Raw genomic sequence first — 72,089 nt, 5'->3', positions numbered from 1 at the left:
TGAGGCCTGGATTTGGAGTCACACACAAAATTAAAGCAGAAAAACACACTACAGGCTGATCCAACTTTGATGTAATGTCCTTAAAACAAGTCAAAATGAGGTTTCTAACCGTTTGTGCAGACACATGCACATTTGTGGCCTGCTGAAGGTCATTTTGCAGGGCACTGGCAGTGCTCCTCCTGTTCCTCCTTGCACAAAGGCGTAGGTAGCGGTCCTGCTGCTGGGTTGTTGCCCTCCTACAGCCTCCTACAGCCTCCTCCACATCTCCTGGCCTGTCTCCTGGTGGCGCCTCCAGGCTCTGGACACTATGCTGACAGACACAGCAAACCTTCTTGCCACAGCTCACATTGATGTGTCATCCTGGATGAGCCACTTGTGTGGGTTGTAGAGTCCATCTCATGCTACCACGAGTGTGAAAGCACCACCAACATTCAAAGGTAACCAAAACATCAGCCAGAAAGCATAGGTACTGAGAAGTGGTCTGTGGTCCCCACCTGCAGAACCACTCCTTTATTGAGTGTGTCTTGCTAATCACCAAAGATTTCCCCCTGTTGTTTATTCCATTTACACAACAACTGTGAAATTGATTGTCAATCAGTGTTGCTTTCTAAGTGGACAGTTTGATTTGACAGAAGTTTGATTTACTTGGAGTTATATTGTGTTGTTTAAGTGTTCCCTTTATTTTTTTGAGCAGTGTATATACATTTTCTTTTTTTTTTTTTTTTTTACTTTGTGGGTGCGGCTAATGTGTAGGTGCGCTCTATAGTCGGGAAAATACGGTAATTACTAGACGTAAACAACAAACAACTATCCTACTGCACACTTTAATCAGCAGAATTTATCCTCCAAGTTCTTAAATCAAATTTGAGTTTAGTCTAAACCATGGAGGTTTCTTTTTGAAGCAACGCTGTAATCCCGTTGTGCCTAATCAGCATTGTATGTGGCTAATTGAATTAGCTGACAACTAGCCACAGTGGCTAATCACTTTTGACCCCAACAGAGAACCCTGGATGTTTACTGGCACTCTGCACAAAGTGCTATGGTCAGCTTTTATATCTTCAGGGCAAGAGACATTGGTGTTACATGATGCAGTATTCTCACATATGCTCCTCCAGTATCATTGTGTGAGCTCTGGGTGGGGTACTCTAATGTTAATATGCAGCCACTGAAAGTATCCTTTGAATGATTCTACTGTATTTTGTTTGGCTTCTGCTTCTCTGCTGCACATCTTGAGGAGGGTAACAGGATCTGCGAGCTGTCTCTGACAATCTCCAGAGTCACAGGTATGGATCCGCTGCAGGATCTGTTCTTTGTTGCTCTGATAGAGGACTCATTGTTCATGGGGAGCTTTTTATTCTTCCTAATCTTCTAGCCTAGATTTACAAGGATCACTAGCACTGTGGTGCTTACTGGCTTATTGGTTGTATAGTTTATCCTGAGATAATCTGAATGTTGAGTTTGAAACTTTCCACGTTGAACACACACACACACACACACATATATATATATATATATATTGTCATCTGGACAAAGCCAGTAGCACTGTGAGGATCATGTTCTTTGATTTCTCCAGAACATTTAACACAATTCAACCTGATTTGCTTTGTCAGAAACTCCAGAAGACTCAGGTGGAGGCCTGAAAAATCTCCTGGATCAAAGACTACCTGACAAACAGACCGCGGTTTGTGAGACTGAAGGGTTGTGTGTTTAACCAGGTAGTCAGCAGCACAGGAGCACCACAGGGGACTGTACTCTCACCATTCCTTATCACTCTGTACACCTCAAACTTCCAGGGCAAGACTCCTATCACCTGCATAAATACTCGGATGATTCTGCAGTCGTGGGGTGGATCAGAGATGGACAAGAAGCTGAGTACAGGAAGGTGGTGGACTGCTTTGTGGCATGGTGTGGAAACAATCATCTCATCTTGAACGTGACTAAAACAAAGGAGATGATTGTGGATTTTAAGAGAAACAGGAATAAGTCAAAAACTATTTCCATCATGGGAGAAGAAGTGGAGGTGGTGGAGGAGTATAAATACCTCGGTGTTCACCTGGACAACAGACTAGAGTGGAGATGCAACTGTGAAGCCATCTACAAGAATGGACAGAGCAGACTGTACTTCTTGAGGAAGCTTAGGTCCTTTGGTGTTTGCAGCAAGATGCTGCATATCTTCTATAAGTCTGTTGTGGAAAGTGTGATCTCTTCTGCCATCATCTGGTGGGGAAGCAGCATCAGAACCAGGGACCTAAAAAAGCTCAAGAAGCTAATAAAAAAGGCTGCCTCTGTTCTGGGGACTCCTCTGGAACCTCTGGAGATCATTGTACAAAGAAGGATTCTTCATAAAATGAAGAACATTATGGAGAACCCTGAGCATCCTCTTCATGAGACTGTCCTACAACAACAGAGTGTCTTCAGTCAGAGGCTTCTTCAGATCTGCTGTAAGACGGACGCTACAGGAGATCCTTCCTGCCCACAGCCATCAGCATCTACAACGGCTCTTTGAGGAAACCTTCATAATATGATCTATAACAACATTTAATTTCCTTTTGGGATTAATAAAGTATTTTTGAATTGAATTGAATTGAAAAAAAATCGTATTCACAAACTGTTATAGCATATTTTATTCATAAAGAATAAACCACAACTGTAAACTTGAACTTTGTGTTTGTAATTCCTTGAAGCTGTAACATTTTATTTTGTATTCCTACAGAGAAAATATACAATACCTGTTTGGATTTTACTTATGCACAACTATTGACTAATATGCACACATTTCCGTCTTTACATACACATTGTTTTTGACAGCGTTCTTACCCCATAGTAATGACATATCCACGAGTTGCTAATGAATCAAAGTGAGCATAAAAGGGGAGAGAGAGGAAGGTCAAAAAACAGTTTGGCCCTACTCAAAATCTTGTCGGTCTGGCACCCCCAGACCACAGAAGAAACCCCCCCTTTAACAATTTACATATGCAATTTACATATGCAACAAATACAAATTATTTTACGTTTAAATAGACTTTACATTTTGGCAATTTGTCCATTATCTAACCAAATATATGACTATGCTTCAAATCAATAAGGGCTTACATAAAAAGTAAATTAGCAAATAGTTCCAGTTATGCATTAATAGTCCTCACAATATTTAGCTTAGGCTCCTACACTTACAGACGTAAATACATAATTTTATTGTTAAAACAAATATTAAGTAGAAAGGAGTAAAGTCGCATTGAACCGTTTTAGCAGGAAAAAAGCAGAGCTGTACTCTTAGATGGTCCTAACTGTTTGCACTTAACTCTTAACAGCTCAGTTATCGAGTGAATTGGTGTACAGTTGCTTCATTTAATCTTATAAAGAATGGCAATAACAATTCTCAGCCCATTCCTATTAGATTTGTAGTCATAAAGGAGAGGGTTTAGGAGCATGCTGTGAATACCAACACTGCTCTGAGTGACTCAACTATGATGTTTCTTTATTAAATGGGTAACAATTATCAATTTAAATAATAATGACGTATTTGAACATACAGGCACCACAGCGAATGATTCATCTGCTAACCACCTGCAAAACACTCCTCTCGTGTCACACAGAAACCAAAATTACTACAAATGACAACATATACCAACCTCGGTCACCAGGAGATGGGTGCTCGGTCAGCTGCTTAATCTTTCAGTCATACACCTCCTCATGTGTCCTGACGACAGTATTATGATCATTTTAATTGTTTCTAGTGTGCATCCTGGCTATAGATATCCTCATTGCTTACTCTCTAACCATTATGCTGTCGTTAGTTCAGCTCTCTCTCCTGTTACGCTGCCCTCCCAGAGGCCGTTTCCTTGTGATAGATTTGTCCATTCGTCTTCAAAACTAATTGGCAAACTCATGTCAAAATCTTATTCGTAGCTCAAAAATAAACAAAGTATTGAAAGATAGGCATGATGGTGAGATACAGGCTTTATTGTTTTTACTTTCTCTTTATTTAAGTATGTTACAGAACTATGAACCAGTATGGTTGAAAAGCCTGCACAATGCACTTGTATCATTAATAATCTGACCACAGACGGCAGACAAAGACCTGATAGCTTAAATTCCCACATTTCTTGTCATTTTATTTTTTGCCACTGTATTCACTCAGCATTTTAAACCTCTGGCTAATCGAACTAAACACAGTAATATGGATTAAACCAGAACACTACTTCTGACTAATTTCCAGCTACCAAGAACCATGCCGGACCATATTTCAATGCAGTTTTTAGATTCATCACTGAATGTTTAGAAATGAAACCCTAATTAATTCATGAAGGTTTGCTACTTAATACGATACATGCAAAAAATTAAATATATGATCTGAATTCAAAATAAAGCTCTGATCCTGTAGCTCTAAAAATCTGTTTACCACCATTATATCTGGAAAGCTGCATTAGGACTTAATAATACAAAAGGAAGAACCTGGGATATGTTCGTTGGACTAGCTTTAAGCTTTCATGTACACTGGTGAACACAAGAAATGAGCTATAGTTGATGTCTTACCCATTAGTTCAGACACAAAGAATAACTGTAGCACAAAGTGCTATCAGTAAAAGTAGATGTGATATGTGATGAGTGACTCTCCTTAAATCAGCAAAACATGCACACAATATGCAAAATGATCAAATCAGAGCTGTGCTAGGCTCTGCCCAGTTATCTGCACAGGCAGACAGAAGGTGTCTGGGAACAAAAGAAAACTGAGCATAGGCATAATGTACAGTGTGTACTGTGGGAAAACAATCCTGTGTACCTAGCATAGGCTTGTCAAGGTATATATTCGTCTTGTTTGCTTGTTCTGCCATCTTTGGCACCAGCTATTAAAAATGTTTTAATATCATTAACTCTGACGGTTAAAAAATAAAACCAGATTCCTTCTCCTGCTCAGTGGAACATCATTTAACAGCCTCTTCCCTTTAAAATCTACAAGATACATCACATAAAGACAAACTGGCTGTTGTTCAAGCAACAGCAAGCCAATTTCATGTATACTTAGGTACAAGGAACATTCATGTCGCCCCTGTACACACTATGGGTTTATTCTCAGTCAGAAGACCAGGAGAAAATTACCAAAAAGACAAACAAATAAATTAATTACCAACACTGTGTAACCAAGAGCTAATAAGGATTAGTTTAACCATAAGTCTGTAAGGCGACAGAAAGACTGAAAAGCTAAGCTCACCACCGTCAGCTGATTTGCAGTGTACAGCAGATTAAAACATTTAGCTGTTGGGGAGTAAAATTCCTCCACATGTTTAAACAAATGCAGCTCCAACAAGACCTGCCAGCTGTTTGGCTGCTCCTATTCCCTCATAAACCCCATGCTAAGTCTGGGATCACAGAGGTTTGATTTGGCCACAGAAATAAATATTACACGGGCAGAAAAAGTCTGAGGACTTCTATGCAAATATGCAGGGAACTGTCTGTTCGCAGTTAGCCGTTTGCTTTCCATAACCCCCCCGCTGGCTTCTTGTGTAGACACAGGAACAGTCAAATCAACACAGCAGTGAAAATACAAATCAACAAGAAATACACAGTATAGCGTCTTAAGTGTAGTATCTGTGGTACCAGAGCAAGAAAAACACATTTCAGCCTGGCAATCCACCCAGAGGACCTCACATGCTAGCCAACAACCACAGATTTTCCTACTTGTTTTCCATGTAACACACCACAGGGCAGGAGAAAAATCACCACACTCCTTACCGTCAGGTCGGAATTGGCGCTGTCACCGTTGCTGACGGCTCGTATTACCCCGGACCTCCATGGCAACCGAACAATATCTCCGTTTTCAGGCGGCTCGTCCCCGCTGACACAGAGGAACCGCTTTCCGACCAGCTCCGGCCGAGCCTCGACAGCCATGGCCTTCTGCTGGTCGAAACCCCTTCGAAAAACTTCCCAACAAGGACGACCTTAAAGACGTGTCATTTATGGCATTAAAGTGGCTACTAGGAATCCAGTGGTGTGAAGGAAATACAGGAATGAGTTGTAAGCAAGTAAAACCTGAAAGCCCGAGCCTGGGAATTTAAATGAATAGCAATCTCCACCCGCTCAGTCGTCAGTCTCTTCTCTTTGAGGGTGAAAAAACAGTGGAACACCAGATCCATGCCCGTATTTCTCCGCTGCATCCCGAAGCATTCACAGACCGCAGAACCATTGTATCCCTCCGCACAGCCAGGCCCCCGTCTCTCCGGAGCTATTTTTGCAAAGACACAACGACAAATGTTCGTTCCTGCTCCAGAGCCAGAACCCACAATGACAGCAGAATCTGTTCCTCAGCCGGGGCTGCTGCTGTCGGCCACCAGTCCGTTATTAATAGTATAAACAAGAACAACCACTGTTAAAATTGGAATGGAAAAAAACTATATGCAGGAAAATCATTCCCTGCCACAGCTCGTCAACAAATTTGTAGCCGACTTACATTTTACCAAACTGGCCAGATGACAAATAAACTGTATTTTTACTGTTCTAGAGTCAAGGTGCTCCCACTGCCTCTATTCTTCAGTTTGGACCTAAAGTCCACTAAAAGCATCTGGTTGGATGATGTCGGATGATGAGAGGTTGAGTTAAATAAATGGGTGTCAGTCTATTTACGACTTTAAAGGTAAGTAAAAGAAATGTAAGAGTACAGAAAACTGGAGAGTTATGATGATGTCTTCTGATACCTGTTAACAAACGTGCTCCAGATTTTTGGGACCAACTGCAACTGATGAAGAGGTGATTGTTCAATGCCAATATAATCTGCTGGGTTTCGATAGATAGAAAAACTTAGATAGAAAAACTTTTAACCAATTTGAATAATAAACTGAATCTGACTGCACTGCTTGATAGTTAGGATTAATTGGAATGTATGAACCCGACTTGAAATCTGTATTATTCGACTGAATTAACTTTGTAAAATCTCTTGAGACAACATGTGTTGTAAATTGGCGCTATATAAATAAAACTGAAATGAATTGAATCGAATTGAATAAAGATGAATACTGTAGTCCAATCTCGAGTTGAGGAAAGCAGAAAACGTTTTTCAAGGTCTGTTGACTGCAGAAAAGTTTTTGTTTTAACTGATAAAAACTGGCATTGACACCTTATTTTACTTGATTTTCTAACTTATAAGTTATCTAAAACACCAGATTTCTGTCAGAGGAGGAACAATGAGAAGCAAGAGCCCTTATGATGACAGTGCCAACAGGTTATGGGCCCAGATGGGAGATAGTAAGCCGATGGGAGAGGTTGTGCTTTGATAGAGATGAAAGAAATTATGAGTTATGGGAGACAAAGTTTTTGGGATACCCCCTGCTGCTAAGCTTGAAAGATACTATCATGTGTAAAACAGAGGGGAAGAAGAACGAGGAGGCCTACGCCAAATGGATACAGTTTCTAGATGACAAAATGTTGCCCTTAGTCATGAGAGAGGGTGTAGATGATGGTAGGAAAATCTAGCAGATCCTGTGAGACTATTACACAGGCAAAAGGAAGCTGCTGGTAATTAGTCTCTAACTACACTCCTGAAAGCTGCCAGTGAGACTGTCACAGACCATATTATTAGGGTGGAAAAGGCCATTACGATGCTTAGAAATGCTGTAGAGGCGCTCAGCGACAAACTATTGATTACAATGATTCTGAAAGGTTTGCCTGAATCCTTTAAACCATCTGCAGTCCACATAACGCAAAGCAGCAATGACAAGCTAACCTTTGGCGAGTTCAAAGTCAAGAAAAATACCTTTCTGACAAATAAGATTGAAACCATGCCATGACGGTGCCAGTAGACTTTTAACATGTTCAAGTCTAAACAAAAGAACGGTGTGATCAACTGAGTCAAAGGCTTCAGATAGATATATAATAACTAAAACAACATAGCACATTGAGTCAGCAATTATAAGATAAAAAGTGCTACAGCGGGGCTTTTAAACCAGACTGAAACTCTTCCACAAGCACGCCATAAATATCTAAAAATGTCTGGAGTTGGTTGAAGTCAACCTTTTCCAAGATTCTAAACATAAAGTGAGTTTAGATATGGACCTTCATGTAGAGATAGAAATATTTTGATCAAGACTTTTCTTTTTAATACCTGCGTACACAACGGCGTGTTTGAAAGCAGCTGCTACAGAGCCTGATGATAAGGAAACATTTAGATTTTGTGAGATACTCGGCTCAATAATGTGAAGTGTTTCCTTTAGGAGATGCTAGGGGAGGATATCTAATTGGGAATTTGAAAGGGATAGACGGCCTCTTTAAAACAGAGATTTACACAGGCTAAAGCTGCTAATAAAACAGACAAGCAGTTAAAGGGTTGAGGCAGAATGTGTAACGACCTTAAAACTGAAGTTTTATCCAAATAAATATCTGAAATTTATCAAAGCACAGCAAATGCCTCCTTTGGAACAGTGTCACTTGGTTTAACAACAGAGTTAAAGATGTTAAAGAATTTGTGGCCTGTGATAGTTACTTCCACGATGGAGGTTATGTTTTTGTTGCTGTTGGTTTGACTGTCCGTCTCTGTTTACAAAATATCGTAAAAAGTTCTCAACAGATTTGGATAAAATTTTCAGACAAGGTGCGAATTAGGACAAGGAACAGATGATTTTAGATTGGTGGTGATGTGGAACACCATTTGGTTTTGTTTTGAAGGATTCTTTATCATTATCAGACTACAACAGATGACAGAAAATCAACAAATCAGAAGATGACATGCAGTGGCCAGAAGTCATCCAGAGTATAGCTAATCAAGATGGTAAGAAGCTGACTTGCATCAGTGACCCTATTATCTTGGTGGAGGTCTGTGCTCTATGAGTGCTTATCGAATTAGCAATTAATTCGAACAGGAAAACAGATTTGGCAGCTTTTACTGATTTCTGATATTCTGATAAAAAGTCAAGCAGGATCTCCCAAGAGACCTGGAGTTTCACTTTATTTCACTCAGCGTGATAACACTGGTGCCTGAGTGTCCAGGTGGCTTCATTCAGCCACAGCTGAAGTACAAACTTGGTCTGTTTGACCCGAAAGGAGCAATAAAATAGAGGATGCCAGAGCATGTTAAATTTAAAAGGTGAAGCAGTTGATTAAAGTTAGAATTAGAGCACTGGCTGTGATCAATAAATACACTGCTAGTGAAGGTGGAGGAGAAGAGAGCAGTTGTCCGGCGGTTTATGGTCCCTGTTCATCAACGCACCAAAGTAACAACATTAAGCAAGATAGGGAAATGGTCTAAAATCCCCCTGGGTTTGACCATCTATGCCACATGACTGACCGCTCAAGACTGTGGAGATGGTGGACTTCTGGAGAACTCCTCCCACACACCATGTTCAAACCATCGTATCTACTATGGATAGGAGCCACCCTTTCTTGGAACCTCAGCACATCCATCAGAAAGTTTAAGCTTGAGCCTAAATTGGTCTTTCAAATGGACAATGTCGCCAAGCATACCATCAACTTAGTTAAAATGTGGGTGTTTAGTTTTTATGCATTTAATTAATTTCAGCATTTCACTGCTTATCAAAAAACTGACCGAAAGCTGAACCACCACGCTGAACCACCAACGGTCCAAACAATGCCAATCTCCACTCAAGGCCAACCACCCACCTCCACCCCAGAAAAAAACCTACACCCACCCCAACATTCGAACATCTCCCAGAACACATAAGACATTAGACACCCAGGTTGGCTCCGCCCCACCTCCTCCCACAGAACCTCTGCCACATCAGCAGAAAGCACTCCTAGAAGGAGAGAGTACCTGCAATGAGATGGTACCTACCCACCAGTTTAGGAGGCCCCTATGCCCACCGATGCACTGAAGGTCCCCGGGCCGGTGCCGAGTGCCACAGCATGAGCCGGCCTAAAACCCTGGCAACATAACTGCCCGGACCCAAGCCCCCCTGGCCCTGCCAGGACCCCAGCCAGGGGACGACACGCCCCAGGAACCCAGAGCCCCCAGGCCCACTCCAGACCCATGCAGAACCACCAAGGCCACTAGGCCAGTAACCTATGTCTACTGGCACAGGCCCCCCAAAAGCATCACATGCAGCCACCAGATGCTTCCCCCGAGAGCCACTAAAGCCCCACCCTGGTTGGGGCCCAGGGACACCCCAAATGGGGGATCTTTGAAGAATACCTTAGACCACAGTCTGGACTCTGGATCATTCTCCAGCTGGCAGCCCGCCCTGGAGATTCACCTGTCCGGTGAAGCGAACCCTGTCCACCCTCCAACAGTCCATCCAGGATCACCTGAAAAGCCCCAACGGATTCAGCAAGGCTTAATTGTTCCCAGACTCGCAACCCTCTCCCCCTGGTGGATCGCCCCACCCGAATAGTAAGCCTAACTGTCTAATTAGTTGTTTAGTTCCACAATCTGAACTCACCTTGTCGTTTTCTCCTTTCAGTCTGATGGCCTGCCTGGTTCCCAAGCTCCACGTACATTCCTGAATTGTAAATAAATTGTTGAAACATTTCTCCATTTTGAGTGTTCTCTGCATGTGGGTCAAGTCGGCCTTAAAAACTATGATACCCAGCACTATTTCTTCCTTGAAACTATACAAATCAATGGGCTAGAGATTGGAAGAGTTTTTCTTTTATTGCTTCTGAATGGGACTTGTATACTGGAAATTAGCACCAGCCTCTCATGACTTTGCAAGGACACAGAAGTGTGTAGAAAATGGATGGATGGACAGATATATCAGATTTTTGATAAGCAGTGAAATACTTAAATTCATTAAATGCATCAAAACTAAACACCCACTTTGTAACTAATTTGGGGGTATGCTGGAGGGCATTGTCCATTTGAAAGACCCATTTAGGCACACGCTTTAACTTTCTGATGGATGTGTTGAAATATCGCTTCAGTATTTCCACATATTCTTCTTTTCTCTTGTCATTTATTTTGTGAAGTGCACCAGGGGTTGCGGTAATCCCGGTGGTGGTTCTCCTGGGGTTCCTGTGCTCTGGGGGGGCTTCGGATGTCTGTGGGTCGGATTTCCTCCATATCTTTGACAGGTCCAGGGGGGCAGGTCTGTGGCTCCTCACACTCGCTATTGGATATTTTTATGGAGAAACCTTGTATACACAAGCACGCTCACACTAAGACCCACAGGTGTTTAGATTCAGGTGTTAAAAGATGCACAAATGCTCTATATTGAGCTGCATTTACCACTAAATACATCTTGCATTCATATGTACCGTGCACTTTTTGGTAAAAAAGCTGTTAATATGAACGTTTCTGCAGGTGTAGAAGCAAGCAGGGTGTTATCTTGTATTCTCTTCATCCTTCTTTCTCTCCTCCATTCTTTTCTCCTTCTCTCCCATTTTCCTTTTTGCCCCACCTCTCCCTCTTTCATGCTTCTTATTTCTTTCCTTTTATTTTCTGTCTCTGTGTCCATAACAATTGAAATAATCCCAAAGCAGTTTCTTATAAAGTTTCTTTTAAAAATAATTTGCATCTGCAGTCCTTGGGTCTGTGCAGACCCTAATTTGCATCTGCAGTCCTTGGCAGTCCCTTAGTATCATCTTGCTGCAAACACTGAAGGACATAAGCTTCATCAAGAACTTTAGTCTGCTCTGTCCCTTCTTGTAGAACGCTTCACAGTTGCATCTCCAGTCTAGTCTGTTTTCCAGGTGAACACGAGGTATTTGTACTCCTCCACTTCTTCGCCCATGATGGAAAAAGTGTTTAACGAGTTCTTGTTTCTCCTAAAATCACCTCTGTTGCTTTGATCACATTCAAGATAAGACGATTATTTCCATACCATGCCTCATAGTGGTCCACTAGCTCTCTGTACTTGGTATCTTGTACATCTCTGACCCACCCTGACTGCAGAGTAATCTGATTGTTTCTGCAGATGACAGATGACTGTCTTGTACTGGAAGTCTGAGGAGTACAGAGTGAAAAAGAATGATGCGAGTACAATGAAACATGTTTAATGTTTGATAGACTAAGATTGCTCCCTTCTACACTCAGATATTGGTGACGACTCTCCCCAACTAATGCAGACTGATGCAGACTTCAACCATCTGGGAATCAGAAGTAAAAACAGACAAAAGATTGTGTGGTGTGTGCCTGGTTTTAGGCTCTGTTCAGGTCATAGCAGGAATACTCTCTTTCCACTTGGAAAGATTCTATCCTTGTCTATCATCTCCTAGATGCTTATCTAGAACAGAAAGCAGAATAGATTATTTAGATATATATTTATTGTTATTTTTGTCAATATATATCATTTTACCCTGTTTTAAGTGAATCTGCATATGGGTCAAAAAGCTTCCCCCAAATATGACACTAAGGTCCTGAGAGAGAAACAGTAACTAAGGTTGTATTCACACCTGCCACATTTAGTCCACTTTAAATGGACCAGTTTGTTTCCACCCTTGGTGCAGGTGTGAATACACTTATAGGAACCCTGGTCGAGACCACGTCAGAAAATGGGTCTCTGTCCGCTGCTAAACGAACTCTGATGCAGTTTGCTTCTGGTATGAATATGAACAGGTGTCCTACCCAACTACAGGAAACATACACATTTCTGGGCTTAACGAGCAGTGCATCACGGGACAAACTACCTCTTCAGTGTTGCTAAGGCTACTACTATATGGATGCTACAAACAATGAGCCATGGAGACCTGGAGCTGCAAAGAGACACTGTGCCTTCTTGATATTCAGTTAGATGCACACATAACCCAACTGCTAGAAAAGATACACAAAGATGTGAAAGTATTGACAATAAAGGAGAGCAAGTTCAAGCAGACTTCCGAACAATGCAGTGTTAAATTGAAAAAACGTTGCCAAAGTAATCTAAAGGCTCGAGGAGAATTAAATAACTATTCCTCCTTTCCCGTTCCTCCTCGTTGCTGTGCTCTGCTCCAACCTAGTTAAAAATAATTCCTTTTAATCCTGGCTGAGCAGGATATCCTTGTTTTTACTATTTAAGCAGAATTAATTTATTTTCAAAATGTCTTGTTTCTGTTTTATATTTATTACTAGTTCTGTTTTCGTATTTTTACAGTACTTTAGTTAACGAAGGCTGTTTCTAAATGTGGTGCAGAGATTTGCTAAATTAACCCGAAGTTTATGTTAAAATACTTGCTTCTATCAATAACGTAATAAACAAAGGTTGTTAATTCTACAGCTGCATCACTGAATAATCATGTAATGATCATTGCAAGGACTTTTAGCCATTACCTGGTATTTCGACACTGTTTTACAAGAGTGATTTCAATTCCCAGGTCCACACTTTTCTGGGTAAAAGGTCCTGGCCTGGGGGCAGGGCTTTCAGATAGGCCAGGGATAGTTAAGAAGCAGGGTTATGTGCTGAGCAATGTTGATTGGTGGACCTTTTGTTCCAGTGTTCTGACTGCCACTCACCCGCCATGTTTAAGACCTGCGTGTTGTCATTGTTTTCTAGTTTATACAAGGTTCACATTTAAGCGTACTTTTTATGATCGAGAATGGACCAACGGAAGAGGCCATACGATAGGTGGATGGACGATGGGGTCCTGGCTCTTTTGAGGGTATTTTCTGATGAAAACATCCAGTGGGATTTTAAGTCGGTGACACGAACTGATAGGGTGTACGCCAAAATTGCCGCAAACAAATAAATCTTTTTAGTGCCACCTGCTGGTCTGGATGTGTAGTGTAGGTTTCTTCACAACTTACCCATATGTCATTAGGTTGATTTAAAACAATTCACAGCCTTTCAGAGCAGTGGAAACAGAAAGCACCCAAACTACCTGGGATTCATTTTATACCAGTAAAAAAACAGGTATTGAAATCCCAGGACTGTGTCTCCTAAATCTTTGTGCTCTGCCAGGCACTGAGCAGTATCTGGAGGCATAGGCAAATCCTGGGGGGGACAGAGGGGATGTGCCCCCTTCCATAAAGATGTCCCCTCCAATAATCATTTTAAATACAAAAACATTTTCTAAATTATAATCTAGTAATATTTAATAAAAGCACACCTAAAGTGATCCAAGTTAGATAGTATGTAAAAAATGTTTCCTAATTATTAAAAGATCTCGACAACCCTTTCCTACAAAGTTGTTTGGTCCACAAGCACATGCTATTTCCAACGGGAGGGGCTACCGGCTGCTACTCTCGGCAGCTCCGTTTTAACGAGGAGGGAATAGAGATCACTTAGGACTGAGGGGACAGATTTTTCAAAAACCTTTGTTAGGATGTTATTGTCAGATATAAACCTAATTAATATTTTATTGACATTTTAGATTTGCTATAACTACAAATATTACTTTCAATAACATAATTTTAACATGCTGAAAATTGTTAAAGGAGCAGGAAAGAGAGAGTGAAAGAGATTTTGTCATGTCCCCGCAAGAAGTACTTTCTGAAATTTTTCTGTTTAGTGTACCCCCCAAAAATAAAATGGGATTTTCGCCCTTGTCTGGAGGTTATTGCTGAGCAATCAGAGGCTCAGTTTGGAGGTGTGTTATGTTCAGCTGTGATCATCTGATGGTGTCCCACACAGGCTGTGACGAGAGAGGCTCCACTGGGAATGTCCATCACACTGCAGCTGCCTTCATGAATAACAAGCAGCTCTGAAACCCCTTTCCCCTCCCTCCAACCCACCCACCCAACCTACACCCATCAACCCTCTCCTTGCGTGCATGTTCATCCATATATTTCTAAAATAAACACATAAATACTTCATGGATCCCAACCCACATGCACATTGTTCAAATATTATTATTATACACATCCTGTTCACACTATTGCATATAGTGCATACAGAGGTGGGTGTGCAGAGGCTCACAGATGGCGTTTGTGTCTGCCAAGAGTTGTTTGTGAGGACTGATGTGGTTTAATGAGTAAAACAAAGGTGGTCCACCAATTAGTGTTTCAGGTGTCCAATGGATGATTAAACACAGTTAGATAAAGTTGCCTCAGTGCCTCAGTGCTGGTCCTCTTAAACAATAATAAATATTTACCATGAAATATTGCTGCTATTTGACTAATCTCTGTTTGGGGCAGATTTCACTGATACAACCCTGACAAAGCATTGCAGGGAGTTTTTGGAAAATTAAAGTGTTTGTGAGACAGACATTCATTCCATTGAAACATCGGAGCAAACATTTTGAAGAGATTCATGACATTTCAGGCAGTACTGATTTGTTTTTATCTATACTCCTGGAATCCTGACTTGCGTGTTCTCCATAACTCAGTTTAGAACCTAGTGAACCTTTTACAAGACTACACGTTTCCATTGAACACAAACAAAAAACCAAATAGCTGCACTGTCAATGGTAAATCCTATGAATTAATATCCATTTCCTATAATTGTATTGCTTATTGAAAATGCTCAACATTTGGTACTTTCACTGAGATCAAACATGCAAATAAAATGAGCCCTGAAGAATACAATTATGTTGTTTAACATGTACAATCATGGCCAAACGTTTTGGTACTGACGTGCTTTACAAACCTCGCTGACAATATGGTTTTCAGATGATTATACAGTAGTAACCAGATGCATATAGATTTACATAAGCACAGGTGAAAAGTACATTCTGAAATGAGTAAGTCTTATCAGTCAAATTTACAGACCGCTGTAAACATAGAGAAGATGTGCCTAAAATCATTGTCCATTTTTCCATTTTTGTTTATTACCTTTAAAGAAAATGGTGTGCAGCTATCATTACATGTAAACAATCATCTCATCCGAAATTGAACAAAACAAAGGAGATGATTGTAGATTTTAGGAGAAATAAAAATAGGTCATGGGAGAAAAAGTGGAGGTGGCAGTGAAGTATAAATACCTGGGTGTTCACCTGGACAACAGACTGGGTTGGAGACTTTGTCTACGAGAAAGGACAAAATAGGCTGTACTCCTTGATGAAGTGTAGGTCCTTCAGTGTTTGCAGTAGAATGCAAGTAGCTGCAGGAAAACCTTAGAGGTGATTGTTCAAAGTAGGATGCTTCATAAAATAAACAAACCTAACATGGACAACCCTAAGTATCCCCTTCATGAAACCGCCAGCAATAGTCTCATGAAGAGTTTCCAGTGAGAGGCTTCTTCAAATCCATCGTCTGCTGTAAGACGGACTGCTACAGGAGATCCATCTTGCCCACAGCGTCACCAATTACAACAAGTCTTTGAAGAAACCTGTATGATGAGTTATGACAACATTTAATTTCCCTTTGGATTAATAAAATATTGAACCGAACCAGGGCTGCACGGTGGCACAGTTGGTAGCACTGTTGCCTTGCAGCAAGAAGGTCCTGGGTTCAATTCCCACCCTGGGGTCTTTCTGCATAGAATTTGCATGTTCTCCCCGTGCATGCGTGGGTTCTCACCGGGTACTCTGGCTTCCTCCCACAGTCCAAAGACATGCCTGTTCATCCAATTGACTCATGTAAAAAAGATATATGTCAAAATATCCTTGAGAACAATTTATTGGATGATTAAAAACTTTAAAGTAAAAGGTTCAGTATTCAAAGTAGCTTTTTTTCTGACTAGCTAGTGTCTAGCAGGCTTTAGGACCATTTTCTAAAGAGGACAGAATCATGGGGCTATTACTGCGTGCGTACCTTTCTGAACAGTTGTAGAAGTGCATGCATAGGGAGGAGAGAATGTCTGGACAACACTTCTAAATTGAAGGACAACAAAGAAGCCATTTCTGTCAAACATTAACATAAAGGACAAATTCTGTGTACAGTACAGTAATGGACTGCAGAAGAGCCATGCAAGTTACTTTCTCTTATCGATCCTCTTTTTGATTGTAGGGAGAAATGATTTATCCTGAGAGGAAAAACTGTGGGGCTACTTCTAATTATGAGAGTGAGCTGGTGTTTCATGATATTGTTAGTGTATATTTGGGTAAGACAAGCTCAGAGAACTCAGAAATTGCATGTATGGTGCCATGTGTATGTCCTCCCGCTTTTGAGGTTAATAAATGGCTCATGAAAGGTTTGCTCCTCGAACCGCCACCTTAACGTGGTGGAGGGGTTTGAGTGCTCGGATGATCCTAGAGGCTATGTTGTCTGGGGCTTAAATGCCCATGGTAGGGTCTCCCATGGCAAACAGGCTCTGGTGATGGGTCAGACAAAGAGTGGTTCAAGAACCCCTCATGACGATTACTACAGGTCCTTCTCAAAATATTAGAATATTGTGATAAAGTTAATTATTTTCTATAATGTCATGATGAAAATTTTACATTCATATATTTTAGATTTATTGCACACTAACTGAAATATTTCAGGTCTTTTATTGTCTTAATACCGATGATTTTGGCATACAGCTCATGAAAACCCAAAATTCCTATCTCACAAAATTAGCATATCATTAAAAGGGTCTCTAAACGAGCTATGAACCTAATCATCTGAATCAACGAGTTAACTCTAAACACCTGCAAAAGATTCCTGGGGCCTTTAAAACTCCCATCCTGGTTCATCACTCAAAACCCCAACTCAGTGGACTCAGTCTGGAGTAGAAACATCCAGAGCCACCGTGCACAGGTGTGTGCAGGAAATGGGCTACAGGTGCCGCATTCCCCAGACCTGGGCTACAGAGAAGCAGCACTGGACTGTTGCTCAGTGGTCCAAAGTACTTCTTTCGGATGAAAGCAAATTCTGCATGTCATTCAGAAATCAAGGTGCCAGAGTCTGGAGGAAGACTGGGGAGAAGGAAATGCCAAAATGCCAGAAGTCCAGTGTCAAGTACCCACAGTCAGTGATGGTCTGGGGTGCCGTGTCAGCTGCTGGTGTTGGTCCACTGTGTTTTATCAAGGGCAGGGTCAATGCAGCTAGCTATCAGGAGATTTTGGAGCACTTCATGCTTCCATCTGCTGAAAAGCTTTATGGAGATGAAGATTTCATTTTTCAGCACGACCTGGCACCTGCTCACAGTGCCAAAACCACTGGTAAATGGTTTACTGACCATGGTATCACTGTGCTCAATTGGCCTGCCAACTCTCCTGACCCCATAGAGAATCTGTGGGATATTGTGAAGAGAACGTTGAGAGACTCAAGACCCAACACTCTGGATGAGCTAAAGGCCGCTATCGAAGCATCCTGGGCCTCCATAAGACCTCAGCAGTGCCACAGGCTGATTGCCTCCATGCCACGCCGCATTGAAGCAGTCATTTCTGCCAAAGGATTCCCGACCAAGTATTGAGTGCATAACTGTACATGATTATTTGAAGGTTGACTTTTTTTGTATTAAAAACACTTTTCTTTTATTGGTCGGATGAAATATGCTAATTTTGTGAGATAGGAATTTTGGGTTTTCATGAGCTGTATGCCAAAATCGTCCGTATTAAGACAATAAAAGACCTGAAATATTTCAGTTAGTGTGCAATGAATCTAAAATATATGAATGTTAAATTTTCGTCATGACATTATGGAAAATAATGAACTTTATCACAATATGCTAATATTTTGAGAAGGACCTGTAAATCGAGGCATGTAACGTCGCCTGGTACGGCGGACCCGGGGTCCCACCCTGGAGCCAGGCCTAGGGTCAGGACTCATTGGTGAGCGCCTGGTAGCTGTGTCACTCCTCGCGGGACCCGGCGAGGCCAAGCCCGAACGAGAGACGCGAGGCCATCCCCCAGTGGGCCCACCACCTGCAGGGTGAACCGTGGGGGACCGGTGCAAAGAGGATTGGGCGGTGGACGAAGGTGGAGACCTCAGTGGCCCGATCCCCGGATGGTTAGGTTGGCTCTAGGGACGTGGAATGTCACCTCGCTGCGGGGGAAGGAGCCTGAGCTTGTCCATAATGAACACCATGTTCAAACTGAAGGGTGTCCATCAGTGCACTTGGCACCAGGACACCCTAGGCAGGAGGTCAATGATCGACTTTGTAGTTGTATCATCAGACCTTTGGCCGCATGTTTTGGACACTCGGGTGAAGAGAGGGGCTGAGCTGTCCACTGATCACCACCTGGTGGTGAGTTGGATCCGCTGGAGGAGGAGAAAGCCGGACAGACTTGGCAGGCCCAAGCACATAGTGAAGGTCTGCTGGGAATGTCTGGCGGAGTTCTTGGCCAGGGATGTATTCAACTCCCACCTCCGGGAGAGCTTTGACCAGATTCCGAGGGATGTTGGAGACATAGAGACCGAGTGGACCATGTTCTCCGCATCTATTGTCGATGCTGCTGCCTGTAGCTGCGGCCGTAAGGTCTGTGATGGCTGTCACGGCGGCAATCCCCAAACCTGGTGGTGGACACCGGCAGTAAGGGACGCTGTCAAGCTGAAGAAGGAGTCCTATCGGCTGTTGTTGGCTTGTGGGACTCCTGAGGTGGCTGACGGCCAAGCGTGCCGCAGCCCGGGCAGTGGCAAAGGCAAAAACTTGGGCCTGGGAGGAGTTCGGTGAGGCCATGGAGAAGGACTACCGGTTGGCCTCGAAGCGATTCTGGCAAACCGTCCGGTGCCTCAGGAGGGGGAAGGAGTGCTTCACCAACACTGTTTACAGTGGGGGTGGGGAGCTGCTGACCTCGACTGGGCACATTATCGGGCGGTGGATGGAGTACTTCGAGGATCTCCTCAATCCTCGAAGTACTCAATCCTTGGACTCATTCATCACCCAGGCTGAACTCACCGAGGTGGTTAAAAAGCTCCACGGTGGCAGGTCTTGGGGGTGGAGGAGATCCGCCCTGAGTATCTCAAGTCTCTGGATGTTGTGGGGCTGTCATGGTTGACACGCCTCCTCAACATTGCGTGGCGGTCGGGGACAGTGCCTTTGGACTGGCAGATTGGGGTGGTGGTGGATTTCTAGGCGCAGCCAAGGGCCAGAGGGGTTCTGGTTTGGTGTCCAGTGGATTTCGTCTCTTCTTTTTGCAGATGATGTGGTCCTGCTGACCCCTCTAGCCAAGACCTACAGCATGTGCTGGGGCAGTTTGCAGCCGAGTGTGAAGTGGCTGGGATGAAGATCAGCTCCTCCAAGTCCGAGGCCATGGTTCTCAACCAGAAAAGGGTGGCTTGTCCTCCTCAGGTTGGAGAGAAATTCTTGCCTCAAGCGGAGGAGTTCAAGTATCTCAGGATCTTGTTCACGAGTGAGGGAAGAATGGAGCGGGAGATTGACAGACGGATCGGTGCAGCTGCCACAGTAATGGGGGCGCTGTGCCGGTCCATTGTGATGAAGAGAGAGCTGAGCTGAAAAGCAAAGCTCTCGATTTACCGGTCGGTCTATGTTCCTACCCTCACCTATGGCTATGAACTTTGGGTCATGACCGAAAGAACGAGATCCCGGATAAAAGTTGAAATGGGCTTCCGGGAGGAGGCCCAGGGGACAGCCCAGGACACGCAGGAGGGACTATGTCTCTCGGGTGGCCTGTGAACGCCTTGCGCTTCCCCCGGAGGAGCTGGAGGAGGTGTCTGGGGAGAGGGACGTCTAGGCGTCTCTGCTGAGTCTGTTGCCCCCGCAACCCGATCCTGGATAAAGTGGAAGACGACAGGACGAGACGAGGTTTGCTCACCTGTGTCTGGTTGTTCACACTGAACACGGATTCTGCGAATATTTTGCGTCATTTGTGTGCTTTTGCCCGCTTGACATTCCGCGTTAACTCTGCGTTGTCATTTGGCAACAAGCGGCAACGCTTCACTGCGTCATCAAATAGGAAGAGATTCTATCTGCTGCTTCCTGGTTTCAACTGAACATGGCGGACATGGATTTCACAGACCTAATTATGGTGTTTTACCTGTGGAGAGCCGAAAAACGCCGCCGACGTCCCTGCGTTCACCAGATTCTTCAGGGACGGGAATAGTGTGGAGAGTACCATCACCTACTCCAGGAGCTGCGTCTGGATGACGGTCGATTTCAGCAGTACTTTCGTCTATCCAGGACCCAGTTCGAAGATCTGCTGTCCTGCATTGGGTGACGAATCGGCCTCCGGGGACACCAACTACCGGCACTATATCCCCGCTGCTGAACGCCTGTCCATCTGTCTTCGGTGAGTAAATAAATCTCAGCTCGATAAAAAAATAGCAGATTTTTAATGTCCACATCTCCTAAATATAAGATATTTGTGCCTAAACATAACCAGGCCAGGTCCTTCCTGTACTTGTCTCGGTAAAAGTAATTAGTTGGGTCATACAACTCTGGCTTGCCGCACACCACCATTATGATCTGGTCCTCCATCTTTGCTGACAACAGCTTCTTTTCTGCTGCAGTCATTCATCCTACGTCACAGACACATCCAGTCCCTGATTGGTTGACGCGATGCGAATTTAGGAAAAATTTCAGATTTTTCAACTCGTCCATCGCTCTCGCTCTGCTCCCGCTTCGCTCGGCGCGCCTTCCGCATCGTTCGTCTCCTTCGCACCGCCTCGCGCCGTTCCGCTCCTGAACACGCCTCTACATAGGGATAACATGTAAATTGGTCGCTCCTATCGCAGAATCCGCGTTCGGTGTGAACACACCATAATACTTGTTTGCTGCAGCAGTGAGCTGACTTGCACAATTCTGCCCAAAAAACACTGCTATGAATAAAGAGTGGCATCAAAGCATCCTACAAGAGCAATGTCTCCTAAAAATCCAGGGAGTTTATTAGTTACTGTATTTTGCAGCACGATACTGCATCACACTTTAACATGGAAACTCCCTGAATCTTAACTGAATTACTTCACTGGTGGTTTTAAAAAGCATGTAGATAATCAAAAGCCAAAAACTGTGCAACCAATGGGGCAAGAATAGGCGAGCATCAGTCAGTATTTAGCCTAGGATTTTGATATTATTATATCAGAAGAGTGAACTGTAGAAGTGTCAGAACTCTAAATATTGACTCTTTAAAACTGGTCATAAAACTTTTGAAACGTATTAAATATTTTTTTATTGTTCTTCAGTAAAATGTCTAAAATATATCCAAAGCGTTAAAGTTTTATTTGGTCATGACTCTGTGTGCTGTATAAATGTCTCTAAGTAGCATTAAAGCTGAAACCCGTACGAAACCCAGCCAAAGGAAATCAGACCAATCAGAGCACTTAAAACAAATCTTCAAATTCTTCCGCTTCAATCATACGACGGAGATTGAGTGAACAGCCAATGGCGATGCGTTTTCTCTGTGAACAGGTCACGCTGGCCAATTATATGCGCAGAAAATTGTTCTCTCTTCCTGTTTACGTTAAAATCTTTGAGAACCATCTGTACGGCTGTGGTGTCAGGAGGAACTGGGCAGAGAGGTAGAGGCGAAGGAAGAGGAGTCTGAAACGACAACCGTGCTCGTCTTGGACATTTTAATCACCAGGTTATGACTTAAAGGAGCGAACTGCGAGATCTTCATTATCAACGTGTTGGCTGGCTGATGTTCTCTGATATGGCTAAGTTCTACTGGTTCTGATCGTCGAATTTTTGGTTGAAGAAGTTCTGACAAAAGACGTTAACACCGGGACAGAAGATCTCTGACATCTTCACTCCACTGAGGCAGGGATCATGGTGTCCTGGATAATTTCCAGAAGCGTCGTGTAAGTAGAAAAACAGCTGAAAACTCCGGGAATTTAGTTAAAATTTACTTTAACCTATAAAGAGAACTCAGAACTGTTATTAGCTAGGTTAGCAAACCTGTTGTATTAATGTCAGCTTGTGACCTAAATAAATCCCATTTTTACAACATGGTGAAACTGTAGTCAGCAGCACGCAACTTTTTTTAGGCTGTAAAATGAATAGTGGGTATTATTTGTGCTCAAGAACTTTTTTGGGTCCCATGCTGACTGTTCTGGTGACCCAGAAAGTTGCCTTGTTAATGCTAACGCAGTGGGTCTGATTCACAGCCATCAGGGCTGACGGTGAGTCACATTCAGAAAAGCTTTGTTCACTGTTGTTGGTTTGAAGTGAAGAAGGCTTTAGCTCTGCCGATGGGGTACTGCTTGTCAGCCATGTCTAGTTTCATCTGGCCAAATGTGTTCAGGTACCGTGACGGTTGTTTGCTTTTCATGCTTTTCCATTGTCCTGTCACTGGAGTCGTTCTCTGACTTCCTGCGCCTTCTTCAAAGTCACTGTGAGAGAAACCATAGGAGCAGAAAAAAATATGGTTGTTGAGTTTCTATGGCGCAGGTTCCGAACACGCACCCTCCGAATGACGTCACACCTAACCTAGCCTTGCTGGAAACAAGCGGGATTATGATGCGTTCCATTAACTATGACTATTGACTGATCTACTGGCATACAAACTGATATGTAACCAGATCTCTGGATGCCAACACAAGAAATTAGCATTCTTTAGGAAATGTATTCTTATTATTATCATTAGTAGTACTTTAATTTTCTCTTTTTTCTTTCCTCCTCTTTTCTGTGTTTTTGTCTGTTCACATATCGGGATAATTCTTATTTAACTCTGGGATCTGGATAGAAATCTGGGGGGAAAAAACCCATAAGGAGCTTGTGAAAATAACTGAATAAAGGAATAATTCTCTTTTTAGCAGGTTTTGTTTTTGCAAATACAGTATCTGTTGATGTATCTATATTTACACCTCTGAAAATGTCATAATAAGCATCAGAATGATCTTTTCTCTAATTTTTACGTTTTTGTCAGCTGTGGAGCTGCTGTATCTGATCTATAGATGGTTGAGGACACATGTACAGTTGAAACCAGATATTTATAGAGTGTATAAATAGAAGTCCAACATTGAATCAGACTAAAGTTTTCATTTTTTAGGTCACTTAAGATGCTAAGATCATTTCTGTTTGTTAAATGCCAGAATAATGAGGAAGTTGTTGGGAAATAGTCTTGACTTTCTTCATTTACACACATATCCTGAGTGTTTGGTAGAATTGCCCTATAAACTGTCTGACTTGGTTAAGATGTTTTGGTTTTCCTTCCACAAACTTCTCACGGTATTTTGCTGGAGTCTTGGCCCATTCCACCTGCCAAACTGGTGTAACTGGGTCAGGTTTGCAGGCCGCCTTGCTCATATGCACCTTCTCAGCTCTGTCCACTAATATTTACTCAGGGTCTAAGATCAGGACTTTGTTAAGGCCGCTCCAAAACAGTGACGTGGTTGTCCTTCAGCCACTTTGTAGCTAATCGGGTGGTACCCTAAGGGAGACATTTTCCATGTTGGAGACCTATTTAGGTCCAAAGTTTAACTTCCTGTCTGGTGTCTTCAGATGCTGCTGTAATATTTCCATGTAATTTTCTTTTCTCATGATGTTATTTATTTTGCTGCCACCACTGTACTTCACAGTCATTATGGTATTCTCAGGCTTCAAGATTCCTCCATTTTCCACAAATTACAGTAATAAAGTTGTAGCATTTGATTGGTGCTGGTAGGGGCTTTAGTTAATATAGCAATAACCTTCCATCTTTAAATGGGGACAGTGCTGTAAAATGTATGATCATGGTTTCTTGTGGGCTGCACGGTGGCGCAGTTGGTAGCACTGTTGCCTTGCAGCAAGAAGGTCCTGGGTTCAATTCCCGACCAGGGGTCTTTCTGCATGGAGTTTGAATGTTCTCCCCGTGCATGCGTGGGTTCTCACCGGGTACTCCGGCTTCCTCCCACAGTCCAAAGACATGCCTGTTAGGTTAATTGGTCACTCTAAATTGCCCTTAGGTGTGTGAATGAGTGTGTGCATGGTTGTTTGTGTGTTGCCCTGTGATGGACTGGCGACCTGTCCAGGGTGTACTCCCGCCCATAGACTGCTGGAGATAGGCACCAGCTCCCCCGCGACCCACTATGGAATAAGCGGTAGAAAATGACTCACTGATGACTGATGGTTTCTTGTACCTCTTTTGGGGGGATTCTAGATCTTAATTTGGGAATCAGACCTTCTCTTTTCCCAGACACAGGAAGCTGAGGAAGTAACAAGTAAACATTTGGTGGGGGTCTGTATATGTCTAAATCATATAAAGACCCCTTCATTAAATAAGAATATTATTGAAACAGTAACTCCATCACTCAGTGAAACACATTATATAGATGAATTCTACCCAGACTGATGTTTTCAAGCCTTGATTTCTGTTAATTATGATGATTTTGCTTCCAGTCAATGAAAACCTTAGAATATTACATCAGACCAACAGAAAGCATGTTGGCTTGAAAAATATGTTTAACACTTGCTTAAAGTTTATTTTATAAAGCTACCTTTAACCTAACAAACGAGCCTCATCAGAAAGCATATCCTAATTTATTAAGGACGACCATATGTTGTTATTTTACCATAAAGGAATTTTCTCCCGTTTGCTTTAGCAGCACTTAAAAAAACAATCTACTCAGTGCTTTTAGGGGAAAATCAAATAATCAAATTGTTATTTGTCAAGTCCAGACCAGATGTTTGGAGCGCAACATCATGGCAGAGACCGGAACCCTACCCCATCTCTTTCCTTCTGAGTGTTTCCCTCTACTCCGTCCTAAAAGTGGCTGTTGGTGGTGTTCGATGTCAGGAAACCAGTGAAACTGACCCAGAGCAACAGTGGAGGCCCATCAGAACACACTGAGGCTATTTGTTTTCAGCTGCATGCAGGGTGGAGAGATGGGTGAGGTACAGAAAGATTGAGTTAGTATGAGCTAGAGGCCCAAGGTTTAAGTTCTTAAGAGAACAAGAGTTTTCAGAGAAGTGTGCTGCAGCCTTTATAAGCTGCTCTAACACAGAATTGGTGTCTTCTGTTGTGTACTGGGAGCGCTTCACCAAACTTGGGCGTAGCTTAGTAATTATCCTACAGGAATGTCTGATTCTGCTCATAAAGCCAGGAAGCCTGCATGAGCAGGTCCAGACAGACTTTAAGTAGCAACACATTATATGTTTGCATGTGGAAGGGGTTGGGCTCCATTTCTTCTAATTCTCTCTAGGGGTTAAAAATCACTGGACGTTGTGCTTTGTCAGTAAACCTTTCAAACTCTATTAAGACCCCTTTAACAACCCATTTAACCCAGTAGGACATGCCTAGATCGTAAGGAATGTAGACCACCTTTATCTCTCACCAAAGCAGGGTTTTCCAGCTGTTTTCTGTGTCTTTGAGAACATCTCCTGTGCCTTCACCACACTGTAATTCCTGTAACAATCCTACAACACACAGCCATAATCAAACCAGGACCGAGCTTCGATCAAATCAGGATGGAGCCACACGCTAGTACAGTGCTGAAGTTTTACCATAGGATTGAGGTCCGTGTAACCAATGCTGCTTCACATTCATGGTCACCACGCTAAAGTGGTTTGTGTGGGCCCCACACTATGAATACATCCCCACTTCTCTTCTTTTACTCCATCCAGGACCAGAGTACACTGCCACCATTACTAAACAATTATGACCTCACTGTGGGAGATGCACAAGATCTCTCCCTCTTTGACCTGCAGAGCCACTGGTTTTCAGTCTGCCTTACAAGACCTTTCCAGGACTCTGCAAAGACCATCCAGATTCTGGCTTTTTCCGATGAAGTCACACTAAATCACATTGTTGTGGCCTGGCTAACCAGTTTTCATGAGTCACGCAAACTGTTGCTCAATGTTGGTGAAAGTAGTTCTCCTGGTGTCTTTTTCTTTCTTCAAATCTTCAGAAAACACTAAAGACAAGGTGGATGAACTAAGAACAGGAAAACAAACAAAACTTGCTTCACTCAACCTAAAAGTAAGCTCAGAGAGATGTATATTACTGGACTGGACTGTAGGTTCACTAACATCTATAAAGAGAAACTCCACAGCAAAAACATTAATAATGCTATGCTGCTTCAAGCGCCTGGCAAATGCTTAGAAGAAATCAATGCACGGATGTGTCAAAATTTTCTACAGCTGAATCAAAACAAAACTGAAGTAATATTTTTTTTTGGACCAAGAAAGCTAGAAATCACCAGTCAGACTTGAAATCTGGGTGTAGTGATGGACTCAGACCTGAACCTTCAGAGCCACATAAAGAAAGTAACAAGGTCAGCCTTCTATCACCTAAAGAACATCTCCTGGATTAAAGAACTCAGCAGGACCATGAAAAACAGATTCATGCTTTCATCTGTAGTAGAATTGATTACTGCAACAGTGTCTTTACAAGTCTGCCTAAAAAGTCGATCAGACAGCTGCAGTTGATCCAGAACGTTGATGCCCACGTCCTCACTAGAACTAAGAAAGTGGAGCACATCACCCCAGTTCTGAAGTCCCTACACTGGCTCCCCCTATCTCAAAGAATAGACTTTATAATACTTCTGTCAGTCTATAAATCACTGAAGGGCTTAACACCACAATACATTACAGACATGTTGTCAGTGTATCAACCACCCAGACCTCTCAGATCTTCTGGCTCAAATCTACTCTGCAACACCCAGAACCAGAAAACAAACATGGAGAAGCAGCTTTTAGTTCGCATGCTCCACTAATCTGGAATAAACCCCCAGAAAACTGTAAAAGCGCTGAAACCCTAAGTTGCTTTAAATCAAGATTAAACATTTATTTGTTTAGAGTGGCCTTTGACTGGGCCATCCAATCATTATTAGTTAAGTTTTCAGTCCAACTATCCTCTCATTTTCCTATCAATCATTGTATCACCAATTTTTCATTTTTATTATCTTATTTTAAATATTCATTTTTATTCTCTTTAATTATTTGTGTTCGCTAGGCCACTGTAATGTACTTTTTCTATTCTTTTTCTCTCTTTTTTTCATGTACAGCATTTTGAATTGTCTTGCTACTGAAATGTGCTATATAAATCAACTTGCCTTGCCTTTTAAGCATACAAATACAAGACAGTTGTTTTTAGTAAGTTGTGATCATTCAGTCCAAATCGTTTATCAGTTTAATTTTCACATGATTTCTGGAGGTCATCCCTCAGAACCCACAGTGGGGCTTTCACTACAACCAATACCCCTTTTCAACCAACACGGTTCGGAGTTCGTTCCGGGAGCCGCACTTGATTTTGAACTGGTGACGCGTGTTTCCACCAACGAAAAGAGGTTCCAAAGCGCAAACTCTGGTTCAACTCAGGCACCGCAGAATACTTGGTTCTTCTGTGCGAAGTAAAAACACACCAAAAACACACCAAACATGCATTGTATAATTACTCGTTTCTGTTACAGTCGGGGATGCTGAACTTATTTAAATGAAAACATTGTACATACCATTGTTCTTGCATGGAGTTGCCGTCTCCTTTTTTGTATTAACTGTAGTTTATAGATGCTCTCATTTTGCTCTGCTGTGTCGTTACCAGGCTTTCCCTGGAAATGGGCATCAGAGCTCAACAAAGCACCAAAGTTCAAAGGCATGCCATCCAAACTGGTTCAAGAACAAGAGTTCTTTTGGGGGAAAACGCAGCCTGGGAGCCACTGGTGGGCTGTATTAGAAGGTGGTTACCAGCTCATTGTGTGACGTACATTCAGCTCTTGTGAAGGAAATAACATAAAATGGCTTTTTAACAACACTTTCTCTCTGTAAGGGCAAAAGGGTTGACTTTGTGAGGAGTTTTCTCAGGAGCTGGGACAAAACCTTGGCTGCAGTTATAGCGAATAAACAGCAAATTAGGCACGTACTTGCTGGAGAGGCTGGCATTTATTAGCATGCCAAAGTCAGAATATATAAGTGTGTTAATCTGCTGCACAGCAACATTACATGTTCCAGGAACAGTGATGGCAGTTGGAGAAACCTTCACCTTCTTCATACATGCTAACATCTGTACCCCAGCTTCTGCTCCAGCTGTTGTGGCACATTCATCTGGTCATGTGAGCGGTTTCTGAGCTACAAATGTTTACACAACCACATGTCAGACAGAGATGAAGAAAACGATTCCTTAAAGTAGCATTTGGATCTTACAGACACATTTTTCACTTTACTTTGAACATCAGAGGATATTACTTTGTTGGAAGGAAGTCTGTGGGAAAGGCAGGAAATGCATTTCCTACCCTTCTCTTTACATTTCTGGACTGATACAGGATTTCATGCATCAGTCCAATAATAACCTTTGGACAAAAAACACACGGTGAACATGAAATAAGAGAGTATGACACACAGCGAAGAGTAGAGCCAGGGCGCTTTGGCAATCTTTCAGTTTCTATAGCAACACCAGGAAAATAAGCTGCTGTGGTTGTGCTTGCCTGCTGCGGTGGAGATGACTATATATAGTGTGTCTGTGTGTATCTAGAAAGCTGCCTTCCAACTCCAGATTTTTTATGGTTCAACCTATATGGTGAGATTAGGGGTTCCTATAGAGGCAAAGTGTGTTCATGTTAACACTCTAAGGTCAACCTGTTAATTGGTATGGAACTGGTTCTAAAGCTAGATGATAGTTACCTCACCATCACCATGAAATAAGTATTTATGCGTCGTTTACAGTCCTACTGAAAACAATGAGGACACACCAATATTTATTTCTTGTTCCCATAAAACTGATAAAACTCGCCACCTGATAAAGCTCTTTAAACAAAAATTAGTTTTTTGGCTGAGGAAAAGTTAGAGCACCCTGCCCGCTGATAGCTAGTGTTAGCCCCTTTGGTTGAGCTGCTTCTTGTAGCCGTCCACCAGCCTCTGACATCATTCTGAAGAAAGCTTGCACCACTCCTTGCTTTTAGCTGTGAGATGTTGGATGGGTTTCATACATGGTTTGCTTGTTTTGTCACCTCACATCTGGAGGAGATCAAGGTCTGGGCTTTTACTCCATTTCATTACTTTCCTGTTTTTTACTGGTATGTTTTAGGTCCTTGACATTTTTACACATGGTCTCACATTTTCTTCAAACACCCTCTGATACATGGTGGAGTTCATACTGGACTCAATGATGGTGAGCTGGCCAGGTCCTGCTGCAAAAAGCATCCCAAAACCATGACACCTCCACCTCCATGCTTCCCTGTCAAAATTAGGTTATTTTGCTATACTGCTGTATTTGGTTTATTGCAAGCATTTCCCTGGGTCTGATGTCCAAGTAACTCAGTTTCAGACTCATCTGTCCAAAGAACATTATTCCAGAAGGCCTGGTCATTGTCTTTGTTATTTCTGGTAAACGTCAGTATGGCCTTCGTGTTTTTCTGGTACAGTAAAGGTTTCCTCTTTGCCAGGGGTGAGCCGGTGATCTGTCCAGTCAGCATACATCGTCAGATCGACATACGCGTACCACAAACCGACAGCTATATCTGTCTAACAAGCATGCCCTGTCAGACCAGCATACACCTAGTGTTATTGGCTATATTTTGGTTTAATCATTAAGCATTTAAATCTACACACCTGGAAAAAAGCAAATCTACAACGGAGTATTAGGGCCATACTAAGACCTTTTTAAAAAAAATTAGGATTATAAAGTTGTAACATTATGAAAATAAAGTCGTAATACTAGGAAAATAAAGTCATGATATTACGAGAATAAAGTCGTAATAATATGAGAGTAAAGTTCTAATATTTTGAGACAAAAAAGTCGTTTTAATAAACTGCAGCCTAGGCCGAGCATTTGAACTCAGGGTGAAGACTGCTCTTTCTCTTAAGAGTTTACATTGATCTTGTAATATTATGGCATTATTCTCGAAATTTCCGTGCTGAAGAGAAGTTGTCCTGGGCGTCGAGGGAAACATCCACGTGTGGGTAAACAAAGGGTTAGCTTGCAGCTAACGTCTGTAGCTGTCAGGAAGGGCTTTTGGCTGGCCCAGTCGAACCGTACGACAAAGGCAATTTCGGCTCCTTGAGTGGCTGCTATGCGGCCGGATTGCTCTCGCTACCTGGACATTCACGCAGGAAGATGTGCAATGCGGTCCCGGCCTTCTTTTCCAGGCTGTAGGGGAAATCTGCTTCGATTAGGGGTGCTTTTGGAGGCCTCAGAAGAAAAGTAAAGTCACGCTTGTCTCATTACACCCTTTTATATGAATGAATGCCGGATACTCGAACAGCTAATCATTACTTAACTTTGTTGCATATGATCACGTGATCGTATGACACTCTTGGATCCAGTTTAAAGAGTTATGTCTGCTTGCCAGCAAGAGACATACATGCTATTTGGTGACTCTCCTATCCGGTTCCCATCTGGAATCCGCATGGAAAGAAATCTGTTTGTTAGAACGTGGGAGTTTTATTCCAGCAGTGATGTCACGGGAAGTCTGCTGTTACCCCTCACGTTCCTTTTCCTGGCTGGGCTGGAAGTTGGTTAATGAGATTTATTTTGAAAGTTCCAGAAAAGTTCTTACTGGCCTTTAATGTTGTAACCCATGTCTGTGGGAATTCACTGGTGAATGAATATTAGTAGGTGGGAAATGTAGTTTATATATATTTCATATTACATAGAGGCACAATTTCGTCGTCTAACACTATCCTGGACCGGATTGCTGCGGCAGCAGACTCAGTAGAGACACCCAGACTTCCCTCTCCCCAGACACCTCCTCCAGCGCCTCTGGGGGGAGCCCAAGCTGTTCCCAGGCCGTTACCTGGGTAATAGGAATCCCAGGGAATCTCATACATTCCTTTTCCATTGCCACGGATCATTTTATTTACTCATACTCGTCGTCTTCCGCTTTATCCGGGACCGGGTTGCGGGGGCAGCAGACTCAGCCCAGATCCATCTGTCGATCTCCTGCTCCATTGTCCCCTCACTCGTGAATAATACCCCAAAATACTTGAACTCCTCCACTTGAGGCAGGAACTCCCCTCTGACCTGAAGAGGGCAAGCCACTCCTTTCCGGTCGAGAACCATGGCCTCGGACTTGGAGGAGCTGATCCTCATCCCAGCCGCTTCACACTCGGCTGCGAACCGCCCCAGTGCATGCTGTAGGTGTTGGCTAGAGGGGGCCAGCAGGACCACGTCATCTGCAAAAGAGGTTAAATCCACTGGTCTCTAAACCAGACCTCCGCCGACCCTTTGTAAAACCAGAATTTGTAAAAATATATTTTACATTTGCCTCTCTTTTATAAGGGAGGGTGGCGCCCCAGCACCCCCTATGGGCCAGCCGCCACTGGTTACTATACTCTGTCATTTCATGAGATGCAGATAGGAAACGCTGCTTCCATTTGAAGCGGAGCATTTCATGTTAACAGCCTTAATAAAAACTAATTTAAACAAGGATCGTAACATCACTCCTCACGTTGCATATGTCCAAATATTCCCTTTTGTGATCAGTTCAGTTGACTTAAAAATCACCACCATGGAGAATAATGTCTTCTGATATAAAGTTAATCTTGATAAGATGTCGTTTTGGTAACAGTTTGAAATGAATGCACCCTGGGACTTTAAAGAGTGACACTACGAAGTACTCTGTCATACTAAAATGCACCTACTGGAACAAAGCAAAGTCTGTTGATATTTTGTTTACTGTATGATAAATGTGTTTTGGGACTTTTTTTGTTATATTAATTCTGCATTATGTTATTTATCTAAAAGTATACTATGCTAAAATTGTGGGTCATCTGTGTTGTCATGGGGACATTCAAGCAGTTGACAATTAGCTCACAGTCATCAGGTAGACCTCTTATCCATATCAGAATGGATGAGACAGATGAGCTGGTAAAGAGCTTCAAGTACCTAGAAAATGTTTACATAAAAATATTTGTTGGATGAAATGCTGAGCAACATTATCCTCTTACCAAATCCTTATATTGAGATACAGAACTAAAGCTGAGAAATCGCAGAAACATTTTATGTTTTCATTTTATGTTGCTGCGATTTCTTCTCGGTGTGTCACCCTGGGGTGTCTGGACGCTGAACGACCTCGGTGCTGCTTTCTCATTCTGCACCACAGCTGTTGTTGCCCATGTTTTCTCTCCATCAATTTTGAGACGAACATGGTCACCGCAGGTAAGAGGGTGTAGTGGTCTTGTTGAATATTGTTGGTTGTAGAATCTCTCATAGGACTTCTTGGCTTTCTCGTCATTCTTTCTCACTGTTTCGATGTCAGGCCAGGCAGGTCTGAGATTTTCCTTGAGGATTGGTAGAGTTAGCTTGTCCCATCATGAGTTTGGCAGGGCTCTCTCTGCAGTAAACTGTGGTCCATTGTCTGACCACTCTTCCTCAGGTATTCCAAAACAGCTGACGGTGCTTTTCAGTTTTGCAATCACTGTTTCAGCATTTGTTCTTGGCAGGCCATCTGGAAAAGTAATCGATGATGACCAGATAATGTTGGTGTTTCTACTCACAGACATCAGCTGCAACTTTCGGCCAGAGCAGCTCTGGTAGTGGTGTAGTGATTAAAGGTTCCCTGTGCTGACTGGGACGGTTGATGTTACAATGTTGACACGACTGTATGAGTTCTCTGACATCTTTGCCAATGTCAGGCCACCAGACAGCATTTTGATAGCACTGTCTGCATTTTGTCAGTCCCTGGTGACCTAAGTGGATCTTTTGAATCATGTGAGCACGCATGCTATAAGGTATGACAATCTGGTTTCCACGTCTTAGGACTCCATTCAGCTCACCAAGCTCATGAAAGTATGGTTTTGCTTATAGAACTATGCTTTTAATGTGGTCTGCAGTTCACTGTCTTTTTCTGTCTGTTCCTTTATCTGCCCAATGACTGGTCTTCCCACTCCCACATATTCCTCTACAGCGTCCACATATGCTCTGACCTCCCTTTCCAGTTTGTTTGACCCTGTGCTCTGCAATGCTTGCCATGATAGTGCATCTGCAACAATGAGGCTTTTTCCCAAAACGTACACAGCCACAGGGTTGAACCTCATCAGTCCTATAAGGAGACGCTGACAATGACGAGACGTCGTATCCAGATGTTTTGAGTTGATTAGCGTGACCAAGGGCTTGTGGTCTGTAAGAAGTTTATATGACACACAGATACAGATAGAAACGTTCTGATGCTCACACGCCAGCCAAACATTCCTTCTCAATTTGGGCATATCTTTGTTCAGAGTCAGTTAAAAGTACAGGAAGGCAACTGGCTTTAGTGACCCATGACTGAGAAAGCATGCACTTCTCCTTGTTGAGCTTAAGGCCAGGCTTTTTGTTGGACTCCATCACTTTGTTGAGTCTCATGCCATGTTCTTCTTGTGTTTCTCCAAAAACAAGCATGTGATCCATGTAAACTATGACACCCTCGTGTCCTTGTAATAGATTTGACATTTTCCTTTGAAATATTTCCAGTGCAGATGAGATGCCAAAAGGCAAAAGGCAGTCTCTTAAAACAGTACCTTCCTAGTGGGGTGATGAATGTCGTGAGAAGACCATGCTCCCTGCGTGTGGTTTTTATGTCGGCTATTGCGCATGCGCCGAGTCTGTTCCCGCTTCCTTTCACCCTATGACCCTGTGTGACCGCTAACGGTAAAGGTTTCTAAAATCATATGAGCTTCGAAGGCTGGGTCTAAAAGGCGTTGTATCATGGCAAAATGATGGGCCTGCAGCCAGTACTAGCACTGGGTCATAGGCAAGGACATCATTTCTACTGCTGGAGGACTTAACAAGCAGAAGAAATAACTTTGGCTAGAAATAACCCCCGATGAAGCCGGTAGGCCTTCATATTGGGTTATTTGCACTCACTGTTGAACCTATGATTTTACTCAATGTCGCCTAGTCAGCGGCATTGAGTAATAAAATAAAATAAATCCTGATGAGAACCCTCGGTCTAACCTGTGCCATCTTGCTATATTTTAACATTTTATGCAATTTTTCTTCAGTAATGCAAAAAATGAACTCACCAAAGAGTCGCAGGAATGACCCAGGTTTTCCATGCTGGAGAGAAATAGGCCAATGTCCTCTTGATTTACAGTTTCCTTCAAGTAAAACAAATTTTAAATGATTTGCAGGTTTCCCTAAGGCTGTATCACACACTATCCTATTTAAGAAAGTTTCTCTCTCAAGTACCACTTTGTTTCTTTCAGAATTGTTTGTAAGATTTGGCTTTTAGTTTTTAAATATCAGAATGGTCTGGCACCTCTTTACGTCAACAAGCTTTTACATCCACACATCTCGAGTAGAACTCTAACGTCTCAAGACCTACAGCTCTTAGATGTTCTCTGGACTCGGCTCGTGACCACTGGAGACAGAGCTTTTTCAGCTGCAGCTCCTAGGTTCTGGAACAGTCTGTCTCTTTCTGTGAGGTCTGCTGGAACCTAAAATGATATTAAATCTCATTTTAATACTCATCTTTTTAACGTAGCTTTTAAATCCAGAGAGCACAGGCATGAATTGTTGTTTTTATTTCTATTTTATCCATTATTTACCTGTTTGGTTTGTGAAGCGATTTATAAATATTAAAATGATGATGATGACTGTGGCTAATTGTCAACTGCTGGAATGTTCCCATGACTGCACAGATGATTTTGGCATGACAGAGTACTCTGTAGTGGCCCTGTCCCAATACCATAACATTGAAATTACCTTTCGAACACACACTGGCATTGCAGCAAGAGTCTGGTGTATACACACGTGGACAAAAGTTTTGGTAACCCTCGGTTAATGAAAGAAAAACCCACAATGGCCATAGAAATAACTTTAATCTGACAAAGGTAATAATGAATAAGAAATCTATGAAAATGAACAAATAAAAGTCAGACATTGCTTTTCAAACATGTTTCAACAAAATTATTTTTAAAAATAAACTCATGAACCAAGCCTGGACAAAAATGATGGTACCCCTAAAAATAATATGACCAAAGGGACATGTTAAATCAAGGTGTGTCCATTAATTAGCATCACAGGGTCTACATTCTTGTAATCAGTCAGTGGGCCTATATATAGGGCTACAGGTAGTCACTGTGCTGTTTGGTGACATGGTGTGTACCACACTCAACATGGACCAGAGGAAGCGAAGGAAAGAGTTGTTTCAGGAGATTAGAAAGAAAATTCTAGACAAGCATGTTAAAGGTAAAGGTTATAAGAACATCTCCAAACAGCTTCATGTTCCTGTGACTACAGTTGCACATACACTGCTCAAAGAAATAAAGGGAACACTCAAATAACACATCCTAGATCTGAATGAATGAAATATTTTCATCGAATACTTTGTTCTGTACAAAGTTGAATGTGCTGACAACAAAATCACACAAAAATCATCAATGGAAATCAAATTTATTAACCAATGGAGGCCTGGATTTGGACTCACACGCAAAATTAAAGTGGAAAAACACACAACAGGCTGATCCAACTTTGATGTCATGTACTTAAAACAAGTCAAAATGAGGCTCAGCATTGTGTGTGGCCTCCACGTGTCTGTATGACCTCCCTACAACCCCTGGGCATGTTCTTGATGAGACGGCGGATGGTCTCCTGAGGGATTTCCTCCCAGACATGGACTAAAGCATCCACCAACTCCTGGACAGTCTGTGGTGCAACGTGACGTTGGTGGATGGAGCGAGACACGATGTCCCACATGTGCTCAATCGGATTCAGGTCTGTGGAACGGGCGGGCCAGTCCATAGCTTCAATGTCTTCATCTTGCAGGAACCGCTGACACACTCCAGCCACATGAGGTCTAGCATTGTCCTGCATTAGGAGGAACCCAGGGCCAACTGCACCAGCATAAGGTCTCACAAAGGGGGGCGAGCACATGGAGGGGTGTGCGGCCCTCCAAATAAATGCCAACCCACACCATTACTGACCCACTGCCAAACCGGTCATGCTGAAGGATGTTGCAGGCAGCAGATCGCTCTCCACAGTGTCTCCAGACTCTGTCACGTCTGTCACATGTGCTCAGCGTGAACCTGCTTTCATCTGTGAAAAGCACAGGGTGCCAGTGGCAAATTTGCCAATCCTGGTGTTCTCTGGCAAATGCCAAGTGTCCTGCACGGTGTTGGGCTGTGAGCACAACCCTCATTTGTGGACGTCGGGCCCTCATACCATCCTCATGGAGTCGGTTTCTAACCGTTTGTGCAGACACATGCACATTTGTGGCCTGCTGGAGGTCATTTTGCAGGGCTCTGGCAGTGCTCCTCCTGTTCCTCCTTGCACAAAGGCGTAGGTAGCGGTCCTGCTGCTGGGTTGTTGCCCTCCTACGGCCTCCTCCACGTCTCCTGGTGTACTGGCCTGTCTCCTGGTACCGCCTCCAGGCTCTGGACACTACGCTGACAGACACAGCAAACCTTCTTGCCACAGCTCGCATTGATGTGTCATCCTGGATGAGCTGCACTACCTGAGCCACTTGTGTGGGTTGTAGAGTCCGTCTCATGCTACCACGAGTATGAAAGCACCACCAACATTCAAAAGTGACCAAGATCCATGGGACTGTAGCCAACCTCCCTGGACGTGGCCGCTGGAGGAAAATTGATGACAAAACAAAGAGACGGATAATACGAACGGTAACAAAAGAGCCCAGAAAAACTTCTAAAGAGATTAAAGGTGAACTTCAAGCTCAAGGAACATCAGTGTCAGATCGCACCATCCAACGTTGTTTTAGGCAAAGTGGACTTAATGGGAGACGACCAAGGAGAACACCATTGTTGAAAACAAATCATAAAAAAGCCAGACTGGAATTTGCCAAACTAGATGTTGACAAGCCACACAGCTTCTGGAAGAATGTCCTATGGACAGATGAGACACAAATTTAACACTTTGGCAAGGCACATCATATGTTTGCAAATAGAAAAATGAAGCATATGAAGAAAAGAACACTGTCCCTACTGTGAAACATGGAGGAGGCTCTGTTATGTTCCAGTGCTGCTTTGTTGCATCTGGCTCAGGGTGTCTTGAATCTGCAGGGTATAATGAAATCTCAAGACTATCAAGAGAGAAATGTGCTGCCCAGTGTCAGAAAGCTTGGTCTCAGTCGCAGGTCATGGGTCTTGCAACAGGATAATGACCCAAAACACACAGCTAAAAACACCAAGAATGGCTAAGAGGAAAACATTGGACTATTCTGAAGTGGCCTTCTATGACCCCTGACCTAAATCCTATTGAGCATCTTTGAAAGGAGCTGAAACATGCCGTCTGGAAAAGGCACCCTTCAAACCTGAGACAACTGGAGCAGTTTGCTCATGAGGAGAGGGCCAGAATACCTGCTGAGAGGTGCAGAAGTCTCATTGACAGTTATAAGAATCGTTTGATTGCTGTGATTGCCTCAAAAGGTTGTGCAAAAAATATTAAGTTAAGTGTACCATCATTTTTGTCCAGGCGTGTTTCATGAGTTTATTTTTAAAAATAATTCTGTTGAAGCATGTTTGAAAAGCATTGTCTGATGTTCATTTGTTCATTTTCATAGAATTTTTATTTATTTAATATTACCTTTGTCAGATTCAAGTTATTTCTGTGACCATTGTGGGTTTTTCTTCTATTAACCAAGGGGTTCCAACAATTTTGTCCATGTGTGTAAGTCTCATTCGGTTCTCTGCACTTTCTTCTCCTCAAAACATTTGCTTGTTGCAGTTTTAAAATAATTTTTAGTAGCAGACTGCAAGAACAGCAACAAGTCCCGCCATTTTTGATGTCACAGTTAGGGCGCAGAGGTCCAAGTTGAGGATGTAACCCCTACTGTCCCAGTTCTCCTATTTTGCACATTTTTAACCTGTGCACATATGTGCACTTTTACAAAGTACACACTTCATAGAGTGGCGTAGGGTGTAGTGTGGGTATTGGGGCAGGACCATAGTCATTCTTTAAAGTGCCAGGGTGCATTCATTTTACATATAGTATAGTATATAGTATAGTAATCGTACGTGATTTTTTAAAATGTTGATGTGGACAATGATCTTGTTGTTCCGCTAAACCATGAAGTAATGTCTATCTTAGCCGCAGCTGCGCTGGTGCAGTCCTCCACCTATAAAATGAAATAACCATCCAGGACCTGTTACTCAGTAAAATGCCTCCACTACAGCCAAACTCATCTGTTCTCCGATCGGATTGTTAAATGTGTGATTGACATGACATTGGCAGATCAGCTGAGAGAAAGAAAGTTCTGTTCAAAATTCACACGCAAGTCGGGGATCTTGAGCACGGGTTTACACGCAGTTTTTGTTATCTTTTTATCTGTAAATAAACCTTTGAAAAATTTGCATACTCTGTTGACCCTTTAAAGAGACAGGGTGTCCAAGTGTTTTAATGTCCATTGCTCTTAACACAAGTGGTCAAGATAGCACAAATTGATTAACGTCCTACAAACCATGCATCACCCATATGTTGAGGTTTTACTGTGAATTATGATTGTGATCTGATATTTAGCCAATAATCAGTCTTTGTTTAAAATTTTGTCAAGAATGTTAAATGGGCTGAAAGAATATTTGTTCTTAGCTACCATTAATGACTGCTCTCATTAATTACTATATTTTCTTTTCCTGTTTTCCAGATTGCTGTTTGGGACGTTATATCCTGCATATTACTCCTATAAAGCTGTCAAGACCAAAAATGTCAAGGAATATGTAAGTTAAACAATTCTGACTGAATTGTTTTGACTTGACTACATCTATTTGTTTACCAGAGCTAAGGTGGGGCAAACTGAGCAGGAGGAAACTCTTCGATACTAATTTTGTCTCATGAATAAAATACAAATAAGTTGGTTGTTTCATTTGCATAATTTGTACTCAATAAGCCTCTTGTTTTGGATGTTTGACATAATGAACAGAACAGTACATCTGTAAGAGATTAGCGCTTTATGGTTGCTACTAATCTGAAGGTTTAGCATGTCAAATTTGAGAGGTCACCTGAAGGGGTCAAAGGGGTGGTTAAAGAGAAATCTGAGTATCTGATTACCAATATACCATCATTTATATAAACAGTCTCAGCATCAGGTGTCTGTCCACAGACTTGGATGTTTGGATGGAATGACTGCTTGAGACTCTCATAACAGTTTATTTTCAAACAACAGTTACAAAAACATCATAAACAATGTAACAAACAAAATCAATTAAAATTTTAAAATAAAGTAACAAAAAAGATAAATTCAACAATTTAAAGCCATATTATAAAAGAGAGTTAATACTCTCTTTTATAATATGGCTTTAAATCCAGCGATTTAAAAAAAGACGGTTAAGAGGCCTGTCTGATATTTAGTGGAAGAGTAGTCCACAAACTGGGAGCCCTGACCATGAGAGCCCTTCACCTTCTGTTTCCAGTGGAGTGCAAAGTAAAAGATGATTAGAGGATCTGAGATGTTGCGAAGCTTAGAAATACATGATTGAGGAAGACCATTCGGGGATTTAAAATCTGTCCTTTAAACCATAGGCACTGGAGTGCAGTTAAAGCCAATAACAGTAAGAGACTAAGTTTTGAGTCCCTTTTGGCCTTAGTCCAAACACCATCAGTTTTATCATTGATGAGTAAGAGAAAATTATTAGGTGTCCATGATTTGATGTCTGAAAGATGAAAAATAAGTTTATTAAGGAAGAAGTCTGATGGGTTAATGGCCAAAAACAAAATTGGGAATCGTCTGCATACAAAGAAAGAGGCATTATGGATAACCTGACCGAGTGGTAGCATGTAAAAGGACAATTGTAGTGGCCCAAGAATGGACCCTTGGGGAACGCCACAGTTGAGAGAAAAATAACCAGAGGAATTATTGCCAGAAGATACAGAAAAGGTTCTTTCATGTAGAAAAGACCTGAACCAATTCAGAGCGGTATCTCTCACACCTTCATAATAAGTCGGCTTAAAAGAATATCATGACCAGCTGTATTGAATAGATACAGCAACACCAAGACAGTGCAACAGCCAGCATCTAAGTTCATCATGATATCATTCACAACCCTTAATGATGTGGCTTCTGGACTGTGATGTTGTCCAAACCCAGACAGAAACCTTTCAAAAAGCTGAACGTAAACCGCTTTCTCTAAGACTAAAGGCCATTTAGAGAAAGGCCTAAAGTTATTAAGATTATTAAAGTCAAGGTTGGGTTTTTTCAGCAGCAGCAGTTTAAAGATTTTAGCAACTTTTCCCCTCTGTGGATAAAGATTTATTTAAAAACTGTGAAAAATAAAAAATGTACAAACATATTAAAAAAAAGTTAGTCGGAAGAACATGTAAGAAAGAGGAGGAAGATTTCATTTTATTGATTGTCCTCAATAATTCAGACTCAGATAAGAGTTTAAATGAACTGAGAACTCATTGAATAGTAGAGGCAGATGGAACAATTTGATATTAGAAACTTTATTAATAAAATGAACAGAATAACTAATCTCGCAGGAGATTAGGACATCTTTAAATTAAAGAATTTATACTATTAAATAAAAGTTTTGGATAATGAGGATTTGAAGCAATGAGGCATCGGTTATTGTCTGTTCTGTTACAGCTGCAGAATCGGTCCCAGCAGGTGACCTTCACTGTAGCAGAAGCAGAGTTTCACCAGCATTCTATTCAATTCAATTCAGTTTATTTATATAGCGCCAATTCACAACACATGTTGTCTCAAGGCACTTCTCAAAAGTCAGGTACATACATTCCAATTAATCCTAACCATTGAACAGTGCAGTCAAATTCAGTTATTTATTCAAATTGGATAAAAAGTTTTTCTATCTAAGGAAACCCAGCAGATTGCATCAAATCAGAGATTTGTAGCAGTCACTCCTCCTGGATGAGCATGTAGAGACAGTTGACAGTCACTGGCGTTGGCTTTGCAGCAATCCCTCATACTGAGCATGCATGTAGCGACAGTGGAGAGGAAAAACTCCCTTTTAACAGGAAGAAACCTCCAGCAGAACCAGAACCAGGGTCAGTGTGAGCGGCCGTCTGCCACGACCGACTGGGGGTTTGAGAGAACAGAGCAGAGACACAAAGAGAACAAAGAAGCACTGATCCAGGAGTACTTTCTATGGGAAGGAAAAGTAAATGTTAATGGATGTAGCTCCTTTAGTCGTTTCATCTAGAAAGAAAGAACAGATAAACTTTGAGCCAGTTAGTTCAAGGTTAGAGTCTGAAAGAGAGCACAAATAATTAGTTACAATAAAAGCTCAGTTAGTAGCTATATCTAGGAGAAAGAAAGGGTTAAACATTGAAAGACAGGGCGAAGTGGGTCATTGGTAGAGGGTGAGCATTAAGTTGTTGCCAGCAGAAGCTTGGACGATGCCCCTCTCCAGAAAGGTGTCACAGGTAGACACAGTCAGGCCAGGTGTAGCTTTAAGAAATAAAGATATAACATAACCATAGGTTCACAGTCATAAGATTATGGGAAGCAAAATTCAGCCCATGAGATGAAATGAGCAAAAAATAAAATTTTCCATCCAAGTTGACGACAAACACAGCAAAGGTCAGACTGGGAAAGTAGCTCACTAGTTCTGGTTCTTAATTAGATCTTCTATCTCATCTCATTATTTCTTCTTCTTCATCTGAAGTGTTGTTGAGGTGTCCAGCCTCTAAAGTCCTTCTGACTTCCTGGAACATCCTTCGTACGTCTGTGGTTAGTGTGTTTTTCAGGGGAGACTCCATGTGAAGAGTTGGCACCGGATGTCAAACTCAACTGGGGACAAAGCCTCATCAAGGAAGGAGATAGTTCCCGCAAAATCTCAGGAAAGTCCTCCAAAACATTTTAAATGACCTCAAAAAATAATTATCATTGTAACCATATAATTATTATTGAAAATCACTGAGAATTAAATACATAATCATTTAATCAATTATTTAGTTTTTTAATAGTCTTTTTGGGCACCAGTGACCTTTATTCACCAGTAGCTGGACAGGAAGTAGGGTAGAGACAGAAGGGAAGACATGCAGTAAATGGGCCAGGGTCGGGAATTGAACCTAGGACAGCACATGCTAAGGCTACAGTCCTGCTCTACCAATGAGCCACGGGGCGACTCGTATGTCAGAGTTTTAAGGATATTTCCACTGCATTGGATCTTCTTAGTTTTAAAAGCTAAAATACTTTGACTAGCTAGATGTGAACTACATTCTTCTGTCCTGAACAGTTCATCCAGTTTGTGATGTTACTTAGTGAAAAAATAACTGTATTTTTTGGCATTAGGACCCTCTTAAATGGACTCCTATGTAAAAACCTTTCCACCGAAGCAGGAAGTTTTACAGGCTGATGTTACTTTAAAAGAAACGACTTTCTTGTAGGACTCGTTCTGTTTGAACCCAGACTTGACAGGAACAAACTTGTAGAATCGGGTTTAAAGGCTGGAGTTTGTGGTTAGGTGGGTGATGCAATGTGTTTCAGTGAGAGTGAAATCCAAGTTGACTGAATTAGAAACACAGACTCAGATCCTTCATCTCTTTCCCTGATGTCCATACCCTCATGCATGCCTTTGTGTCCACCCATCTTGATTACTGTAATTCCTTATCTGCTGGCCTGCCACAAAAAGCTTGCTTCATTGAGGTGAAGCTCAGAAATGATCTTGTTTGTTTTTATTTATTTTGTATAACTTTATTATGACGTTGTAATTGCACAACACAGTATTTTTTTCTTCAGTTACATTTTGTTCTTGTCCAACATCAGATTATTTTGTTTATAGAACACAATTGTTGTACAAAACATCAGAATACCAACCAAAAAAAACCAAAAAAAACATTGGTAGCCACATAACACAAGGTAAGGGTAACAGATAATGTTTCAGACAAAATCTGAGCGAACTTGCTTAATAAAACTCAACCATTCTCTCCAGATTCCCTCAAATTTCTCAGATTCAAGTTTACTACTATAGGTCAATTTCTCCATAACGTATACATTGTGCTTCACGTCAAAGCAGTTCTCCTTTTTTTTGAAGTTTCTACCTTTTAACCACTGTCTTATAATTCCCCTTTTCCCTGCCAAAATTATTTTAAACATTTTAATATTTACTATTTAATATTTCTTTTTATATTCTGTATCGATTATTCCAAAGTAGAGTGTTTTAAATGTGAAAGGGAGATCCGTTTGAAGAATTTTGTCCATACATTGTTTTAGATCCCTCGAGTAATTCTCGATAACAGGACAAGTCTAGAAAATGTGGACATGGTTTGTCACTTCTTGTTTGTTTTTAAATCTTTGAGCATCTTGCCCCGTGTGTCTACCTGAGCTCCCATGGATGCCCCAGCCTCACCTGCTGCTGCTGGTCAGTCAGGAAGGTGGTAATCCACTGAGAGGGGGAGATCTGCTCTTTGAGCTGTATGAGCTTCTGGTGAAAGATTTCTGTGTTCACAGAGAGGATCCTGGCATTCAAACCTCGCACAGTTCCAAAGACTTGTTTAATCTCTATGTGAAGATGGGGGTCAGGAGGTCAGCACAGGCTCTCAGGCAGAAGGGTCCACCATCAGGTTCCGGAGCTCTCTTGTTTTATTTTTCCTAAACATCTTTGCTTGATTTAGAAAGTATTAATTATAAAGCTGTTGGTTTGTTAAGAAAATTGAATGTAACTGAATCTGGATCTGTGTGGTTGAAGAACCACAGCATGAAAACAAAGACAACAGTTTCCACTAAGTCAAGGTAGACATTGTTGCTCTTCATCTTAAAACCAAATGTAAATGTCTATTTATTAATTCAGTCATTACCCAAAATGTATTTGAAGAAAAAAACGTTGCTAATTATGTCCAGTATTAATATTTGATAAAAATGTAAGTAATCAACATTGATTAATAAATAACAAAGCCTTTAATTAATTCATTTTTTTTATCAAGTCCTGCCAATTATTGGGCTCAGTAAATATATTTAAAATTTTCAGAATGTAAAACAGACTCCTAACTGTGTTTGATAACAGCTCCAATGATTATTTAGTCACTGTGAAGAAACATTCATATGTACTACATCTCTGATAAAGCAGATATACAGTGCCTTGCACAAGTATTCACCTCTTGGCTTTTTACCTATTTTGTTACATTCCAACCTGTAATTTAAATGTTTTTAATTTAATTTTATGTAATGGATCTGCACACACTAGTCAGGGTTGGTGAAGTAAAATAAGAAAAATATATTTAAAACAAAACTGAAAATGGGCATGTGCATATTTATGAACTGCTTTTGGCATGAAACCCCTAAAAAGTTCCGGTGCTTCAAAAGTCCCATAATAAGTGAAACTATGTCCACCTGTGTGCAATCTAATGCCCCCTTTCCACTGGCTTGATTTGGCCAGCCCGGAACAGCTCCGCACGGCTCTGCACGTTGTGTGTTGCATTTCCATAAACCTGCTTTCGCTCCGCTAAAGGGAACACCTCGTGGAGACGCGTCTTTGAAGCGATGTACGGAGAAAACCTTGGCTGGCCATTTGATCAGCTACATCAGCAAACAACTTTTCATTCCTGATCGTCCCATCCAGCTGCTGCTGAATATTGCAGTCTCCTACGATCGCCAGAAAAGCTTGCACCTCAGCGTTGCTCCAAGGGGAGACTTTTCCAGATAACTTTGTGGACTCTATCATATGTTTCTCTCACTTGCTTGAATGCACGTTTGAAAATGGTGGTTGTTTTTTTTGTTGTTGACGCTGGTCGACTCTTATGGCTGGCCGCACCCATGGCCAGTCAGCGAACAGCCGTTTGTTCACGTCACGTACAGTACCGACTCGGCCTGGCTTAGCCCTGCAGAAGGAGGTACCAAAAAAGTAGGTACCTGAAAGAACAGTAATGGAAATGCCGAGTCGGGCCAAATCGAGCCAGTGGAAAAGGGGCCAGTGGAAAAGTGTCACCTGATCTGTCAGTATAAACACACCTTTTCTGAAAGACCCAGAGGCTGACTTAAGCAGGAGGCATCACATGTTGAAGTCCTAGGAGCTATCCAAACAAGTCAGGGACGAAGTTGTTGAGAAGTAAAGTCAGGATGGAGTTAGAAAAATATCCATATTTTTGATGTTCCCCTGGAGCTCCATCAAATCCATCATCTTCAGATGAAAAGCACATGGTACCACAACAAACCTGCCCAGAGAGGGTTGCCCATCAGATCTCATGGTTCTCGCCAGCACGAATTTTCAGCATAGAACCCTGGAACTCAGAGACCGGACATGGAAGAGGCACCGCAAAGACCAAAAGTAACCCTGGAGGAGCTGCAGAGTTCCACAGCAGAAACTGGAGTATATGTCCACAGGACCACAATAAGCTTCCATAGAGCTGGGTTTTATGGAAGAGTGGCCAGAATTTTTTTTTCTTGGTGTTAAAATAAGAAGGCATGTTTTGAGTTTGCCAAAAGGCACTTGGGCAACTCCCAGATGTATGGAGCAAGGTGCTCTGGTCAGATGAGATTAAAACTGAACTTTTCAACGACCAAGGAAAACCCTATGTCTGGTGCAAACCACCATCCCCACAGTAAAACATGGTGGTGGTGACATCACGCTGTAGGCATGTTTTTCAGCAGCAGGGACGGGGAAACTGGTCTGAGTGGAGGAAAAAATGGATGGTGCTAAATACAGGAATATTCTGGAGAAAACCTGCCAGTCTGCCTGTGATCTGAAACTGGGACAGAGGGTCTCCTTCCATGAGGACAATGACACAAAGCATCCTGCTGAAGTAACACTAGAGTGGTTCAAGGTGAAACATTTAAATGTGTTGGAAGGGCCTAATCAAAGTCCTGACCCCAATCAAATTAAGAATCTGTGCTTAGATTGAAGATTGCTGTTTACAATTGAAAACCATCCAACATGATGGAGCTGGAGCAGTTTAGTCTTGAGGAATGAGCGAAAATCCATTGGCAAGATGTGGTGAGCTCATAGAGACTGATCCAAAGCTACTTGCAACAGGAATTGCCGCAGAAGGTGAAGAAAGACAAACTTTAGGGGGGTGAACAGTTATGCATGGTAAAAAAATTCAGTTATTTTGTCCTATTTCTCGTTTGCTTTACAATGAATAAATACAAATCACTGGTCAAATGAAGACATCAGTTTAAGACAAGGCTAGAAAATCCAGTAATGTTTGTAGTTATGCTGGCTCTCAGGGCTGCAGTCTGATAAAGAAATTCAGAATGCAACATCAGGTTGATTTGACAGGAAATGGAGAAGAAACATTTAATATGATAGAAGTATGAGGCTTTCAGCCCACATGGGGCTGTATTTTTATTAGTTATACAAAATCGGTTGGTTATGTTGGAGTGTCCTCTGGTGTACATGCTTTCCCTGCCTTGTTCTCAGTTTTACAAGCCCACACGCTCAGTGTGCTCTCATCTCCCCACACAAGCACATGCTCTGACATTTTCTTAGATGCTGTCGGTTTGTGTTCAGTCATGCAGCAGCAGCAGAGTCTGGCTCATACTCCAGCTGGCCATGTGACTGTCTGGCTGCCACAGCCTGCTGCTGCCTTTCATATGGAAATTCAGCCAGGAGAGCCTGGAAGCCCTTTAGGAGGAATGGGGAAGTGACAGATTAGGGAAGACGGCAAGAAGCATAAAGACGGGGAGATCATCTTTTACCTCTGTTTGCCCTTTTCTGCTGCCTTTGCTGCTGCTGCTCAGGAAGGATCAAACGAAGAGAAATGGAACAAATCCGATTAAAGCTGAAAACTATTATTCTTGTTTGAATTCTTGGATTTTCAATTTTTGTTTTTATTTTAATCAAATATTTCATTCAGAAATGTAGTAAATATAAGCGTATCAAGATTTGTTTTTACAGTTATAAAGATACATCCCCATTACACCTGAATTATTAGATTGTTGTGATGATGATGCTCTGCAGTAATACCATCTAAGTGAGGTATGCGTAGCTTCAACATACTGACTGTGTCTGTGTTTAGGTGCGCTGGATGATGTACTGGATTGTATTTGCCTTGTATTCTGTTGTGGAGACAATCACTGACCTGACAGTAGCTTGGTAAGTAATCTTAATGCAGCACATGGTAACCTTGGCACACACACACACACACACACTTCTAAACTTAGTGAACAAACCTTGGATGTTAGCATGTTCCACAGATCTTGTAGCTATATTACTAGAGAACCACTGACTGCTGCTCGTTCTAATCAATGCTGGTTTCCAGTTTTCTTTGAGGTCAGACATTAATTTTGATTTTGAACATTGTAATATTTTTTCATGAGACTATAACACAAACCACCCATTATTATTAATGACCTGAGAAAAATGCTATAGTATTTAGAGCCAATCAAGGGAAAATCACTGATATTGATTATTTGCTGATTCATTCAGCCGAATTAAATGCAAGTGACAATCAAACCTTTTGGACCAGTTAGATCTTTTTATATTTGCCTTCATTAACAAACTTTGTCATATATCTCCAGACTAACTTTGTTGGCTTTTGCAGCTCTGGTGCTCATTAACTACGATTTTACAAACACAAGTATGATTTCAGGAGAATCACTGCAGTTGACTTACCAACACGTTGCTGCATGGAGGCGCAGTTGTTAGCGCTAATGCCTTGTACCGAAAAAGTCCTGGGTTTGAAGGCCCGGAGTCTTTTTGCATGGAGTTTGCACGCTTTCATGTGGATGCATGAGTTTTCTGTGGGTATTCCAGTTTCTTCCCACAGTCCAAAACTTTCATGTTAGAATAACTGGTTGCTGCAAGGTGGCCATAGGTATGAGTGTGTGTGTGTGGCCATGGTTGTTTGTCCTCCGCGTCTCTGTGTTGTCATCTGATGGACTGGCGACCTCTCGGCCAGTGCCTGCTAGAGATGAGCAGTAGCCCCCTTGGTCATTATGAAATGTCCTGTTTTGGACGCCACCATTTTGTCCCAGGAATGTTGGGAATGAAACGACCAAAACGTACAAAAGTACAAAACGGTGAAGGGGTGAAATGACCAGCGCCGGTCCGCAGTGCTGCTGTTCAAAATGGTGTTCCAAAACAGCTGTTTATTTTGATTTTAATGTGAATAAGTATCTTAGATAAATTCTTTTGTTAGGATCAGTTATAACAAACTATCAATTATTTCAATAACTATAGACTAAGCACATCAGCTTACTCCTGGACAATTTCAGGACTTTATCCTGAGATGCATTTTTGACATCCTGATTTACACAATGTTGCTTCATCATTCCATAAACAGCTGACCAGTGTGATCTGCTGGATTCTTTGTGAAAGAAATGGAACATAAAACATAGATTAATAGTCAAAGGGTATCAGGTGTTTAATGGCAGTGATTTCCAAACTGGAGTCTATCCAAATGTTGTGAACCTATTGAAACTAAGATGGTCTGCTCCCAGTAAGAGGCTGTGAGACACTGTGTTGGTGAGGCACATTCCAGTTACACCCCCAGACCTGCAGCATCTCAGCTTAGCTGTCCTCTGATTTTGCCTGTTGATAAAACTAAAAGCACAGAAATAATAAATTGGCGGCTGTTGTAAAGCCAGAGGAAGCTCAGAGTTTTCAGGCTAACCAAACACACAGTTCTGGATGGACTTGGGTCGAATGATCTGTTCTTCTTTGTCTTTGGTTACATGAAGTAATCTTCATCTCTGATGACAAATGTTCTTGTATTACCTGGCTCCATGTTTTTTTTCTCCATGTGTTTTTTTTAATGTTGGTTCTTTTTCTACAGGCCTTGTTCACTCTTTGTTTATAAATGCTGAATCTCCCTTTTCACATAATGATGAAGGTCATTGCGTTGGCTGCCCTGCAGTCCTTCGCTCATGTTCTCAATGTTTAGTCTGTGTTGTTGTAATTAATGACACGCAGCAGCATGAAAGTTGTTCTTGCTGTTCTCTGGTATCTGCAGCTTGTCTCTGTGTGTCCAGGTTCCCTCTCTACTATGAGCTGAAGATAGCCTTTGTGATCTGGCTGCTGTCACCCTACACCAGAGGAGCAAGCCTCATTTACAGGAAGTGTCTACACCCACTGCTGTCCTCCAAAGAGAGAGTAAGATCTTCTATCTGTCTCTCTCTGCCTCTATGAACACGCTTTACTTCTGTTGAGAATATTACATTTCTGCTGCTCTTTACCTGATTAATCTGTCCCCAGTAAAAGTGTTATTGATTGCTTCCACCTAGGAAATAGATGAATACATCGTGCAGGCCAAAGAGAGAAGCTATGAGACTATGGTGAACTTTGGAAAGCAGGGATTAAGTATTGCAGCTACCGCCGCTGTTTCTGCTGCTGTCAAGGTAAGTGAATCAAGAACATTTTTCATTTTCAATTAATTTTTTTTATTTACAGAGTTGTAAAGTTATATTAAATATCACTTATCACAGTTCCATCTGCATGATGCAGGAACCAGTGGGCATGTTCGATTCATAAATCCTACTATGGTTTTCTATCAGTTCTTGAACTTGTAGTGTTTTGGGTTTGGGTAAACTCCAAAAATGGAGCTAACGGCTACATTAACTGTCCTGTTAGCTGATGTGCATGAAGCTGATGGGACATCATAGGAAAGACCAGGGTTGATATAGAGGACTTGGCTTTTAAAGCTCCATGCTGGTCGACAGACAGAGGAGGTGCTACTAGATCATTTTCAGAAAAAACCTGAACCAGTCATACAATTTGATTATTTGTATTATTATTATTATTATTGTTTCTGCTAAATTGGAACCAGTTTTCACTGTTTCTTCTGTTTCTCTTTTTCTGTCTATACTGACCTTCTTCAGGGTGTGTGCCTCAGCATGCTCCTCTGAGAGGTAAACAGCAGTCAGTGCAAATAGCATGGTAACAATCACTTCATATACTGTTCTTGTCCCATCGCTAGTGTTTTAACCATACAGTCATGGTTAAAAGTAAGTACGCCGACTTTGGATTCTATGCTGTTATACATTAGGATATCCTGCAGATGATTTGGTCCACCAGGATCAGTAAAGTTTGCAATAACTCCATAGATTCAGAGTTGGCATTTAACAAAAAAAAGGCCAAAATGGAAAAGCTGTGTGTAAGAAAACTAAACACGCCCTTTTATTCAGTAACTTTTAGAATCAAAATCACTTAGTTGGCCAACATTTTGAGAACAAACAAGATATTTGACTTTGGTTTCAAAAGCTCACAGCATACAAATGACATTTAGTGTAAATATATCAACTTTAGAGGATAGAAGGAACAGTATGTACATGTATACTTGTACATACATGTACTATATGGACAGCCATTCTTGATATAAACAAAAGAAAAGCATGTGGTAGTGTAATAAGCTTATTTAGTTTCCAGCAGAGTAGCAGACCACTAAGGCTGTGAGATGTTTATTGTGTCCATCAGAGAGAGCCTGGACGAAGGAACTGGAGGAAGAACCACCTTAAGCTGCATAAACTCAGCTGACTGTCAGTCTCTCTCAGCATCGTAGAGGACATTTGACTAAATCTTCTCCAGCGTTGCTTCAGTGTGAGGGTTGTAGACATGTGTTCCCTCAGTTTCTTCAGACAGGCTAAGATCTGGTCTGTTTCTGCCATCGCAACACCTTGATTAATTTTTATTCCCCTAAAACCTGTCGTTCTTGTTAGAAACGAGATCCAGATCTTGATCAGTCTTCTTCTAATGAAGTCATCAGCTGTATCATTTAGCATGCCTGTAGACAGCAAGGGTGTACTTAGTTTGTCACAGTGCACCCTCTGATAAAGGCTTGATCATTTTTATTGTCTGCTGATAAATAAACCCCTATCATTAAATGAGAGGGTGCTTCTATTTTAACAGACCTGCAACTTAAAACCTTGACATGAATTCAGTGTCTTGCTGAAAAACTTTATTTTATTTTTGCAGACAGTTGCCCCATTCTGTGGTACTAGAGTATTTTTTCATACATCAGTGTTGTCTGTGGTCTTTTCCTACCGTTGTTGTGGGTATTTCTCATTCTGTGAATTTTACCCATAATGTAAACATGAAGTATTTGTTTAGACATTGTGAATTATCTACAGTTTAGGATCATAATTTATATTTCTCAGTTTAATCATTACATTCACTGTATTCTAGTTTGGCCTCATTAACCTGTTTGCCCTTCATTTATTAATATGGCTTGTTATTAATCATTTGTTGGTTCTTCATCATATCTCACTGTAACATAAAGTATCTGTAGCTCAGTGATGACGAGGGCCGTGAGAACCTTCTAAATATTGATATTTATTATTTTTACTAAAAGCAGAACTAATGTATCGTCTTGTCACAAGTTGGACTTGCTTCTGGTTGCAACTGTTTCATATTTACTATAATGAGGCACCACAGACCTCCAGGCTGTCTCTGCTGATGCTGGCGGCTCTCACATAGATCAGTTCTGCCGCCACCTGTTGTAGAGCGTTGCCAGAGATGTTTATGTCCTCGGTAGTTTTGGATGAAGGTGGTACCGGTCCGGACCTGTCTGAGGGATGATGATGGTTTAACAGACGTCATGAGGACAGATAACTGGTGTTTGTTTTTTTGTTTTTTTCTGTTACTCTTTATTTATGTTTTTACAACATTTGAGAAGAACATACAACAGAACACATTCTGTGGAGTTCTACAAAACAAAACTATAAAAAAAAATATGAAAGACAGAAATCATACATTGGACAGAGTTTTATACACAATCCATTTTGAACATCATTTCTGAAATTTACCCACTTTCACCTTAGGCAGTGGGTCATTTTTTCCATCAAATAAATGTCCTGTTATTTCAATCCACTGTTGCAATTCCAATGTGTCACCTTTTAACCAATTCCGTGTTATAACTTTCTTGCTGGCCATCAGCATTATTTTAAACATATAGAAGTTTTCTTTTCGAATAACTCCCTTGTGCACCGGGCCCAAGTACAGAACTCATAGATCATCAGGTATTTTGTAGCCCAGTATTTCTCCCATCACTGATGCAATATTTTCCCAAAAGGATACAATTTTTGTACACTTTCGAAATACATGAGAATGACCGGCACTTCAATTGCCACAAAATCTCCAGCATTGTTGGGGGGTTTTCAATTGTTAACTTTTGATGTTTGGAGTTATAAAGTACCTCACCGTGTTTTCCAACCAAATTTTCTCCACTGCCTTGAGCTTGTTGAAGTGTGTTGTAAGAGACATACAGGGTGCCAATCATCCTCTGACAATTGAATCTGTAGTTCTGTTTCCCATCTTTGTTTTTGAAGATTAAGCTTAACTTCACATTAGATGGTAAAAAACAAAAACAGGTAAACGTGTGGAGCTAATGGACACCAGAGGGATAAGTGTGGTTCATCTCTTATTTTAATGTTGGCAGAGATGGTCAGACGTGTTCGTTCAGCTGTGGATGGCAATCTGTTAGAGAAGTAATATGGACTGTTGTTGCCTTCACAGGGCCAGGGAGCCATAACAGAAAAGCTGCGGAGCTTGAGCATGCATGACCTCTCGCAGATAGGCCAGCAGGACGACAGAGGAGACCAGCTGTACCAGTACAGCTCCCAGTCAGCTAACCCGGCTGCCAGGAGATCTCAGAACACCGATTCTAAAGATGGTATGCATACACACACACACACACACACATATTTCTCTCCTTATTAGGATATTATAGTGACTTTCATTTATGTCGGGAGCCTCAAGCCAATCCTGACCTCAACAATCACCAGAACATGTCAGAACAACTGACATATATGCATGCTTTCATCACTAAGGTCAATAACAGCTGCTTTATGGTTTGGTCCTTATTTTGTTTTTCCTCAGGAAATCATTGGTTGGGATGAAGGTAGTTTACCTGAAGTCAGTGGTTGTTTCTGATGGAACATAGCTTACAGCAAAACTTACTTTACATAATTTGTTATGGACGGGTTCTGACACTAAGTATGTGGCCCACTTGTGCTCTTAGTCATTTTCCAACTAAAACTGTGATTGGAGAAACGGACATTGGGGATTTGTTTGGAGGTTACTGAAAAACAAACTGTAGTAGTTCTGTAGGTCACGTCAGACTCTGTTTCCAATGGACGACCTCTGGTGTGTTGGATCTTGTTCATGAGTGATGGTAGGATAAGCAGATTGGGTCTGGTCTGCAGTAATGTGAAGACAATGTTCTATGTAATGTAGACATTTCAATGGAAAATGCACATTATACATGGCTAATAGTGACCATAATAACTATCATTATGTGTCAATGTTAGACTGAAATCATGGTGGTTGGCAAAAGCAGCACCGCTAGCATAAAAGTAAAATCATAGGTTCAACAGTGAGCCCAAATAACCCAATATGAAGGCCTACCAGCTTCATCAGGGGTTATTTCCAGCCAATTGGAAGGCTTCTTTTCATGCTAGGTCAATGCCAGACCTCCGTTTCTTCTGCTTGTTAAGTCCTCCAGCAGCAGAAATGACGTCTTTGCCTATGACCCAGTGCTAGTACTGGCTGCAGGCCCGTCATTTTGCTCCTTGCCATTAGTGGAATGACCATCACCCAATTTGTGCTCAGCAGCTACCGGGAAGAACGCTGTGATACGATGCCTTTTATACCCACCCTTCAAAGCTCATATGATTTTAGAAAGCTTTACCGTTAGCGGTCACACAGGGTCATAGGGTGAAAGGAAGCAGGAACAGTCTCGGTGCATGCGCAATAGCCGACATAAAAACCACACGGAGGAAGCCCAGGCGTCAGTCAAAGGGCCGATATGCTGATTTAAAAAATGAGCGTATCGCCCTAATTTCTGTGTAATGGTGACTAACGGTGACTGAATATAGATGCAGGGTTCAACTTTCAGCGTAGCACCTGCTACGCCAAAAGTTGGCCCCTGCATCTATGTTCCTCACCTACGGTTATTAGATATGGATCTAATTGACCATTAAACCTTCTAGATACAAGTGGCTGAAATTAACCATTCCCAGTAGGTGGCTGGGCTCAACCGTAGAGATCAGGTGATGTTCCAGAGGAGCTTGGAGCGGAGCCATGTCTGGGGTTTCCCTGCAGGACCCATTACCTGCAGCCTGAATTCAGATAAGCAGAAGGCAAAGGCAAGATATTTGGCAGATTTTACTTTAATGGATAGTTTTTGTATATGTTGTCATGTTAATTTATCTTTTAAAACTGGTATGCAGAGTGGTGAACTGTTAATTTTGGGTATTTTAGGTGCATCTTTAAATGCCACTGAAAGCAGCAGGATGCTCATGTTGTACATGTCAGTGCTTTAATCTTGGTGCATCCTTTAGTCAGTCCAAAAAACAGGTTTTCTCTTTGACATCATGGGAAGCAGTGAGACAGAATACACAGTACAAAAATACAGAATTTAAAAAGGACAAGCAAGAGGATCGGTACCTTGCTCAGAGGCACATAGACGTATGACAGCAGGAAACTGGAATTGAACCCACAGCTTTCAGATTGCAAGCCAACTGTTTTTCCCACTGATCCACAGTCGCCCCCATGTGAGTCAGTGTTCAATGTTTGTTGTACATGAACAGGATGTTTGTTGCTCTGGTACTGGGTCCAAATCATCACTGCTTCTTGTGGTCAATCAGAAACTTTCTCCTTCATCAGAGCCTTAGGTGTCATTAGAGGTGGGTCCTCGGGGCCTAAGCCCTGAATCCTAAAATCCTGATTTTAACAAACAGAAACCTTAGAGTTTGAATTTCATTTTTACTTCAAAACAAGCAGATATGTTTACATTTCTTCTGGATTTCATACATACGTTCACCGCACAAAACTTGTCACTATAGACTCACACTGGGCCCCACATGGGGCTGGTCTTCTGTGGTCATCATACCTTATTAAGGTGGTCTGAAAGCCTCTATGTATTTATGGAAACAATGATTTCTTCTGTTAAAACAGATCGAAAAAATAATAAAGCTTAATAAGAGAATTTCTGCAGAAATGCAAAAAAGAAGAAATCTGTATTTTGAAGCATTATAAATTACTCTCTGATCTCCTTCCAAGGAGTCAGACTTTCTTACCTTCCTTTAAAATCAAGTTTTTCTTTGGTGTTTTGCTGTTTTTTCACATATTTTCTATCCAGTGCTATTATTATATTTAGATTGGGTCCCATAAAACTAATTTTACAATCATTTCAGAAATAAATCATAAAATTATTCAATTTATTTAGTTTCTTTTTCTTTGTCTGAAGTTTTTGAAAATTAAATGTAAACAATCGGCTTTATATAATTTTAAGGTGAAATTACTCAACATTTATACTACTGTTGTATGTAAATTGGGCTGTGCTAACCCGAGAATGGCTCCAATCACAGATCATGTTTGAGTAAATATTCACACCCCAATTTGCTCCATCTTATGAAGCTGAAAAATAAATTAGTGAACAGTCCTGATCGTGGCTACATTTGCTAGGGTTACAGCAATCAGTCTGATTTCCTACAGCTTTCCTGTTACCAGTGTTTCATTGAAAATGCTACAGTTTTTTACCGTTTTTGGGTAAATCACCTCCTGACATTCTAAGTATCTACATATCACTAGATATTTATATCAGTGCTTATATATCTGCTTTGTCTCAAAGCCGCATCGACCGATTGTCTCTGTTTGCTTTTTGCTCTCTTCCCTGCAGGTGGCTGGCATTTCAATGAAAGCAGTCGGCAGCTGTGTGTGTGTGGATGTGCGTGTGTGTGTGTGTGTGTGTGTGTGTGTGTGTGTGTGTGTGTGTGTGTGTGTGTGTGTGTGTGTGTGTGTGTGTGTGTGATGACTTCCCAGCAGACAGAGGGGATGAGATGAGGTTGAGTGGAGATGCCGGTGGAATGTCAAACGCATACACTCACTGGTCTTTCTATCCCTGTCTTTCATCCACACACAGTCGGTGGAGCACAGAGATGTAGAGCAATGTGTAGAACAGAGATACTATAGATGGATGCATCAGGCAGAAGAGATGGAAGGATGGGTATATGGAGGGTAGGAAGCCTGAAAGCTCTTCTAGCATAGTGAGAAGATAGACTGCAGCTCAGACAGCCTGCAGATATGTGTAGAGAAATGAGGCAGAGCTGTTTTCACTCACCTATATCATTTTTGATTTCATCCTCTCTGTTCTAGAGCTTCATGTGTTACAACGCCTCCTAGTGGCCAAATAGGGGCTCACTCCGTTTTTACAGGTGGAATAAACAAATAAAGGAACTTCCATCAAATATTCTGCTGGACATATTAACTTAGCATGGCTCACAGCTCTGTTGTTGATGTTAAAGACTTCAGTGAGCCACCATGGAAACATCCAGTGGGGTTGATTCTCTCCTGTGAACATCTGTTGGTAGTTAGTGGCTTCATCTTTCTATCAGCAGGACTGTGTTCTGTAGTCTGGAGACCAGTACTGGATACATGTGGGTCCACTTGGAGGATACTCTGAGAAAGCTTAGATTCTGCATATTTAGGTCATGGAAAGCTTCTTTTTAAAGCAACAAGCATGGTCCACAAGGAGGTGACTCTTCCGTTAGCACCTTCAACGGAGCACGTTTTGATCAGAGAAGCTTCTCTGTGAATTTCTGACTAGGAAAGGTGTTTTGGTCGCAAAATTACTTCTCCAGCATATAATCATGTTGTATATTACTGCTTAATTATTTGGTCAAAGTGTAAGAGTACTCTTCTAGAGGTTGCAGGACTGGACTTTAAGACTCCTCTAACTAAAGATATTCAGTTTACCAATCCTGATTTGATGCAGTTTGGAGACCTTGGTAAAAAAGCCCGTTAGTCACAAACCTAGTAGAACAACTACCTAAGTTTATAAAGTAACCTTTAACTTGCTTCAGTTTTTAAGTAAGTTAAAAACATAATTTATTTTTAGACCAATATGATTTCTAAAAAAGTTGTAAAAAACTAATTCAGTTCAGTTTGTTTCTATAACACTAGTTCACAACAGAGTTTTTTTTTTTTTTGCGGTACTAGATGCCTTTTATTTTTTCATTTTTCCAACAGTAGGTAGACAGGAAAGAGGGCAAAGAGATGGGGAGACATTTGGCAAAGGTCGCCGGATCTGGGACAGCGGCATCGGGGACTATACTCTGCACTTGGTCGCGCGCTTAACCCCTACACCACCAGAGTTTATTGAAATACAGAATATATATGATCAAATCAATCTAAACATAAATATTTATTCACCTTTTATTACATGGAGTTCAGTTTCATCCTTGTTGTATTTCAATGCAATTACGTTTTCTGTCTAGCGAACCTCAGCCAACTGCATCAAGTCATTGACTTTGCAGCAATCCTTTATATTGAGCATGCATGTAGCCACACTGGAAATGAAATCTCTGCTTTTAACAGGAAGTAGCCTCCAGCAGAACTAGATCCTAAATAATAAGTGTTAAAATGGTCTCAAGTGTTAAATGTAACTAAGTGGAACCTCAAAAGAACCCTGGGAAGTTGTAACATGTTAGTCCTGTTTAGATGATTTTTCAGCAAAATCATGAGGATCAGAATCCTGGTCCATTTAGTTCTACACACTGCCATGCCTCCTTGGTGCAGTTTGGAGGCAGGGCCTCAGAACCAGCACTGCAATGTTTTGTTTTTTTCATCACAAAGAACTTGGAGAACAGCTCAGGAGAAGTTCTCTTTTTCCTAATTCAGTGGGTTGTTTTTTGGTAATCTCCTGGGAAGATTTGTCCCATTCCATCTTTTTTAAATGGTTCCGGTTCCTGAATAGGAGAAAGTGGAGTTGCCTCCTAGTTCTCCACAGTGGGGCATCTTATGGACTCCAAATGTGACATCAGCAGTAGCTAGACCCAAAATAAACAGAAAACGGACACTCACAACAAACAAGGAAATCCTTGTTGCTGTTAGGATGAGAGGTCAACAAGTCAGGGAAAAGCAGCACGGAAAACCAGTTTTCGGGTTATCAGAGTAGGAACACGGAGCTGCTGAGTCAGAATGTCCTGAGGATATAAAACAGATGGGCAGATATCTGGGAGGGCTTGGAGCTCTGTTAGTGGTCAGCGTTTTGGGACAGGATTTAGAAACAAAGCTGAAGTAAGAATGAAGAGAATGGAGATGAGAGCTTCATTTCTTTAACTTGTTGATTTAAATCGGATGGATTTTTTTTTCCTTATGTTGATGTGCTTTAAAGGGCTCCAGCTGGACTAGTTTGTAGACAGCTGTTCTTTTTCCCCTGCATCAGGTAGCAATGGAAATCTGCCACAAGATGTCGGTAAAGTTAAAACTTTGTTTTTCCAGCCACCATGATGCTTTTTCTTGCATTCAAGTAGGTTCATATTTTAGCCACCGGTTCTGGAAGGTGGAAGGAGGAGATACTTCCTGCAAGAGCAGAGCTCCATCTTGCTCTCTGTTTGCTTACCTTCTCCCAGGAGTAGAACATAGACATGGGTTTAGCTTTTAACTAATAATTGCAACAGATGTGAACTCTCTCTCCCTGCTTGAAGCATGTGTTCTTTTGATCATCTGTGTCTATTTAATATGTTATCAGGAAGTTTTCTTCCTAGTCTGGATCCTGAAGCAGTGTGTTTGCTCTAGGTAGCTGAAACTTGTGCTGGGCCAGCTGCTCCCTTACACTAACACACTCCACACACACACGCACACACACTCTTGTTTTGCTATATGTAGTAAGGACCATGTGTTGACTTCCATTGATTTTCAGTCATTTTCAACCCTTTCTATGCCCTAACCCTGACAATAACCCTAAACCTAACCATTACCAGGGCATGCCTAACCCTAACTTTAACCTAAAGTCAATTCACACCTTAGTCCTAAACCTAACTGTTGGCCAAATAGGTCGTGAGGACCAGCAAAATGTCCTCACTTTGGTACAAACGGTCCTCAATTTGATGGTGAAATTGGGAAAATGGTTCTCACTCTGATGCCAAGACAGGAACACACACACACACACTCGTCCACCTAAGGTTGGCTTTGAGGGGAAGAGCAACTTAACATGTAACATGTAACTATGCATGTTTTTGGACTGTGAGAAGAAGCTGAAACTCCAGGGGAACTCCATGTAAACATGCAGGACCATCCACTACTGCTCAGCTAAGCTCGAACCCTTCTGCTGCTAAACACTGAGGCTCTGCATTCATCAGACATCTCGAGAAACCAAGGATCCTGGCCGATATTAAAAGCTGCTGCTCACTTTTATTTTATTAGACGTTGTTCTTCTGCTACTCCATTAAGAATCCACATCATAATTCATCGGTTTGTTTTTATATAGATAAGGACATGTTATGATCACATTAGTTTACAATCATTTGGATAACTCTGCAGAACTGTTGTTCTGGTCAGCCCATTGATATTATCCTGCTGATACATGTCACTAAGTGAAGCTTCAGACACTCCTATGGTTTCACTGATTATTGTGTTTCTGTTATTTTAGAGTACTTTTATGATCGGGACGACGGGTCAGATGAAGAGGCTGAGCCAATGTTCTCTGAAGATGAGGCTGTCAGTCAGAAAGGACTGAGACGCTCCCAGAGTGCTAAGATCACAAGGTCCAGAGTCCGCAAAGACGTAAGTGGTCCACTTCACTCTGCTAGCTGGGAAAATATCCAGTGAGATCCAGGCGGGGCCTGAATGGACAGAAAGGTTGTTTGCCTTTGACATGTTCAGATTTTTTAACGTTTTTATGATTTTCTGTAAAATAAGCTTCAAAGTTTCTAAAAGCTTTTAGGCTGGACAGTGTGGACCCTTCTTAATAACTTCCCTTCACTCATGCTAGCTTACAATGAGCCATTCTTGCCCTTAGAACTCACTGCAGATTGTCAATGGGTCGAGGATCTGGAGATTGTCCTTAACACAAGTCCACACTATTTTGATATTTGAGCCTCTTTAGTATCACCTTTGGCATGGTGCTCCATCATTTCTTCTCAGCACAGTTTCCAGAATCTGCACCTGAGTCACTAAAACTAAGGTTCTTAAATGAAGAAAGCTGTTTTTTCCAGCTGGAACATTTTTTTGTAACATTTTAGCTGCAGTTTCCTGCATGTGAGGCTGTTTTGGTGCAGAGCGATGATGACTGCATGTTCTTGTTTGCAGCTAGCACCAGAGGTCATTGATTGTAGGCACACCTCCCCCTCTTATCAGTCTGTCTCCTCCAGGTGGCGCTCTAGTGATCTTCACCTGTGCTGATGAGGCTCAGCTGAACATTTTCTACTAGAAAACAGAACCTAGAGAATAAAACTGTTTGTGATTAAATGTAATGACTGTGCAGAAATCTTTCTGCTACCTGTATGACCCCTTCTCTTTTCCAATGGTTATAATCAGTCTGACAGAGAGAGGTATCCTTATTCTTGTGGTTTTTAGTATAATCAGTGGGCTCTAGATGGACAAACTTTATCACTTTATTATTTTACTTAGTGCCCCTACACGTGGGGCACTAAGGGTCTGTTCCGGACCCTTTGTAGGGTGCCTTGAGACGACGTTGTTGTAAATAAGCGCTTTATAAATAAATAAACTGAAACTGAAACTATCTCTGTAGTTCACCCTCTTTGCTACATTCTCACACTACTCTCCAATTTTGCATTATTTGCTGTTATTTCAGCTTCTAACTTTATGTTCTCTCTCTATTCTCTACCTAGAAGCTACACCTGGCCTGATTCTGTGTCTACCTGTGACACCTTTCTGGAGAGGGACATCGTCCAAGCTTCTGCTGGCAACACCTTAATGCTCACCTTCTACAGATGATCCACATGAACCTGTCTTTTAGTGTTTAACCCTTTCTCTCTCCTAGACATGGAAATTGACAGAGTTTGTTACAGTAAAAGCTCTATGTGCTCTCTTTCAGACCTTGAAAACTGGCTCAGAGTTTATCTGTTCTTTCTTTCTAGATGAAACAACTAAAGGAGCTACATCCATTAACATTTACTTTTCCTTCCCATAGAAAGTACTCCTGGATCAGTGCTTCTTTGGTCTCTTTGTGTCTCTGCTCTGTTCTCTCAAACCCCCAGCTGGTCGTGGCAGATGGCCGCTCACACTGAGCCTGGTTCTGCTGGAGGTTTCTTCCTGTTAAAAGGGAGTTTTTCCTCTCCACTGTCGCTACATGCATGCTCAGTATGAGGGATTGCTGCAAAGTCAATGCCAGTGACTGGATGCAATCTGCTGGGTTTCCTCAGATAGAAATATTTTTATCCAATTTGAATAGATAACAGAATCTGACTGCACTGTTCAGTGGTTACGATTAATTGGAATGTATGTACCTGACTTTTGTGAAGTGCCTTGAGACGACATGTGTTGTGAATTGGCGCTATATAAATAAATGAATTGAATTTGAAATCTAAAAGCTGTGAACTGTTGATACAGAAGTGACAACACAGTGTTTGAAGAGACAGTTTGTTTATGAGTTGATCATTTTGAAGAAGTCTCTCTACAACACTCACTTACATTTTTGTTTCCTGTTATTTTATTATCAGCAGCTTCGATATGGATCCCTGAAGATTAAAGGCAAGAAGAGACCTGCACTGAGCTCCGTTAACTATGGAGCTTCATGAGACCTCTGCAGAACAACCTGCTAATTGGTGGATGGTGTCATTTTGTTTTCCAACTCTAACTTTTCCCTCTGCTGAACTCTATGTGATGATCTCTCTCTGGTGACATATTTATTACATAATTCATCCAGAAGTAGTAGCTGGCAGAGATGGAATCCGATGTCTTTTCCAGGGAACTAATGTGTTATTGGAATAGTAAAGATTTAGGGTCTTATGTTCAAGACAAATTTTTTATCATCAGCTCTGACATTTTATACAAATAATGTGGTACCACTTAGTAATAGGCTATTGCTTGGGGACTTAAGGTGCTAATAGCTTTAATTTTAGTCAACTTTAATACTTCTACTTTCCAAAATATTTAAACCATAATCAGACATTGGTTTATGCAAATTTGAAAAGTTCTTCTGGTTGTTGGAAGTCCTCACAGGATGAGACCTTTCTGGACCATTGTCAAAAATATTAAAATTTCCTGTTTTTGTGTGTTGGATCATTTAAAGATGCTGTTGGTTGCTTTTAGTGTTTGTGTTGAAGCAACCGTGCTGGTATTATTTTCAGCTTTATTCCTCCGTTTAGATCAGTCTGATCACAGCGTAGGCTCGTGTCTCCGAACACAAACCAGGAACATTTTTACCTTGATGGACGTCAAGCCAGGCATGTTGGAGTGTTTGGATCACCAGCAGCTCATCAGAGAGGGATGCAGAGAAAACCAATGTTGCTGATAAACAGATTTCCTAGCTGTCGTCAGAGTTTTCCAGATTGTGCTTCCTCATTCTATCACAAAGTGGAATTCTTTTATTATTCTGTCTTTCATTTATTGATGTTTAGAACATCAAGATCATGGTTGTAAATTTCAAGCTGTCATTTTTCTGATTGTTCATGGTTTGCTTTTTTACAACTTTTTATGCTTTTTATTGTAACAACCTAATTTGCACATACATATCCACCCATTATTATATGGTGTTGCTTTTCTGATCTAGCCTTCTGTGGGAGGATGCTGTGGATGACGCAGACTAAACCATATTTGATGTTAGATGCTGTTCATATTAGCAGCATTTTCATTCCTCTGACATCCTGATAAACAACCTGAAAATGTGCAACAAGCCACACTTCCTCATGCATTGACGTCCTTTTCATCATCATAACTGATTAATGAAACCAAACCATTATGTGACCACCAGAGCTTGTGTGTACAGTTTGTTTTTTTTATGTTTGGATGAGTGTTTTCTGAAAGGTAAATACATTAAAATAAAAGTTGCCCGTTAATATAAAAGGCAAAACATGAAGTGTCTTTTTCTGTTTTTATTGCTGAAATGTTTCTACTTCATGTGTTTTGTAGTTTGTTTGGAAGACACTGCAGGCGTGCAACTGCCTCCAAAAATGTTAAGGGAAAATAACACCCCAAACACTCTGCTTCCTTGTGACATCATGGAAAAACTTAAATCAGTCAAAATGGGAACTGTAGACCTACACAAGTCTGCTTCATCCTTGGGTCCAATTTCCAGATGCCTTAAGGTTTCACATTCGTCTGTTCAGAAAACGTCCAATGGGTGAATTGACCCCAGAACTGAAGCTGCTGCTGAAGCTGCTAAGAGAATGTCATCATCCATAGTTAAACAGGTCTTGTACATGGAAGAAGCCCAAACTCTACAGGCAACTGAAATGCCAAATTACAGTTTATATTGGAGGAATGGGCCAATAACCCAGCAAACTAATGTAAGAAGCTTGTGGAAGGAAACCCCAGACCTGACCTAAAACAGGAATGTTCTGATGTCAAACTGAGAAAATGTTTTTTTTAATATTATGAATAAATATATGGTTTTAAGTCACGACATACAAAAAAACAGTAAAAGCATGTCCTCCCTGGTATTGTACAAAGGACATTACATATCTGAACATCTCACGTTTATAAGTTACCATCTGAAGAGACCTGGACAGGTTACTGGAGAAAATGGGTCCACAAACCATCTGAGCTGCCACCATTGCTAATGTTTTTAGTGCTCAAACAGCTGTCCTGCTGTAAACCTACAAGGAGCTATGCTGGAGTGGATATAACCAAATTGTGAACTGATGAAGTCAGTCTCCTGTCTGTGAAAGAGCTCTGTTTCTGCTCGCCTTAATAGAGGCTTTGGGACAGTAAGAGAAGTCTGAACCTTCCTTCTTTAGAAAATCATGAATCCTTGCAGACAAAGCTCCCTAGAGCTGTCCTTTAGTCAATGGTTGTCTTTCTGTAAAAGCCCAGAAAATGGGAATAATTAATAAATGAGCCACAGACGTGTCCTTTGCCTCAGTATGGAGGGCCAAAAGGGCCAAATTTAAATAAACTGATATATTTATCTAAATATTAAAAAAATACCACCACCTTAATGTGGTGGAGGGGTTTGAGTGCTCGAATGATCCTAGAGGCTATGTTGTCTAGGGCTTAAATGCCCCTGGTAGGGTCTCCCATGGCAAACAGGCTCTAGTTGACAGGTCAGACAAAGAGCGGTTCAAGACACCTTCATGAGGACTACTGAATTGAGGCACGTGACATCACCCGGTACGGCGAACCCGGGGTCCCACCCTGGAGCCAGGCCTGGGGTCGGAACTCATCGGAGAGCGCCTGGTGGCCAGGTTGCTCCTTGCAGGACCCGGCGGGCCAAGCCCGAACGAGAGACGCGAGGCTATCCCCCAGTGGGCCCACCACCTGCAGGGGGAACCGTGAGGGACTGGTGCAAAGCGGACTGGGCGGTGGACGAAGATGGAGACCTCAGCGGCCCGATCCTTAGATGCTTAGGCTGGCTCTAGGGACATGGAATGTCACCTCGCTGGGGGGGAAGTAGCCTGAGCTTGTGCAGGAGGTCGAGAGATATGGACTAGAAATAGTTGGGCTCGCCTCCACGCACAGCTTGGGCTCTGGAACCCATCTCCTCGAGAGGGGCTGGACTCTCTTCTACTCTGAAGTGGCCCACGGGGAGAGGCGGCGGGCTGGGGTGGGTTTGCTTGTTGCCCCCCAGCTCAGCCGTCTCGTGTTGGGGTTTACCCCAGTGGATGAGAGGGTCATATACCTGCGCCCTCGGGTTTGGGACAGGTCTCAGCCTGTCGTTTCGGCCTATGGGCCGAGCAATAGTGCAGAGTACCTGGCCTTCTTGGCGTCCCTCTCGGGGGTGCTGGATAGTGCCCCTCCCGGGGACTCCATTATTCTGCTGGGGGACTTCAACGCCCACGTGGGAAACGACAGTGACACCTGGAGAGGCGTGATCGGGAGGAATGGCCTCCCCGATCTGAATCGGAGTGGTGTTTCGTTATTGGATTTTTGTGCTAGTCACGGATTGTCCATAACGAACACCATGTTCAAACATAAGGGTGTCCATCAGTGGACTTGTCACCAGGACACCCTAGGCAGTTATCGTATCATCAGACCTTCGGCCGCATGTTTTGGACACTCGGGTGAAGAGAGGGGCAGAGCTGTCCACTGATCACCACCTGGTGGTGAGTTGGATCTGCTAGGGGAGGAGAAAGCCGGACAGACTTGGCAGGCCCAAGTGCATAGTGAGGGTCTGCTGGGAACGTCTGGCAGAGCCCTCGGCCAGGGATGTATTCAGCTCCCACCTCCGAGAGAGCTTTGACCAGATTCCGGGTAATGTTGGAGACAGAGTCCGAGTGGACCATGTTCTCCACATCTGTTGTCGATGCTGTTGCCCGTAGCTGCGGCTGTAAGGTCTGCGGTGCCTGTTGCGGTGGCAATCCCCGAACCCGTTGGTGGACACCGGCAGTAAGCCTGTCAAGCTGAAGAAGGAGTCCTATCGGCGTGGTTGGCTTGTGGGACTCCTGAGGCGGCTGACGGGTACCGTGAGGCCAAGCGTGCCGCAGCCCGGGCTGTGGCAGAGGCAAAAACCCAGGCCTGGGAGCCAAAAAAGTCACCACCTGGATTTAACTAAGCAAATAGGTATGAGCCTCCTATTGGATAATTACTGCATGGGCGATGCAGTATGTTTATGTTTCAGCTGGCAACAAGTTATTTAACCCCAACTGGTGAAATTAGTTGCTCCTCATTTCTTAAACAACCATGTCAAAAGACACATCCTGTGTTCGTGGAAAAGATGTCTGTCTGTTTCAGAAGGGTAGAATCATTGGAATGCATCAATCAGAGAAAACATCTAAGGAGATTGCAGAGACTACCAAAATTGAGAACTGTCCAACGCATTATTAAAAACTGGTAGGATAGTGGGGACCCATCGTCTTCGAGGAAGAAATGTGGCTGGAAAAAAATCATGAATGATCGTGAGCAGCAATCACTTAAACGTTTTGTGAAATCAAGTCAAAGAAAAACAACAGTAGAACTTCAGGTTTGTTTAATAGTGAAAGTAAGAGCATTTCCACACGCACAATGCGAAGGAAACTCAGGGTATTGGGACTGAACAGCTGTGTATCCTTAAGAAAACCACTAATCAGTGAGGCTAACCGGGAAAAAAGGCTTCAATTTGCTAGGGAGCATAAAGATTGGACTTTGGAGCAATGGAAGAAGGTCATATGGTCTGATGAGTCCAGATTTACCCTGTTCCAGATTGATGGGCACATCAGGGTAAGAAGAGAGGCAGGTGAAGTGATGCACCCATCATGCCTAGTGCCTACTGTACAAGCCTGTGGGAGCAGTGCTATGATCTGGGGTTGCTGCAGTTGGTCAGGTCTGGGTTCAGCAACAGTATATGTTCAAAGAATGAAGTCAGCTGAGTACCTGAATATACTGAAAACCAGGTTATTCCATCAATGGATTTTTTCTTCTCTGATGGCACGGGCATATTCCAAGATGACAATGCCAGGATTCATCAGACTCGAACTGTGAAAGAGTGGTTCAGGGAGCATGAGACATCATTCTCACACATGAACTGGCCACCAGAGTCCAGACCTTAACCCCATTGAGAATCTTTGGGATGTGCTGGAGAAGGCTGCGCACAGCGGTCAGACTCTACCATCATCAATGCAAGATCTTGGTGAAAAATTAATGCAACACTGGGTGGAAATAAATCTTGAGACATTGCAGAAGGTTATCGAAACAATGCCACAGCGAATGCATGCCGTAATCACAGCTAAAGGCGGTCCAACGAAATATTGGAGTTTGTGACCTTTTTTTTTTTGGCCAGGCAGAGTATAAATAATATGTATAACACTGCTGCAGGGGAACCATGGAATAAATAAATAGAGGGAAATAATTATATTTATTTTTAAATGAAATTATTAAACAAATTACATTTAATTATTTTATTTAGTTAATTAAAAGTATAATTATTATTTAATGGAACATTTATTTATTTCATGATATATTTATTTAATTTTGATCCTTTTGGGTCACCCTGTTAGTGTGAACAACAATATTCAAGTGTTTCAAGCATGACCAGATAGGGTAGGTATCTGGCCGTCCAGTTGCATGGGGCTATTCAAGCAGTCAACAGGTAGGAGGCCAGCCAAGCTCTGGACATTTTTCAAGTCTATCTATTACATCCAGCACCTATTTTCTCACTGTCTGACATTAAATCAGACTAAATGTTTCCTCTTTTAGCTCCAGTAGGAAAACCTTCAACTTTTTGTTTGCTACATGAGAGAAAAGAAAAACTGCTTTTAAAATTTCTCAGATGTTTTGGGTTTCCTTCGACAAGCTTCTCAGGTTACCTTGCTGGAATTTTGTCCCTCTGAAACATTGACTTTGTTGTCCTTCAGCCACTTTGTTGCTAATTTGGAGGTATGCTGAGGGACATTGTCCATTTGGAAGATCCATTTTGTCGAAGCTTTACCTTTTTGGCTGATTTCTTGAGAGATTGCTTCAATATTTCCAAATAATGTAATTTATTTTGGGCAGTGCACCGTCCCTCCTGCAGTATAACACCACAGCCGTACTTCACAGTAGGGATGTTGTTCTCCGGATTCAAGCTTCCCCATATCATTTTATTTCTTAAACATTTCACTTCCCATTTACCGATTTTCTAAAGGTGTAAACAATGATGTTCTGCTTATAAGTTTAGGGTTTGGTGGCCAAATAACTGCAAAACCACATAATTACAACAAGCAATGAGAACTGCAATAAATCTTCCTCAGTGTCCTGAAGCACCTTAACAATCTAAAATGCAGTTTATAATAACTAAACAAACTCAATGCAGCAATTAAAAGAAGCAGTTTTCTCTAATTAACCCCAAATATAAGACCCAGAGGGTTAATGTAGCACCCTCTGTGCGTGGTAAGTGTAGCATGTCAGAACATAAATATAAAGATCAGTGTCTGCCATTAGGGTGCTTATAATCTTTTTTCTTGTAAAATTCCAAAAGTATGTCACACATTTTATTATAATACTCAGGAGATAGAATCAGAGAACACACGCATGATAACTGAAACCTTTAATTTCTGTCTGTTACAATGATAGAAAAATGCAGCCATGTCGACCTTTAGTAACCAGCAGTAATGTGCTCTCCTGCGGCTGATTTACACTAGATGAGTGGTTTGAGCAGATCATCCATCCATGATCATGCAAAATGATGGAGTGGAGCATAACGGTAATCTGATAACAGCCCAGTAATAAACCAGAACCATGATCTGAACATCTGAAGCTGGAAGGTGATAATCTGTTCCATCTACCCCAGATTATAATGTTATATTTTTGTCCCCCTCCTACTCACCACATAGGGCAAAGCATTATACTAATTTGATCCTATAAACTTATAAACAGGAGCTTCTATAATTATCTGAGTAAGTTAATGTGGTGAGTGTGTAATCTCAACCAATATTATTTCAAAGGGAATTGTGTTTCATAATGGGGCCAAATTATTTATCCCATAATCAACTAAATCCAGTTGAGCATGTTGCTCTGTGTGATTAGGGTGTTGGACCGGCTAGGACAGGACTGTCTACTGAACAACAGATATGTCTGACCATTACGTTTAGCAGAAATATGTTGAGTCAGAACCCAGCTGTCCCACACCTGCAGTCTAACTGTTTGAGAATGATGATGGGGGTGTGTAGATGAGTATTCATCACAGTTTGTCCATGTCCAGCAACTCCTGCAGTTCATTTTTAATGTCGTCCAGCAGCTCCAGGGGCGGCAGGTCATCCAGACACAGATCTTCCTGAGCTGGCATTTCCAATGGTGGCAGTTGAGGGATAGCGATTTCCTTGTTTTTCCCAGTGTTCTTCCCTTCCTGCCCATTCCCCGTTCCCATGGCACCACCTGCATGTGGGAGCACCCAGAGCTCTGAACGCTCCACAAAATCTGAAGCCTCAGATTGCAGCCGGGCATTCTCCATACGTAGCTGCTCATTGTTGGCTGAGAGACGCTGGTTTTCATTCATCAGGTGATCCACCAGGCGCCGCAGGTCCTCAATGGTGGTCTGCTGCTCTTCTAGGCGTGTTTTATCATCCTTTATGGTTTTAGACCCAGGGCATGGTGAAGTCAAAGGCTGGCAGGCTCCAGTCTGCCGAGTCTGAAACTGGTAAAGTAAGGTGTCGTACTCTCGCTCTCCAACTCCTTCAGCAGAGAGTCTGGCAGATCCATGAACTGGGGGCTGGGCTGAGGACTGGGTTTTGGTTAATTGGCCTGGCACAAGGCCGGGTCTTGCCTTTGTTGCCTCACGCCGAATTTCTCTCTTCCAGCGCTCTTGGATTAGCCGCTGCTGTTTGACATGACTGTCTCGCTGAAGTTCCATGGACAGATGAGCCTACAGAAACAGAATATTAACATTAGCCACGATGATTACAGTGATTTCTAACATTCAGCACCAAGTCAAAGCTGGACTATACATTTACTTTTATTTTTAATGAGACCTGGTTGAGCTATTGCTTCTTTTGGACAAATATTCCCTTTAGTTTTGGATGTAGCTGCAAGGATTCTTGCTCAACTTTGTTACTTTTGGACAGCTATAATGAGTAACCATAGGAACAAGGTCTTTTAATTTTTACAACCCAGAGCAGCTGAATAACATCTCAAAATCTCAAATAAAACCTTAACTACAACCTCAAAGCCCAGATGATTAAAAAGGAGGTGCTGAGGAGGCAGAGCAGGAGCAAAGAAGAGAGAAAGAGGAGGTTCTATTGATCATAACAGGCAATGAGATCTTTAGTGGACAAGTTGGCTGAACTTCAGGTACTAACAAGGACCCAGCCAGAGAATCAGAGGAACAGTATTATGCATTTCACGAAGACATGTCTGCAGGACTATATCCCTGTCTCCAACGTCTCTCTGCCTACAGATTTAAAGAGGAGCAACAAAAGCAAAGGAGGTGGATTAGCAGTATTTGTGAACAACAGAAGGTGGAACCCAGGACATGCTGCTGTGAAACATATTCTCTGCACCCCAGATATTGAACTGTTTTCATCCATATGTCTATCCTTTATCTTTGACCTTGTACCATTTTGCTTCTACAGGTTTGTCTTCAACCAAATCAGGAGATCCCACATCATTAAGGTCCTAGAGAGACGCCTGTTGGCCCTGTTCAGTAAGCAAACAGACACATATCAGGACACCCTGCAGTTTGCTTATTGTTGTGGAGCTGGAGGTAAGGACACCTTTATACACTGACAATAAGGTGCTGTAATCTCTGTCAACAGCAAAGCATCAGCGCTGAAGAGTTTCAGCATTTAAACTCATGAGAGGCATGACATGGAGTTTCTCACCTGCTCACACTCTGTTGACTTCATTGCTTCTGTGAGAAGATCTAAAAGAGATGGTGACAGAGTTCAGTAACATGGGAGCGAATCATTTCACAGAAATTACACATTATTACCATGAATATTATAGGAAATGATAGCAGTTCTATGAAACATGAAATTTAAGTTCTATGAAACATGGAATTTAATGGACAACTGTGTTGTGAGAGGGCGCCTAAAGTGATTTTATTGTTTTACTCATTTGCTTGTTTCATTGTTGTGTCCAGATCTGGAACCTGTCCTGCGTCTTAAATCAGTCAGAGATTGACAGTAAAAAAAAAAAGAAGATGTTTTACACAGAGGACTTGCCGTCTTCTAGTGGAGCCATGTCTGCTCCTAGTGACTGAACAATGCAGTGGTCTGCTCTGTCCATTAACTGGCAGAAATGGATTTAATGTTCTGCATTTTAAGGAATTTAAATTAGCTGTGTAAATGAAATAGTTAGAAAATAAATCACACCACATTACTGTGAATTTCTATATTTTAACTGTTTGAGTTAAATGTTATTTTTAAAAGGCAGAAATTAGCCAGTGGCTAAATCTGGTGCATCTGAGATTAATATTCCTGTATGGTCCAAAACAAATAAACCCCTGGTAAAGGTTGTGTGTGACTTAAACAATAACCGACAGATAATTTGGCACCCACCAAAGATGAGTGCTGCACTTGGTCCCAAATGTCTCAAAATATGTTTCTCCACTACAGTTTTTCCTGGGCCAAAACAGGGTTGTTGCTACTTGTAACATGTGGCATTACAATCACATAACCTCAGAGGGGTATCAGCCTCTGTATACTGCTGAAACAATAGTGAGGCTGCAATCAGCTTGGCTTTCATCAAACACTTCAAGGTTGGAATAAGTTCCCTGTTTGCTGTCTCCATGTGTTCTGTGAAAGAACCGATGCAGTGAGTGGGTAGAGGTAAGCCCACCTCTGTTACACTCCTGACTCACTAAGAGATGTAGTCACAGCCCTGCATCAGCTGACTTGTATAGAGGCCAGCTGGCTTTGTGGGTGGAAGGAGGGATACAGTGATAATGTATGGTTTTTGGAAGCAGCCGGCAGCAGGATAGAGAAGCAGAAACAAGACTCAGAAATCGATTCCTGCAAGAAGAGCAAGAAGGTGAGAGATGGAGCATTTCCTCTGCCAACAATCATTGGATCATTGCACTCAGTTGATTCACTATTATTACTTTCAAAAGAATGGTACTGGGCTGCATCTCACATCCTGTTGTTTTGCACGGATGGCTTTATTTCTGAAAACTCCCAGCTGTGCAGGATATCACCATCATTATTTGAGATAAATGAATGACCAGAGGGAGCTCAGAGTTTTTGTGGGTTCATCAATTAAACGTTTTGTGAATTAGGCTTGTGTGTGAGACAGAACAGAGCTCATAATTATGCTGCAAAGTGTTTATAGGCAGGTATACAAAAGGCTGGAGGAGCACCTCACACACTGCATCCTCTGGTCCTTAAGGCTCACTGTCCACTGTGTTTCAAATTCGTTCATTTGGTGCAGCAAGCAGAAAGTAACTCAAATCTTAAGGAAAGTGGATCCTGAGGACCAGGGCTGGTGACCACCGCTCAATGACATACAAAATCTTTCTCTGTGCGCACAATCATTAGGCAAGTTGTACCTGGGAGGATTAATTGCTAT

General features: G+C 41.9%; 3 protein-coding genes across 7 annotated transcripts in view; 1 reads left to right on the top strand and 2 right to left on the bottom strand.

Moving 5' to 3' along the window:
• The window catches only part of jmjd1cb (jumonji domain containing 1Cb), a 150,796-nt gene extending 144,336 nt beyond the window's left edge, over window positions 1-6,460 (bottom strand). For 2 of the 4 annotated variants that reach the window (XM_047378092.1, XM_047378094.1), the window contains exon 1: window positions 5,731-6,449. In XM_047378092.1, the coding sequence (XP_047234048.1) occupies window positions 5,731-5,886 (156 nt within the window). In that variant the 5' untranslated portion in view covers window positions 5,887-6,449. Of the gene's footprint in view, window positions 1-5,730 lie in introns of all 4 variants that reach the window. The other 2 variants (XM_047378093.1, XM_047378097.1) reach the window with 2 other exon arrangements.
• A 15,613-nt stretch (window positions 6,461-22,073) lies between these two features.
• On the top strand, window positions 22,074-63,054 carry reep3b (receptor accessory protein 3b). Of its 2 annotated transcripts, none has more exons than XM_047377106.1 (8): window positions 22,074-22,414; window positions 39,047-39,119; window positions 47,314-47,390; window positions 49,268-49,388; window positions 49,520-49,633; window positions 52,746-52,902; window positions 59,665-59,798; window positions 61,700-63,054. In XM_047377106.1, exons 1-8 carry the CDS (start codon window positions 22,383-22,385, stop codon window positions 61,772-61,774), a joined length of 783 nt encoding a protein of 260 aa, XP_047233062.1. In that variant the 5' UTR covers window positions 22,074-22,382; the 3' UTR covers window positions 61,775-63,054. The 2 variants fall into 2 exon arrangements, with proteins under 2 accessions (XP_047233062.1, XP_047233061.1); XM_047377105.1 differs by having other exon boundaries at window positions 22,076-22,414; window positions 61,697-63,054.
• Window positions 63,055-68,121: 5,067 nt separating this feature from the next.
• nrbf2b (nuclear receptor binding factor 2b) overlaps window positions 68,122-72,089 on the bottom strand; it is a 15,774-nt gene continuing 11,806 nt past the window's right edge. Inside the window, exons 3-4 of the mRNA XM_047377925.1 lie at window positions 70,406-70,446; window positions 68,122-69,450 (exon numbers count right to left, since the gene is read on the bottom strand). Of these exons, the coding sequence (XP_047233881.1) occupies window positions 68,770-69,450; window positions 70,406-70,446 (722 nt within the window). The 3' untranslated portion in view covers window positions 68,122-68,769. The remainder of the gene's footprint in view (window positions 69,451-70,405; window positions 70,447-72,089) is intronic.

The sequence above is a fragment of the Girardinichthys multiradiatus genome, chromosome 10 (assembly GCF_021462225.1).
Source record: "Girardinichthys multiradiatus isolate DD_20200921_A chromosome 10, DD_fGirMul_XY1, whole genome shotgun sequence".
Classification (NCBI taxonomy): Eukaryota; Metazoa; Chordata; class Actinopteri; order Cyprinodontiformes; family Goodeidae; genus Girardinichthys; species Girardinichthys multiradiatus.
This window is presented reverse-complemented; position numbering and strand designations above follow the sequence as displayed.

Coding starts and splice junctions, on each gene's coding strand:
- reep3b (XM_047377105.1), top strand. CDS start 22,383: ATGGTGTCCTGGATAATTTCCAGAAGCGTCGT. Junction 47,391..49,267: donor ACTGACCTGACAGTAGCTTG/GTAAGTAATCTT, acceptor CTGTGTGTCCAG/GTTCCCTCTCTACTATGAGC. Junction 49,389..49,519: donor TGCTGTCCTCCAAAGAGAGA/GTAAGATCTTCT, acceptor GCTTCCACCTAG/GAAATAGATGAATACATCGT.